The 72,089-nt window shown below is 38.2% G+C and overlaps 1 protein-coding gene across 8 annotated transcripts; it reads left to right on the top strand.

Moving 5' to 3' along the window:
- The first annotated feature begins 19,753 nt into the window (after window positions 1–19,753).
- On the top strand, window positions 19,754–61,442 carry LOC109558832 (killer cell lectin-like receptor subfamily F member 2). Of its 8 annotated transcripts, XM_070790168.1 has the most exons (9): window positions 19,754–19,931; window positions 25,589–25,796; window positions 28,500–28,591; window positions 30,766–30,864; window positions 36,403–36,531; window positions 43,191–43,345; window positions 44,086–44,198; window positions 47,076–47,225; window positions 49,685–53,449. In XM_070790168.1, the coding sequence occupies exons 2-8, from the start codon at window positions 25,780–25,782 to the stop codon at window positions 47,212–47,214; spliced, it is 744 nt and encodes a 247-aa protein (XP_070646269.1). In that variant the 5' UTR covers window positions 19,754–19,931; window positions 25,589–25,779; the 3' UTR covers window positions 47,215–47,225; window positions 49,685–53,449. The 8 variants fall into 8 exon arrangements, 7 of the variants coding, with proteins under 7 accessions (XP_070646269.1, XP_070646270.1, XP_070646267.1 ...); XR_011566756.1 differs by lacking the exons at window positions 19,754–19,931; window positions 25,589–25,796 and adding an exon at window positions 55,362–61,442 and having other exon boundaries at window positions 28,374–28,591; window positions 49,685–49,749; XM_070790169.1 differs by lacking the exons at window positions 19,754–19,931; window positions 25,589–25,796; window positions 47,076–47,225 and adding an exon at window positions 55,362–61,442 and having other exon boundaries at window positions 28,371–28,591; window positions 49,685–49,749.
- The last annotated feature ends 10,647 nt before the right edge of the window (window positions 61,443–72,089 follow it).

The following is a 72,089-nucleotide window of genomic DNA, read 5'->3' as shown; positions in this document are numbered from 1 at the left end:
GGAGAGTCCTCACAAAACTCCATGGGAAAAAAACCCAAGAAACTAGAAATATAGGTAGAAAAAGCACACGTCATGATATGACAAGATGGCCATTGGCTGTGTAAGAAAATAGAAGTTATTGAAACCAAACCAAGAGAATGATAAAATGAATTGTTTCTTTTCAATTAACACAGAAGATAAAAGGACAAATGGAGCGAGGAGAACAGAAACCAGTGTAGGGATGTTGGCAAAAATAACCATGTGGTCATGAAGTTGACAGCCTACCAAGCTATCAGACATGTAAAACTGATGTTTCAATTGTTACAAGGAAAATATTCTAGCAGCTTCATTAGTACTGGATTAAAAAATGGAATCAACTCCAAGTAGAAAGGACATAAGGCAAGATGCACTGTATAATAACAATTTTTGACTCCTTTAAATTGAATTGATAAAAATATCAGCTCCTTCTTATATGAAAAAGCATTCATTTTATAGACAAGACTACAAACCCAAGTAAGATGTTCAAATGAAATTATAAGAGAGTATACATCCAGATTCAGAATGGCTACTCATTTAAACAGAAATCTCACATTGTCATGGGGGTCTCAGGAGCACATGCTATGAGCATGACTAATGGCAAAGTGGCTAATTTCTGAAATCAACTTCCAGGTCACTTAGAGATGCTGGTTCAAAAGTCCATTTGTGCCAAATTTGGAAGACACAAAAACAATGTTTAAACAATATTTTGGAACTAATACTTTGGGTCAAAGTTTTCAAATTACCAGGACAAATCAAGTTTGTTTTTTTCTTTTTCTTGTGGAAGCAGAAAAGACAATGTGACATCCACAGCTGCTTGAGGTGCCAATACTCCTCCTCAGTTCAGTTCAGTCACTTAGTCGTGTCCGACTCTTTGTGACCCCATGAATCGCAACACACCAGGACTCCCTGTCCATCACCAACTCCCGGAGTTCACTCAGACTCACGTCCATCGAGTCAGTGATGCCATTCAGCCATCTCATCCTCTGTCGTCCCCTTCTCCTCCTGCCCCCAATCCCTCCCAGCATCAGAGTCTTTTCCAGTGAGTCAACTCTTCGCATGAGGTGGCCAAAGTACTGGAGTTTCAGCTTTAGCATCATTCCTTCCAAAGAAATCCCAGGGCTGATCTCCTTTAGAATGGACTGGTTGGATCTCCTTGCAGTTCAAGGGACTCTCTAGAGTCTTCTCCAACACCACAGGTCAAAAGCATCAATTCTTCGGCACTCAGCCTTCTTCACAGTCCAACTCTCACATCCGTACATGACCACAGGAAAAACCATAGCCTTGACTAGACGGACCTTTGTTGGCAAAGTAATGTCTCTGCTTTTGAATATGCTTTCTAGGTTGGTCATATCTTTCCTTCCAAGGAGTAAGTGTCTTTAGTTTCATGGCTGCAGTCACCATCTGCAGTGATTTTGGAGCCCCCCAAAATACAGTGTGACACTTTCCACTGTTTCCCCATCTATTTCCCATGAAGTGATGGGACCGGATGCCATGATCTTCGTTTTCTGAATGTTAAGCATTAAGCCAACTTTTTCACTCTCCACTTTCCCTTTCATCAAGAGGCTTCTTAGTTCCTCTTCACTTTCTGCCATAAGGGTGGTGTCATCTGCATATTTGAGGTTATTGATATTTCTCCCAGCAATCTTGATTCCAGCTTGTGTTTCTTCCAGTCCAGCGTTTCTCATGATATACTCTGCATATAAGTTAAATAAGCAGGGTGGCTATATACAGCCTTGATGTACTCCTTTTCCTATTTGGAACCAGTCTGTTGTTCCATGTCCAGTTCTAACTGTTGCTTCCTGACCTGCATACAAATTTCTCAAGAGGCATATCAGGTGGTCTGGTATGCCCATCTCTTTCAGAATTTTCCACAGTTTATTGTGATCCACACAGTCAAAGGCTTTGGCATAGTCAATAAAGCAGAAATACATGTTTTTCTGGAACTCTCTTGCTTTTTGCATGATCCAGCAGATGTTGGCAATTTGATCTCTTGTTCCTCTGCCTTTTCTAAAACCAGCTTGAACATCTGGAAGTTCATGGTTCACATATTGCTGAAGCCTGGCTTGAAGAATTTTGAGCATTACTTTACTAGCGTGTGAGATGAGTGCAATTGTGCAGTAGTTTGAGCATTCTTTGGCATTGCCTTTCTTTGGGATTGGAATGAAAACTGATCTTTTCCAGTCCTGTGGCCACTGCTGAGTTTTCCAAATTTGCTGGCATATTGAGTGCAGCACTTTCACAGCATCATCTTTTAGGATTTGAAATAGCTCAACTGGAATTCTGTCCCCTCCAATAGCTTTGTTTGTAGTGATGGTTTCTAAGGCCCACTTGACTTCACATTCCAGGATGTCTGGCTCTAGCTCAGTGATCACACCATCGTGATTATCTGGGTCGTGAAGATGTTTTTTGTACAGTTCTTCTGTATATTCTTGCCACGTCTTCTTAATACCCTACTTAAAATGAATAAAATACAGTAGTGGGAAGGAATATGTTGTTTTCCCCAGTGTAAACTCTTTCTCTCTCATTAATACATTGAACAACTAATTTTCCTCCCCATTCTCATATTAAAAATAAATAAAACAGGAAAAAGCAAAATTAGTGATGGCATCAGTTGGAAACCTGTAGACATCAATATTCCTCCAATAACTCTAAAAACTGTTCTTCCATGACCATTCTTGAGTTTCTTTGCTTTCAATTTTTACCCTTACTGTAGTGGAAAGGTCACAGTCTTTCTGTGACAAATTTCTTTTACATTTCAAAAATCTGACCTAATACATATTCAAATGTATTTTTGTTTTTTGTTTTTCTCTTATTACAGTTCATTCTAAAGAAACCCATCCTGTCAAATCAAAAAAAGTTACTTTCCCTCAATTGTATTTCTTTTTTTTTTTTTCAACTTTAATTTAAAAAAATTATACATGTAAAAAATTATACATGTGCAATATACATATATTGCAAGTAAGAATATTAAATATATCTGTCAAATAAGAAAAAAAAAAGAAAAAAAAAGAAAGAAAAAAAAAGTTACTTTCCTTTAAATAAAATATATAAATCAATGATTAAGACACATGCCTTCTGAAGTACAAGAGAACTGTTAAATATTTCACAAGCCCACATCATGCTACTGGAGAATCTTGACAAAATTCCATGAACTTGATCTATCTCTTTATTGAAGTCTTCTTATACATTTTTATTGCTGTTGTTGTTAAGTTGCTCAGTAATGTCTGACTCTTTGTGACCCCACGGACTACAGCCCACCAGGTTCTTCTCTCCATAGGATTTCCCAGGCAAGGATACCAAAGTAGGTTTCCACTTCCTTCTCCAGGGGATCTTCTTGACCCAAGCATCGAAGCTGCGACTCCTGAATTGGCAGGCAGATTCTTTACTACTGAGCTACGAGGAAAGCCCCATCTTTTATTATCATTTTGTAATTATTAGGACTCACATCTTATATACATATTGTTAGATTTATACTTGATTTTCTTTTGAATAATCATACGTAGTATTCCTGCCAGGAATCCTGCACAAGCCTCTACACCAGCCTCATCTACTAGGGGTCAAACATTAGAAGCAAGAAAAATACAGTCTCACGGCCTTTGAAACTGAGTCCTCAAACACAGGTCAAATATGGAATTTTTCATGAAAAAAATTATGTTACTCTAACATTCAATATTTAAGGGAAAAAATAAATGCACAGGAAAGGAGGATAGTCTAGTGAGAAAGTAAGAAAAGATAGAAAATTTATTTGGTAGTCTATCAGTGTTTTCTAGGGAAGAGGGAGTTTTGACAAAAGACATACATTATTCCAGTCTCATTGGAAACTGTCTCTGTACACATTGGCTGAGAGACTTTTAGTAAGTTAGATGTCCTGTACACAGTCTTTTATATCTTCCAATCAGATAGTCAGATTCTTGATGTGGGTATCCAGTTCACCTGGAGCTAGCTTTCTCTTATTGTGAGAAGGACAAAAGCTGCCTTTGAAATGTATGAAATGCTGCCCCCAGCTGACAGGAATAGCTAGACCTTGACATTGCTAGGAGATGACGTGGCAGTCACAGTCAGGCCTGGATATTTTTCTGTTGGAGAGGTGGGAACATCACAGGACACCAACCTCATCAAAGCCACTCTGTGACCATAAGAAAGTGAAAGAAAATCTCCAAAACAGTGACAAAAAAGCCAAGGCCATCTTATAATTTTCTAACTGGACACAACATTATCTGATTTTTAATTTCTAAGTTTCATCATTCTACAGTGGGGGGGGGATTGTTATTTCAAGAATTAATGCTTTTGAACTTTGGTGTTGGAGAAGACTCTTGGACAGCAAGGAGATCAAACCAGTCAATCCTGAAGGAAATTGATCCTGGATATTCTTTGGAAGGACTGATGCTGAAACTGAAGCTCCAATACTTTGGCCACCTGGGGCAAAGAGCCAACTCATCAGTAAAGGCCCTGATGTTAGGGAAAGATTGAAAGCAGAAGGAAAGGGGGATGACAGATGATCAGATGGTGGGATGGCATCAGCAACTCAATGGACATGAGTTTGAGCAAACTCCAGGAGATGATGAAGGAGAGGGAAGCCTGACATGTTGCAGTCCATGGGGTCTCAAAGAGTTGGACATGACTGAGTGTCTGAACAGAAACAATAATTTTATTGTTCAAACTTCTGTGCAGTTTGAATCATGTCTTATTGACCTAACCTAAATCCAGCTCATTTATAATTTAGTTTCAGTTTAGTTTAAAACTTTAATATCATCCCTCCCAGATTCCTTACCTTGGTCCTCTGCCTTTCATCTCCCAACATGCTCTATAGCTGGTAGGAGGGGGAAGGTAAAATCTTTTTCAGTTTTCTTTGACTTGGCCCTTTTGAATTCAGTTAGTTATTGGGCATAACTTATTGCTTTTTACAAAAGAAAAAAAACATTGTCTATGTAGGTTTCATGCTAGCAACTCTTTAAGAGCTAATGAGAGATGTAGCCACTGAAGTTTATTTTCAGCTTTCTACCTTCATTTCCTCCTAACTTCCCCTTCCCTCATATGCCATCCAATGAGAAGATCTGCCCCTCACGTTTATAAACGTATCTGAGTGGTAGGAGCAGAGCCACTATCTCCAGTGATAGTGGAGATCATATTCTATCAATTGAATTTCCCATAGTTTACTTCATCATTCTCTTATTGTTGGATACAGAGTATTTCCATGTGTTTATTTTTATAATTATTGAGACAATAAATATACCTGTGCAAATTGTTTTTATATTTATTATTTCTTAAAGTCATAGATTCCTGGGCTTCCTTGGCGGTCAAGTGGTTAAGAATCTGTCTGGCAATGCAGGGGACACTGGTTTGATCCCTGGTACAGGGTGATCCCACATGCTGTGGGGCAAATAACCCCATGTGCCACAACTACTGAGTCAGCACTGTAGAGCCCTTGAGCTGCAATGACTGAGCCCAAGCGTCACAACTAAAGAAAGTCTGAGTGCAGTAACAAAGGCCCACCACAGCCAATAAACAAATAAATCTTTAAAAAGAAACACATTCCTAAGAGTATAACTTCTTGGCCAAATTATTTAAACATTTAAAATCCTAAGTAACTAATAGTTATTACTTAAACAATAAGTAATGATTTGTTATCATTTTAGTTATTGCCAAATTATTTTTAAAACAACTTACATGACCACAAACTATTTCAGAACAGTTAAAGGATGCAATTTAGCATCATTTATATGTTAATTTGATAGAACATTGTAGATGTAACTTCACTGAGAGTATGATTTTATCGTCTTTGATTAGTAAAATTGAGTTGTACCTCATCAGTTGAATTATTATTTGTATTTCCCATTTTATTCTTTTTTTTTTTTTAACTTTTTTTCCCATAAATCTGTTGGGTTGTTAATGTTTCTCTTTTCAATTTGTATGTGTTATTTAGAAACTTTGTTTTGAGGTTCCAGAAGCAGAAGAGTAATGTGCAAGGAAAGAGTATTTAACATTAAAGAAAAATCTTTTTTAACTCAGAAAAACTTTCTCTTTAAACATAAATCTTTGGGAGGGAGATCATGGAAGAGTTATAAACAAAAAGAGCAATTGTCTGAGCATCCAGGTTGGCCAAAATGAATCTTAACACATTTATAACACTGATATCACAGAAGATGAAGTGAAAGTGAAAGTTGCTCAGTTGTGCCCGACACTTTGCAACCCCATTGACTATACGGTCCATGCACTTCCCCAGGTCAGAGTACTAGCATGGGTAGCCTTTCCCTTCTCCAGGGGATCTTCCCAAACCAGGGATCGAACCCACGTGTCCCACGTTGCTGGCAGATTCTTTACCAGCTGAGCCACAAAGGAAGCCCAAGAATACTGGAGTGGGTAGCCTATCCCTGCTCTGGAGGATCTTCCCGACCCAGGAATTGAACCAGGGTCTCCTGCATTGCTGGTGGATTCTTTACCAACTGAGCTATCAGGGAATCCCCTGGTCCCTTCATATCCTGCCTGAGTTCTTTATATAATTGATGTACTGGGGCTTCCCTGCTGGCTCAGCAGTCAAGAATCTGTCTGTAGGAAACAAGGGTTCAATCCCTGATCCAGGAAGATTCCACATGTCATGGAGCAACTAAGCCCATGTGCCACAACTATTGAGCCTGTGCTCTAGAGCCTGGGAACAGCAATTACTGAAACCCTCCTGCCCTAAAGCCCATGCTCCACAAGAGAAGCCACCGCAGTGAGAGATGCCTGTGCACGTCAATAAGAGAGTGGCCCCTGCAGCAATGAAGACCTAGTATAGCCAAAAATAGATAAATAAATTTTAAAAAATTGAAGTATTAATTCTTTGTCAATAGTCCTGAAAATACTTGATACTTTTATTGCTCCATATAAAAATTTATTTTCATCTATATAGTTCAATATACTGAGGTTAAGTGAGCCATTTTTCTATTATGCATTTTTTTAATGTTTTCTTAGTTTATAAGGCATCAGTGAAAGTGAAAGTTGCTCAGTCCTGTCTGACTCTTTGCCACCCCATGGACGATACAGTCCATGGAATTCTCCAGGTCAGAACAGTGGAGTGGGTAGCCTTTCCCTTGAAAGGTATAAGGCACTGGTATTCCTAGAATATTCCTTTTAAATGTATACCCATGTATAGATTTCATTCATTCAGAAATGACTTTGGTGTTTAGTAAAAAATAAAATAATTTATTTCACAAAATTTTCACCCATTTGACTCAAGACACTGAGCAATGTCTCTATTCTCCATCAATTTATTTCACCATTTTTAAAAGAAACTCAATAGTAATATAAAATAATACATTTATAGATTATCTCTTTTGTTTCAGTTATCTGTCTCATGTCAGATTCACATAGAAAACTTTGCTAAAATATTGAAACATGTTTAGTATCTGAGGAGAGTACTCACTTGTTATTCCTTTCAGCATTATCTTTGAAATTTTTGATGTCTATTCTTTTTATCTCAAGTGTTCCAAACACTCAAAATTTTCAAACTTGGGGTTAGCTGAAATACATACTTTTCAGAGCACCATATCTCTTCTTTTTGTTTTAATAATGTTATTTGTCATCTGCACAGAAAAGTGTTCACAAAATACATGTTTTTTTCCCCTTTTCTCACCATTGCATTGAGTTATATCTTGCTAGGAAATGGGATACTATTAAATTGGAAAGGAGAGCCCTCAGTTTTTGGATGTTTTCATTAAAGAGCTGTCAACCTTCTCTAATATAAAACTGGAGAACAGTTTGATCATGTAGTGATATTAAAATTTTTACTGATGGTATTACCAAATGTTGCTACTCTTCTCTATGAGTAAACCTAAGCAGCCTATTGAAGCCAGTAAAAGACCATACACTGTTGATTCAGTTCAGAGAAGGAGGCAGGCAGCACAGACAAGCCCAAGCCCAAGCAAAGGGGCTTTTTGCTGAAATCTGTATTCCAGCTCCCTAAATGGAGGTATGAGCTGTCTTCTACTCTCAGTTGTGACTTACTTATTCTATGACTTACTTATTCCATCTCAGAGTTGTGGTGAAGCAAGTGTGCAAAGATCAGATCAGATTAGATCAGATCAGTTGCTTAGTTGTGTCCGACTCTTCACGACCCCATGAATCACAGCACGCCAGGCCTCCCTGTCCATCACCAACTCCTGGAGTTCACTGAGACTCACGTCCATCGAGTCAGTGATGCCATTCAGCCATCTCATCCTCTGTCATCCCCTTCTGCTCCTGCCCCCAATCCCTCCCAGCATCAGAGTCTTTTCCAATGAGTCAACTCTTCGCATGAGGTGGCCAAAGTACTGGAGTTTCAGCTTTAGCGTCATTCCTTCCAAAGAAATCCCAGGGCTGATCTCCTTCAGAATGGACTGGTTGGATCTCCTTGCAGTCCAAGGGACTCTCAAGAGTCTTCTCCAATACCACAGGTCAAAAGCGTCAATTCTTCGGCACTCAGCCTTCTTCACAGTCCAACTCTCACATCTATACATGACCACAGGAAAAACCATAGCCTTGACTAGACGAACCTTTGTTGGCAAAGTAATGTCTCTGCTTTTGAATATGCTATCTATGTTGGTCATAACTTTCCTTCCAAGGAGTAAGCGTCTTTTAATTTCATGGCTGCAGTCACCATCTGTAGTGACTTTGGAGCCCAGAAAAATAAAGTCTGACACTGTTTCCACTGTTTCCCCATCTATTTCCCATGAAGTGATGGGACCAGATGCCATGATCTTTGTTTTCTGAATGTTGAGCTTTAAGCCAACTTTTTCACTCTCCACTTTCCCTTTCATCAAGAGGCTTTTTAGTTCCTCTTCACTTTCTGCCATAAGGGTGGTGTCATCTGCATATCTGAGGTTATTGATATTTCTCCCAGCAATCTTGATTCCAGCTTGTGCTTCTTCAAGCCCAGCGTTTCTCATGATGTACTCTGCATATAAGTTAAATAAACAGGGTGACTATATACAGCCTTGATGTACTCCTTTTCCTATTTGGAACCAGTCTGTTGTTCCATGTCCAGTTCTAACTGTTGCTTCCTGACCTGCATACAGATTTCTCAAGAGGCATATCAGGTGGTCTGGTATGCCCATCTCTTTCAGAATTTTCCACAGTTTATTGTGATCCACACAGTCAAAGGCTTTGGCATAGTCAATAAGGCAGAAATAGATGTTTTTCTGGAACTCTCTTGCTTTTTGCATGATCCAGCAGATGTTGGCAATTTGATCTCTTGTTCCTCTGCCTTTTCTAAAACCAGCTTGAACATCAGGAAGTTCACGGTTCACATATTGCTGAAGCCTGGCTTGGACAATTTTGAGCATTATTTTACTAACGTGTGAGATGAGTGCAATTGTGCAGTAGTTTGAGTATTCTTTAGCATTGCCTTTCTTTGGGATTGGAATGAAAACAGACCTTTTCCAGTCCTGTGGCCACTGCTGAGTTTTCCAAATTTGCTGGCATATTGAGTGCAGCACTTTCACAGCATCATCTTTCAGAATTTGGAATAGCACAACTGGAATTCCGTCACCTCCACTAGCTTTGTTCATAGTGATGATTTCTAAGGCCCACTTGACTTCACATTCCCGGATGTCTGGCTCTAGGTCAGTGATCACACCATCGTGATTATCTGGGTCGTGAAGATCTTCTTTGTACAGTTCTTTTGTGTATTCTTGCCATCTCTTCTTAATATCTTCTGCTTCTGTTAGGTCCATACAATTTCTGTCCTTTATCGAGCCCATCTTTGCATGAAATGTTCATTTGGTATCTCTGATTTTCTTGAAGAGATCTCTAGTCTTTTCCATTCTGTTGTTTTCCTCTATTTCTTTGCATTGGTCACTGAAGAAGGCTTTCTTATCTCTTCTTGGTATTCTTTGGAACTCTGCATTCAGATGTTTATATTTTTCCTTTTCTCCTTTGTTTTTTGCTTCTCTTCTTTTCACAGCTATTTGTAAGGCCTCCCCAGACAGCCATTTTGCTTTTTTGCATTTCTTTTCCATGGGGATGGTCTTGATCCCTGTCTCCTGTACAATGTCATGAACCTCATTCCATAGTTCATCAGGCACTCTATCTATCAGATCTAGTCCCTTAAATCTATTTCTCACTTCCATTGTATAATCATAAGGGATTTGATTTAGGTAATAACTGAATGGTCTAGTGGTTTTCCCTACTTTCTTCAATTTAAGTCTGAATTTGGCAATAAGGAGTTCATGGTCTGAGCCACAGTCAGCTCCTGGTCTTGTTTTTTCTGCCTGTATAGAGCTTCTCCATCTTTGGCTGCAAGAATATAATAAAACTGATTTCGATGTTGACCATCTGGTGATGTCCATGTATAGAGTCTTCTCTTGTGTTGTTGGAAGAGGGTGTTTGCTATGACCAGTGCATTTTCTTGGCAAAACTCTATTAGTCTTTGCCCTGCTTCATTATGCATTCCAAGGCCAAATTTGCCTGTTACTCCAGGTGTTTCTTGACTTCCTACTTTTGCATTTCAGTCCCCTATAATGAAAAGGACATCTTTTTGGGGTGTTAGTTCTAAAAGGTCTTGTAGGTCTTCATAGAACTGTTCAACTTCAGCTTCTTCAGCGTTACTGGTTGGGGCATAGACTTGCATACCGTGATATTGAATGATTTGCCTTGCAAATGAACAGAGATCATTCTGTCATTTTTGAGATTGCATCCAAGTACTGTATATCAGACTCTTCTGTTGATCATGATGGCTACTCCATTTCTTCTGAGGGATTCCTGCCCGCAGTAGTAGATATAATGGTCATCTGAGTTAAATTCAACCATTCCAGTCCATTTCAGTTCGCTGATTCCTAGAATGTCGACATTCACTCTTGCCATCTCTTGTTTGACCACTTCCAATTTGCCCTGATTCATGGACCTGACATTCCAGGTTCCTATGCAATATTGCTCTTTACAGCATCAGACCTTGCTTCTGTCACCAGTCACATCTATAGCTGGGTATTCTTTTTGCTTTGGCTCCATCCCTTCATTCTTTCTGGAGTTATTTCTCCACTGATCTCCAGTAGCATATTGGGCACCTACTGACCTGGGGAGTTTCTCTTTCAGTATCCTATCATTTTGCCTTTTCATACTGTTCATGGGGTTCTCAAGGCAAGAATACTGAAGTGGTTTGCCATTCCCTTCTCCAGTGGACCACATTCTGTCAGATCTCTCCACCATGACCCGCCCATCTTGGATTGCCCACGGGCATGGCTTAGTTTCATTGAGTTAGACAAGGCTGTGGTCCTAGTGTGATTAGATTGACTAGTTTTCTGTGAATATGGTTTCAGTGTGTTTGCCCTCTGATGCCCTCTTGCAACACCTACTGTCTTACTTGGGTTTCTCTTACCTTGGGCGTGGGGTATCTCTCACGGCTGCTCCAGCAAAGCGCAGCCATTGCTCCTTACCTTGGAAGAGGGGTTTCTCCTCACTGACCTTCCGCGTGGGATAGCTCCTCTAGGTCCTCCTGAGCCCAGGCAGCCACAGCTCCTTGGACGTGGGGTTGGTCCTCCTGGCCACTGTCCCTGGCCTCGGGCGTGGGACGAGGGGTATCTCCTCCCGCCCACCACCCCTGGCCTCAGGCTTAGGGGCGTGGGGTAGCTCCTCCCCACCAAGCCCCTGGCCTTGGCCCTGGGGCGAGGGGTATCTCCTCCCGGCCACAGCCCCTGACCTTGGACGCGGGGTAACTCCTCTCGTCGCCGCCCCTGACCTCAGACTCGGGGTAACTCCCCTCGTTGCCGCTCCTGACCTTGGACGCTGGGTATCTCCTCTCCGCCGCACCCCCTGACCTCGGATGCGGGGTAGCTCCTCTTGGCCGTTCCTGCGCCGTCGCAGTCTGGTACTCTTGGCCGCTGCCCCTGACCTCGGATGTGGGGTAACTCCTCTTGGCCGCCGCCCTTTGGGCATGGGGTCCTCCTGGCTTCTGTCCCTGACGTCGGACATGGGGTGGCTCCTCTCGGCCTTGCTTAGCGCGCTTGAGCGTGCCTGTCGCAGCTGCCTGCACTTGAGCGCGCCGGTCGCAGCCACCTGCACTTAAGGAATCCTCAAGTAGGGGCTCTTCACTGACTTTCTGCACTGTCCTGGTGCCATTTCCTAAGTCAACGAAGCTTTTTTCATCTGGGCAGTTTCTCCTTCAATCCTCCAGGCCTAGTGTAAAGACTGTGGTTAGAAATGCTCAAAAACTACTTTTAGGTCACTTCCCTAAACTGTGTGTCATGGTTCAGGTGGGAAAACTGCCAGTCATGAAGGAACTTGCTGAATAGATCCCATCAACTTCATAGCTCTAGAAATTTCTGACATATTGTGACACATATTCAATTTAAAATTTAATTTATGGTACCATGCTGGACTTTCCAGGACTTTCAGCTGGCTCAGACGGTAAAGAATCTGCCTGTATTGCAGGAGACCTGTGTTCAATCTCTGGGTTGAAAAGATCCCCTGGAGGAGGGCATGGCAACCCACTCCACTATTCTTGCTTGGAGAATTCCATGGACAGAGGAGCCTGGCAGGCTACAGTCCACGGGGTTGCAAAAATTGGACACGACTGAATGACTAACACACTGGACTTTCCATAAGTCGTATATATTCAGGCGTATTTTACTGAGAAATTCTAAGAGTAGACAAGTCATTCTTCACCAAAAGTCTCTATCATTTTGAGACATGTGTTGTTATTTACTTTAAAGGTATTTACCTGATCTCAGTAAAGTATTAAAAAATGAGCACACACATGATATTGCTCTCCTATATTCAAGTTCTGTCTCTCTTTTCTAAAGATATTTTTGATTTTAAGGTCTTTACTCAATTTATTACAATATTGAGTCTATTTTCTCTTTTGGTTTTTTGGCTGTGAGGCATGTGGGATCTTAGCACTCTGACCAGGTATCGAACCACACCCCTTAAGTTGGGAGGTGAAGTTTTAACCACTGGACCAGCAGGGAAACCCCTCTTCAGGTTCTCTTTAAACACTATCGTCATATTCAGTCTTTCTTCACTTGGATCTTAACATCTACATCTTATGAGAACACACACTGAAGAAGGCTATTGCTTTTAATTGCTGTAAAATGTATTGAGCTAACTATGATTCATTGTTCAAAAACACTAGCTGGAGTTCTGCAGGTAGCCGGCATATTGCATATTGAGTGCATATTGCATATTGCATATTGAGTGCAGCACTTTCCACAGCATCATCTTTCAGGATCTGGAATAGCTCAACTGGAATTCTATCACTGCCGGGAGCCAGCGTGAGGAGCTCCACCCATGACAAAGGTCATGAGGAAGGAGGCTCGGCATACGCAAAGGCAGGATCAAGCCTCAGGAGTCCCCCTGGAAATTCTTGAGCATCTACCCACAAAACCAGAGTCTGCCTACTTTCTGCTTTGTGCTCTCACCTACACCTCTGACTTTACGGGGGGCTGTCCCCTAGTACCTCTCTCTGAAAAAAGAGTTAGCTTACAGCTCCAGTTAATAATTCCTGGGTGTGACAGTATTTCAACCTACAAACTCCTTTGGAAATCCTCTAGCCTGCCTGAATAGGTTTTTCCGGCCACATGTGATTGTTCAGAGCCTCCCAACTGTGAGAGGTGGGAGATGTTCTAAACTGTCTAAACAGAGAGTCCTTTGAGTAGTTAAATGATTGATTAGAAATTGTATTGGTGAAGGGTTTTTCACTTATTGGGCCAATGTTTGCTGCTAAGTCTCCATACCCCTTACCTACTGTGTCCTTGGCAGTGTATTGATTGATATAATGGGTGTATAGAAATGTAAGTAGTAGCCTCAGTGTTTGTAACCTTGGACCCTTGAGTTAATTCTTTTCTTGATTGGCCCACCTCACTTTTGCCCTATAGGAATGCAGCTTTGTCCAATGCTTTTTTGGAGGCTGGTGCTTGACTTTGGAATAATCACCTTTAGAGAAAAATAAGTTTCTTAAAATGTTAACAGGCCTCCTGGCCAGAAGATGATGTAAATCACCTGAACTTTTGCATATGAAAAGTTTGAAAGCCTGGCTTCGATTAGAACCAGGAACTGCTGTCTTTGCATGACTCCACTCCTTCCCCCATTATCCTCTATGCATAACTTAAGGTATAAAAACTACTTTGGAAAATAAAGTGTGGGCCTTGTTCACTGAAACTTGGTCTCCCCATGTCACTCTCTCTCTCAAATTCTGGCTGAGTCTCCATCTGGAGCGTGGAACCCGCCATGCTTGCTAATTATGCCTGGGCTTCTAAGATCCGACCGGGGGGACCTCAGTGTCTCCTCTCCTTTGGGAGAACAGAAGGACGCGTGCGGCCTACGTAAGTGGTGCAAACTTCTTGTCTTGAAGTTTTATTGGTCTCCCGCATAAACCAAGCTACTCAGCCTCTTTTCTCCACTGAATTTCCTCACTGAGCTATCCTCATTCTATTACTCTTTATATCCTTAATTAACATTTAATTAAGCAATTGTTTCCTGATCCTCACCTACGTGGTCTCTCCTTCGAATACCCTGTATCAGCCGGGGCTGGACCCTGGCAGAGTTCCTTTTGTACAACATCTGGAAGAAAACTGTTATCTTGAATCTAGACCTGCACTGTTGAATCAGCATTCTGCAATGGTGGAAATATTCTAGATCAGTTGCAACCACAACTGTAGCCACTAGCCACTTGGGGCTAGTGGGCATTTGAAATGTGGGTGGATTTTAAATTTTTATTTAATTATAATTGACTTAAATTTAAACACTCAAATGTGGTTAATGGCTACTGTATTGGACAGCAGCTCTAAATGTATGATTTGGATTTAAAAATTACAGCATTTTAGAGAAGAATTTTTTCACAACCAATTTTTTACCACTGATGTCAGGAATGGAGTACAAAATCAATACATATTTGCAAAACCCACCAAAATATCATAAAGTAGTGTGCAAGTCACTCAGTTATGTCCAACTCTTTGAGAGCCCATGGGCTGTAGCCTGCCAGGCTCCTCTGTCCATTGGATTCTCCAGGCAAGCAAACTGGGGTGGGTTGGTGTGCCCTAATTAGCCTCCAATTAAAATACATTAAAACAAACAAACAAACAAACTTTTGGTTACTTCTTGTGAAAAAGTGATACAGGTATAGATCAGATATTTAGGCATTGATTAGATATTTATTTGTAATGTTTACATAGATGAGTACCTGAACAAGGTATTACTCAAGGATTGATTCAAAAGATCTGGTGCTTATAGTCATTCAGAAGATATTGTGTTAGAAAAGCAGTAAACAGGGAATGAAAGAATAAACTTTGATAAAATTCTAACTAAGGAAAAACTATGGTATGAAATATAATTTATGGTTATAAGGATGGGCTTTGAAGAGGAACAAGGGAGCCTTGGTGTGGTGACTGATAGCTGTGTAATACTGGCAGTTTACATAGAATCTGTGAGCTTCATTCATTTTACTATAAAGTAGGAAGGCTTGTTATTGTTCAGTCGTGTTTGACTCTTTTCATGGACTGCAACCCGCCAGGCCTCCCTGCCCGTCACCAACTCCCGGAACTTGCTCAAACTCATGTCCATTGAGTCAGTGATGCCATCCAACCATCTCATCCTCTGTCGTCCCCTTCTCCCCCACCCCATCCCCCAACACCTGCCATCTTCAATCTTTCCCAGCATCACGGTCTTTTCAAATGAGTCGGTTCTTCACAGCAGGTGGGCAAAGTATTGGAGTTTCAGCTTCAGCATCAGTCCTTCCAATGAATATTCAAGATTGATCTAGTTTAGGATGGACTGGTTGGATCTCCTTGCAGTCCAAGGGACTCTCAAGTGTCTTCTCCAACACCACAGTTCAAAAGCATCAATTCTTCGGCACTCAGCTTTCTTTATAGTCCAACTCTCACATCCATTGGAGAAGGCAATGGCACCTCACTCCAGTACTCCAGCCTGGAAAACCCCATGGAAGGTGGAGCCTGGAAGGCTGCAGTCCTTGGGGTCGCTGAGGGTCGGACACGACTGAGCGACTTCACTTTCACTTTTCATTTTCATGCATTGGAGAAGGAAATGGCAACCCACTCCAGTGTTCTTGCCTGGAGAATCCTAGGGATGGGAGAGCCTGGTGGGCTGCCGTCTATGGGGTCGCACAGAGTCGGACACGACTGAAGTGACTTAGCAGCTCACATCCATACATGACTACTGGAAAAACCATAGCCTTGACTAGATGGACCTTTGTTGACAAAGTAATGTCTCTGCTTTTTAATATGCTCTGTATATTGGTCATAGCTTTCCTTCCAAGGAGCAAGCATCTTTTAATTTCAAGGCTGCAGTCAACATCTGCAGTGATTTTGGAGCCCAAGAAAAGAAAGTCTGTCACTGTTTCCATTGCTTCCCCATCTATTTGCCACGAAGTGATGGGACCAGATGCCATGACCTTAATTTTTTGAATGTTGAGTTTTAAGCCAGTTTTCTCACTCTCCTCTTTCACCTTCATCAAGAGACTCTTTAGTCCCTCTTCACTTTCTGCCGTAAAAGTCGTGTCATCTGCATATCTGAGGTTATTGATATTTCTCCTGGAAATCTTGATTATTATTCCTATTAAAGTAAGAAGGATAATAATAGGTTAAATTTTAGGATACAATACCTTGGATAAAATAAATACTATACCTGTTAAACTTTTCATATAATTAATTTCTCCTTGTGTATCTAAAGCATAAAATCATACAAATTCAGAAATATGTGAATGTTAAATAAGAGCATCCCTGGTACACAGGAAAAAATTACTTTGCTAATAGACAAGTAAAGAAATCGTCAATATTCCCAAATCCGTAAGAATGGAAATAACCTGTTTATTTACAGATGCATGTGAATAAAAGTTCATACCACTTGGTGGCAGTATAATACATTGGATTAAACAGGACTTTAGCACAAGAACTGATTTAGGTACAAATCTCAGTTACCTTATTCAATGATTCTATGAATTCAAGCAAAGTTTGTAACCTTTCTAAGTCAAGTATAGAGTGGAAATAATTATGTCTGTCTTGACTGTATTACATTAAAGCTGTGAGAATCACTTAAGAATTATGTCAAAGCATCTTCAGTTTTAACATACTATATAGAAAGTCTCCAAACTTTCATTCACAGAATCACTGCAGTTATGAGGCTGTATAAGAAAGTAATAAATGTCAAAAGCAATAGAAGCAAAATTAATCACTGATGAGCTGACACTTGCAAAATTGGCTGCCACGCACCTGCTCTTCCCACCTGGCATTAGCCTCCATCTATGCCATGACATCAAGGAAGTTGTTGACTGTATTTCGCCAGCTCTCGGATGCTAAAAGTTAATGCACACAGAGTGTGCTATGCAAAATAACCTTGCTTGCAAAGTATTTAAGATTTTATGAGAGCTTTGAGATTTGTTTAAATCAAATTAGAAATTAGTTTAAATCACAGGCAGATTTACTGAAAAATGGGAGAACAACAGAATTGTACAAATTAATACTTTAAATATACAAAATCAACAGGGACACTAAGAAGATTAGTAGCTGCTTCAACCAGGTTCGATACAAGATACTGGATGCTTGGGGCTAGTGCACTGGGACGACCCAGAGGGATGGTATGGGGAGGGAGGAAGGAGGAGGGTTCAGGATGGGGAACACATGTATACCTGTGGCGGATTCATTTTGATATTTGGCAAAACTAATACAATTATGTAAAGTTTAAAAATAAAATAAAATTTAAAAAAAAGAGACACTCAATAAAAATAAAATCAGAGAGGTATTCTTTTTTGCAAAAGTGACACATTATATGATTATGCTATAAAACTCAAATAAGAGCTACAGTTATGCTACTCTGCTATTATAAAATCAGGTTGAAAAATAATGTCCCTCCTAAAATCTCAACACTTAATTCTTTCCATTCTAAAGATTGTTGAATATATACAATTGTAGCTTAAATCTTAAATATAAGATAAACTATTTTCCAATAATATCGTGCTTTATTTTTCAAGATAAAGCCTACTGAACTCTCCTCCCCCACCATTTATTATGAAATGTTAGTTTTTCTTTTAGATCAGTTTATGCAAGTGTACTTTATCTAGTATTCAATTATACAATGAGGACTTCTAGTACGTTTTAAGATGATTTATTTAGGAAAAAAATAAAGTTAGATTTGGAAATTGATAAAATAATTCGATGTGGTTAGATACATATCTTGGTGAGGTTTTGTTTTCTTTTTGTTTTTTTACTCTGACTTGGTATCAACTGTGCTTTTTCTCACAAATGAATGGAGAGACAGCTAATGCTCTCAGATGGACTGTTTATTTATACACATAAGAATTTTTTGCAAATGCTTATTGACAATATATTTTCTTTTTTCATAAATTGTTACCTCATGTTTTCTTCTAGTTTTATATTGCTATTTTTTAACTGATTAGAAAGAACCCCCCGTATATTCCTCGTAGTTCCTTATTTTATATATACATTTCAAATGCTTTCTGTGTTACTTGTCTTCAATTTTTGTTATAGTGTACACATGATTTACACTTGATTTTTGGTATTTTTCTTTATTGTTCCTTTTTTTTTTTTTTTTTGAGAAACAGCAACAATATCCTTTTTTTTTTAGTTATTCCTTTCTTTTTTGACAGTTATGGAGGATCATTCTCTACCTAATGTATTTCTCTTTTGGTCTAGCCTCCACTTGACTCATTGCAAAAGACCCTGATGCTGAGAAAGACCGAAGGCAAAAGGAGAAGAGGGCGACAGAGGATGAAGTGTTTAGATAGCATCACCAACTCAATGGACATGAATCTGAGAAAACTCTGGGAGATGGTGAAGGACAGAGAAGCCCGTCATGCTGCAGTCCCTGGGGTTACAAAGAGTTGGACTGGACTTAGCAACTGAAGAGCAACAATCACATGACTTGATGGTTCTATGGCTGTACAAAGACCACTTTGTTCTGCTCTCTTTTGCCTAGACATCCTAAATTTTCTAATGCTCTTTTTGATTATTTTACCTGTCACAATGTTGCTTTCTCAGTAATCTGTAATCAGGAGAATGTCATTCTTGGTTGAACCAGATGTTCACAGTATGTGATCAAAAACGATGATTATTCAGACGTAAATATTCACTGGTGAAGCTTCTCGTAGGATGAAGGAAATTTAAATAAAGACATTTAGGTGGTGTAGAATAAGTATCTTTGGGAACATTGTTTTAATTAATTTATTTTTTAATCGAAGGATAATTGCTTTACAGAATTTTGTTGTTTTTTTGCCGTGAATGAGCCACAGGTATACATAGAAATTATGAAGGAGCATGTTGAAGGGTCCAGACTCTACATCAGATAACATGGACATAAATTCTAGCTCCAACACTACATTAAGTTGATCATTCTCCTTGCCACTCAGTTTCCTCATCTTTAAAGTGGGAATAATAGGCCCAAGAGAGTGGTTTAAATGGTTGAAGGAGATGGTGCATGTCCAAAATATTATAAGTATGCAATATTATTTTAATAACATCATTTGAATAAATCATAAAAATCTTTATTTTTGCTATTTCCAAGTAGGTGAATACCTCTCTCATCTTTTTCATTCTTAGCTCTAATCATTTGTGTATTTACAAGAACAAATTGCTCTTTATATTCCCTGGGCTTTGTCAACTCCACTAGTGTATTTTTAAAAGCTACATTTGTTAGGTATTCTGCTAGATGATCTAAATCCAAAGATTAAAACAAAGTTATCCTTGATATTTACAAAGATAACTTTAGTATTCATATAGTAAGTAAAAGGATATAAAAATTCATACAGTAACTGAATGATATTGGAGTCAACCTTTAGCTTTTTACTCTGCTGTTTTAGTTAACACCATAAAATCTATTCTATAATGTTATTATTTCCTTTCTTTCAGGGCTTCCCTAGTAGCTCAGCTGGTAAAGAATCCACCTGCAATGCAGGAGACCCCAGGTGGATTCCTGGGTCAGGAAGATCTGCTGGGGAGGTAATAGGCTACCCACTCCAGTATTCTTGGGCTTCCTGGTGGCTCAGCTGGTAAAGAACCTGCCTGCAATGTGGGTGACCTGGGTTGGGAAGATCCCCTGCAGTAGGCAACAGCTACCTACTCCAGTATTCTGGCCTGGAGAATTCCATGGGCTGTAAAGTTCATGGTGTCGCAAAGAGTAATATTGGGATCTGAATGATATTGGGGTCAACCTTTAGCTTTTACTCTGCTTTTTTAAATTAACACCATAAATTCTATTGCTGTAATATTATGGTTTCCTTTCCTTTAAAGCTTCTATCATTTTTCTTCACTTCTTTTCCATATTCTGTCCCTGCTGCTGCTGCTGCTAAGTCACTTCAGTGGTGTCCGACTCTGTGTGACCCCATAGACGGCAGCCCACCAGGCTCCTCTGTCCATGGGATTCTCCAGGCAAGAACACTGGAGTGGGTTGCCATTTCCTCCTCCAATGCATGAAAGTGAAAAGTCAAAGTGAAGTCACTCAGTCGTGTCCGACTGCTAGTGACCCCATGGACTGCAGCCTATCAGGCTCCTCCGTCCATGGGATTTTCCAGGCAAGAATACTGGAGTGGGGTGCCATTGCTTTCCCCCCTTAATCTCTTACAGCCCCTTGAAGAATAGTCTTGAAGGATCCTTCCTTTAATTCCAAACTTCTCTTTTTTCCCTAGCAATTCTTTTGGCAATACACTTGGCCCTCAACCACTTAGTTTGCTGATTCATATCTACTTACCACACATGCTGATCTAAATTATTATTTTTTTGTGCAAAATTTCAAACAAATCACGAAAGCATATTTGAAAAAATTTTAGGTGAACCACAGTCTTCAAAATACTTCAGAGAAATGCCATAAGCATTGTTTGAGAGGAAGTAAGCTGCCAGGAAAGGAAGAGATTGTGGTTATCCTTCCATAGTTGTTTTTCTTTGATGTAGAAAAGAATAACTTAGAAATTTGCACATAACTCTTGGCCAAAATTAACCTAAGTGTGTCTAGAATTCAAAGCATAGAATAATCTCTATTCTGTTACAGTGGAAATAATATTTTTGCTCATATAAAAAGCCAAGCCCACCACTTGTACTTTAGAATCCATCTCCTCTTGATTTTTCTGAAAACATTACTTTTGCAATTATTTATCTTCCACCCTTTTTTGCAGTATTGATTTTTATCTTTTCACTGATTCATTTCCATCATAAAAAAAAGCAACCTAAAGGAACAAAAACCCCCATGCTCTAAGGTCCACCATATTTAAAATAAAATAATTTCCCTTGATTATATATTTTCCTCTAGCTATTATTCCATTATTCCTTCATTATTCTTAGTATATTTGTCAAAAGATTTGGCTAAATACACACTCTCAAATTCCTCATTTTCTGTTGTTTTTAAACTCATTCCATTCTCTTCTCTTCACAAAACCATTTCTGATCAATATCACTAGGGACTTCCACATTGCCAAGTTAATGGCCATTTAACTATCCCTGTATTTCTTGACCTCTCAGCATCCTTTGACATAGTTTGCCACCTGTTGCTTAATAAAAACTTTCTTCTCTGTGTTTCCAAACACATCTCTTTCTTTTTTCTCTGACAACCTCAGCTACCCTTTCTTAATCTCACTTACTGGCTTCCTCTCTCTTTTAGCTCTAAATGTTGGAGTTTCTCAAGGACAGTACTTAGCACTGTAAGTACACTATTTGAGTGAGCTCATTCTGCTTCATATATAGTTCTTTTTCTTGAGTTACAGGTACAAATATCTAAATGCACATTAGGCATTTCCATTTGGATGTCTAATAGGCATCTCAGACTTATGTCCAAAATCAGATCACTCTTTTTCCAAATACAACTCCTCGTTTCTTTCCTCTTGTCTTCTTGATTTTAGACAAAAGTTATATTTAATTTCTCTTGTTACACATTCAGTCTTCTCTTGTGGCTCAGAGGGTAAAGAATCTGCCGGCAATGTGAGAAATTGGGTTCGATCCCTGGGTGGGGAAGATCCCCTGGAGAAAGGAATGGCAACCCACTTCAGTATTCTTGCTGGAGAATTCCATGGGCAGAGGAGCCTGGCAGGCTACAGTTCCTGGAGTCATAAAGAGTTGGACTCGATTGGGTGACTAACACACAGAAACATACATGACACATTCAGTCCTTCTGTAATTTCCTTGGCTTTTTCTCAAAAATAAATTCCAAAGATAAGAATAACTGTATCATATAGAAAAATACCATTATTATACTTCTATATGTGAGATGCAGTGAGTAGTTAGAGGGAAATCTGTGTCATGAAATGGATACACTCAAAAATAAGTAAGTAAGATCTAAAATCAGCTTTAAATTCCCGTTAGGAAACTAGACAAGGGAGAATATTTTAAACCTAAAAGACACAGAAAAAAAGAAATAGTAAATATTTGAGCAGAAATAAATGAAACAGGAAAACAATAGAGAAAATCAGGGAAACCAAAAGCTGGTTTCAATAAGATTCATCAAGAAACTTGGTATCAATAAGATTCATCAAACTCCAATCAGGATAAGAAGAAAAGAGAGAAGAGAGAAATTATCAATATCAGAAATAAGAGCTTTCATGGCAATAAAAATGTAACCTAGATATACCAGAGATAATTTTATTCCCACAAATTTGATAACAGATAAAATGTGTCAATTCCTGGAAATACACAAATTATAAAAATTCGTACAGGGAGAAATAGATAAATTGAATAGTCCACATCTATTGAAGTAATTGAGTCAATTACTAGTATATTTCCAAACCATAAAAAAAAAAAAAAAAAAAACAAAGCCAAATGATATCACTGGTGAATTCTACTAAAGTTGTAAGAAAGATGTAGTACCAATTCTCCACAATCTCATAAAGGAAATAGAAACAGAGAAAACACCTCCTGAGAAGACATTCTATGAAGCCAACATTACTGAAAGTAGAATAAAGACATTAAAAGAAAATAAAACCGCAGATTTACATCTCTCATGAACACACCAACAAAACAGTTAAAAAAAAAAAAAAAGCTTTGCAAATTAAATCCAAAAATCTACAAAGGAAGCATACATCATGGACAGTTGGGTTTTATTTCAGGTTTGCAAAGCAGGTTCAACATTCAAAAATCAATAAATATAATCCAATCAATAAGCTGAGGAGAAAAAGCATGTAATCAAGTCAGCTGGAAGAAAAAAAAAGTGACAAAGTCAATACCCATAAGCACTCTGAGCAAATAAAAAGCTTGATAAACAACACTTATTTAAAAATCTACTGTTAACATCATGTTTCATGGTGAGGTAGTTTTCCTTTTAAGCTCAAGAAAAAGGCAAGATGTCTACTCTTACCTCTCTTATTCAGCATTGTATTAGAAATCCTACCTCATGCAAGAAAATCAAGAAATAAAAGGCATACAGATTAGAAAACAAAAACTAAAACTATTTCTTTTAGCAGATGATGTAACTGTCCTGTTAGAGAACCCAAAAGAATCAAGATAAAAAATTCTTGGAACTAAGAAGTGAGCAGAGAACATTTGCAAGGTTTAAGGTTAATAAATAAAAAGTTAATTTCATACATATATACCAGCAACGAACAACTTGAATTTAACATTTAAAAATCCCATTTACAATAGCATCAAAAATTGAAATATTTAGATATAAATCAAGCAAAATACGTACAGAATCTATATGTGGAAAACTATAAAGCACTGATAAAATGAATGACATCAAAGGAGATTTAGATCAATGGAGAGATATTTCATGTTCACATATTGGAAGATTCATTACTGTAAAGATGTTGATTCCTTCTGACTTTATCTATAGACTGTAATGACAAATAAATCTCTTCAAACTTTTTCATAGAGATCGACAAACTAATTCCAATTATGTAGGAAGACAAAAAGTTCTAGACCAGTCAACACAATGCTGAGGAAGAAGAGCAAAATTGAAGGACTCACAGTACTTGATTTCAAGACTTACTATAAAGCCAAAGTAACCAAGACAACGTGGTATTGGTGAACATACAGACATATAGATCAACAGAACAAAATGAAATCCCCCCGAACAAATGCCTTATAATACAGTCAACTCATTTTTGAGAAAGACACAAATACAATTGAATTGAAAAAGGAATGGGCTCCATTTAAAATAAAAACTTCTGTTCTGTTAAAGACACTTTTATGTCACAAAACAGTAAAAATTTTTTTGCAAAATATGAATCTCATAAAAGGACTTGCAGTCAGTGTAAATAATTCAATGCTCAACAAAAACTGGCCAAACAACTCAATCAAAAAATTGGTAAAAGATTTGAAAAGACACTTCACCCAAGAAGATATGAAAATGGAAAGAGCACATGAAAAGATACACCTGTTGCTAGGGAAATGCAAACTAAAATAACAATGAACTTCCACTAGACACCTGCTAGGATGCTAAAATCAAAAGTCCTGACAATACCAATTGCTGATGAGGATGGGAAGCAACAGGGACTCATTCTTTGCTGGTGGAAATGCAAAGACATTCAAATTGAAAGACAACTGACTTTTTTTTTTTTAAATAAAACTAAGTATAGTCTATCATATGATTAAGCAACTACCATTCTAGGTATTTACAAACTGATTTGAAAACTTGTATCCACAAAAAACTGCACATGAATGTTTATGGCAGATTGATTTATAATTGCCCCAAACTGGAAGCAGTCAAGATGTCTTTCAATAGGTGAATGAGTGTACAAACTATGGTACTCAGATGATGGAAAGAGCGATAAAAAAGAATGAGCTATCCAGCCACAAAAATATATAGATAAATCTGAAATGCATATTTCATATTAAAAGACATTAGTCTGAAAATGCTCTATTTTACATAATTTCATTGATGTGTTATATGGATAAAGCAAAACTGTAAAGAAGGTAAATATTGTCAAGGTTTGCATGAAAAGTAAGGTTGAAAAGTGAAAGACAGGGGATATTTCAGGGCAATGAAGCTTTATTCTGCATGATATTGTAATGGTGTATTCATTACATTATGCTTTAGTCAAAACCCATGAAACTCACAGAATTTTATGGCAGAAAGAGTGAATTTTAATGTACACAAATTAAAAAGATCATGAAGTCTACTCTGTAAAATGGACAAGTGTTTTACTTGTTTAGGATGGGTGAGAATGGGTGTGGGTCTCCTATGACATGGAGGTAGAGTAAAAGTCACCACGAGGGGATACCAGGCATCTAATGAAACCCCTACAACTATCCCATTACCTAGAATTAATAGTGATGTTTGCATTGAATGGATGTCCTACAAAGGCATGATTGTAGCAAACTGTGAGAAGCATCCACCACTGTTTAGAGGGATTTTTCTGGTGAAAACTTCCTGAGCACCTGTGAATCATTGTAGACTACCATGCTCTTATCTGGTGCCTACTTACTGACTTCTCAGCCCAGAAAAACTGGGTGTCAAGTTCATGAGACATTAGTAAGGTTTTCCCTATGGTGAACGAGTGATCACTGGTTGAATGGCTACAAAAGGAAAAAAGTAACCCTTCTTCTGCTGCTGCTTAGCAATATGACATCTTTAGTTGAAAATTCTTAGTGGAATATGGCAGATATAGTTATTGACAAAGAGAAAAGCCAATGCTATATTTTAATGGTTTTTGGTATCATTTCCTTTTCTGTAACAGATTATAGGAGTAAGATGCACTGATGCTGTGAAGAGAACAAACTGTTTCAAGCCTGATGTACAGCTGCCAGGAGTAGGCTAACATTACAGTCATTCAAGATGGGACAGGAAAACATCAGCACAGCACTGGTGTTAAAGGGGAAGTAAGAAAAACCCTGAATGGGTTAAAATGGCATATAGAAGAAGAACCAAATGCAACACCATCACAGGTACTTCAAAGAATTGTCCATCATGATGAAGAGGTCCTGTTATTCAGACCAGAAATTCAATAATAGGGACAGTAAATAGAATTCAAAACAGACACAGACTTCCAAACCTAACTTCATTGCATGTAATTAAAATCTCAGAGGAGTATAAAGTGACAAGATATGGGGATTTTTATGCATGATTCCAGTGCTCAAAAATCACCAAAAAATTCTTATTTATAGTAATGCAACTTAAGACAATATTTGATATTTCAGTGCCAGTATACATATTCAGTGATGACATCTTCAAGATGACCCCAACAGAGTTCACTCAGTTATTCACTGTGCATGGAGTAGCACTGGGTTTTTCTGTGTTGTTGAATTATGCACTAACAATGAAAAAGTAAGAAGACACAGATATGTATATGAGAAAGTACTTGTGTTTGCACAGGAAATAAATCTCAACATTGTGGGATAAATCACTGTGCATGATGGGTTCTGAGATGGCAAATACAAATACAACTTGACTATACCAGATGAACAAGGAAAAGGATGCTTGTTTTATTTGTCACAATCACTGTGGCAAAAAAATCTTGTTTGGGAGAGCATATGAGCATATCACTATAGTTATTAATAGCCAACACACTAAGTGTTCATCCATGCAGTTTGGAGTTCTATTTCTGCCCTTAGAAGACATAAATGAAATTTTAAATACATTACGGAGAAGGCAGAAGAAAAATTAGATGACTTAGTGGATTATGTTTAGAAAGTATGAGTCTATGGAAGCAAGGCAGAGGCAGAAGAAGATCAAAAGCTCCAAGAGTTCCACCAGAAACTTGGAATGTTTACATATCAGTACTAAATGGCAACCACAAAGTGAACAACAGAAAGTTGGAATTGCAAATTTCAACAGCTGATGGTAGTTCATCATTCTTCAATTTGGAAATTTATTGAAGTGTTAAAGGTGAATAGCAAAACAATGAAAAATGATCGCCCAGATTCTTTGTATTCACACTTGAATATGGCCACCAACAGATAACATTGTCACAAAGATGGTGACAAAATTTGTATATACAAAATTATTAACAGATACTGCAAATATAAAACCAAAAACCAGGTCCATATACACTTGAGAGCAACCACTTATTGACTTAAAAGTAACCCTGCCAAACTTCACGGTAAGAAAGAATAAACATGAAATCCATAACTGGCAATGAATTACAATAAAAATAACTCAAAAAACATTTCAATGAAGTTAATGTTTGTATTATTTAATGAATCATGGACCAAATGTCTCAATGGATGTTTTTGACAGGACCAAATGTCTTGTGAGGGATAAAGTATGTATACTAGAATTGAAAAATTAAGGAAGTTACTGGTGATGCTGATAACCATGATTCTCACTATTGAAGTGGGAGGTTGTAGAAATGCAAAGGAAGAGATTAGCACAATCCATGTTGTAACATATTCGATTTGGCAGCATCAGCATAAACTTGTGAGCCAACTGAAAAGCTCCCGATGGTCAAAGATTGAACCATGTGAACAAGAAAATAAAGTAACATTAGATTGTCCCTCAAGACATAAAATGAATGTGAATGACTTTCATTGATATAAATGACTGAATGAATAAGTAAATGGAACACTAGTCAAACATCCTCTGCAGAATAAATCTAAATAATTTATGTAGATTGTCTCTTTTGAAAAAGTTGGAGCATAAATCTCCACTGAAGTGTAGGCTGAGCATATTGACTTCTTTCTGAAGAGTACTGTGTGGAAATGGGGAAAAGTGAGTAATTTTGCAGTAGTTAAACCTGATGAACACCATTGTAGTCAAATGACCAAAGTCACCCTCATTAGTTATGTTGATAAAAGTACCCTTCATCAGATGTGCTAAGAATGATTACTTATCCCTGTGGTCTTCCTCCAAAACCTATGTGCATCAGTCATTCTGTCATGTCTCGTGTGACCTCACGGACTGTAGCCCACCAGGCTCCTCTATTCATGAGATTCTCCAGGCAAGAATACCGGAATGTTGCTGTTCCCTTCTCCAGGGGATCTTCCTGACCCAGGGATCAAAACGTAGATTTCCTGCATTGCAGGCAGATTCTTTACCATCTGAGCTACCAGGGAAGCCCTCTGAAAATATATGACCTATTATAATGATGAGAAAAACATCAGACTACCTCAGCTTAGGAGCATTTTGGAAAATATCTAATCAACATTCCTCAAAACTGTCAAAATTCAAAAAAAGAAAAAAGTGAGAAACTATCACAGTAGAGATATCCTAAGCAGATGTCAGAACTAAATGTATTGTGGTACCCTGAATGGGATGTATCCTTGAATATAAAAAGGTCTTAGGTAAATACTAAGGAAGAGGTACTGGACAAAAAGTGAATAAAGTATAGACTTTAATTAAAATAATATATTAATATTGACCCATTAGTTCTGACAGATGTACTAATGCAACATGTTAATAATAGAGGAGGTGGAGTGTTGGGTATATGGTAACTCTGTAGTGACATCACAACTCTTCTGTAAATAATGAAACCATCTTGAAAGAAAACATTTATTTAAATAATGAAGTTCCTCTCACTCTTCAACCATATCCTTTGTGGTTTCACAGCTCTAGGCTTTGTTTCAGTGCCACAGCTTGTAGGCACTGACTGCTTTTAATCAAGTGATGTCTCTCTTTCCATCTCATTCAAAGATGGATTATTCTGTTTATAGGATGTTTGGACAGATGCAAAACACAGAGGAATCAATGACGCAGAAGCCAAGGAAACATCCCTATCATTGCCAACATATGTGGACATGCAAAGGTAAGAATCCATAACCTTCCACGAGGCCACAGATTATACAGCTAGAATTTTCTATTGGTTTTTTAGTCTTAGATTTTTAATGAGAACTTTTAAGAACTACAACTGGAGTCTATTATTCAGAAAATTCATAATCTTATTCTGAAATAATCAGTTTACATACATGTCTCCCCATTAGACTGTGCAGTTTTCTATTTCTGCAACCCTTCTATTCAGTCTAGTTTCTGGCATATAATTATATGTTTATAAATATTGTTTAATTGAAAGTAATGAATCAGATCTGACTTGACCTATGTTGAAAATTAAGAAAGTATTATAATGCTTATTTTGTTGAAGCAATGTTATAAAGACTGGCATCTGAGTTTTGCTTCATGAACTGATATAAATATATAACTGTTAAAATATTAAAAAAATATTTCAAACAAAATTTAGAAAGATGGACGGCTATAATACTTAATTTTGCTTATGTTTCTACTTTAGACAGTAATTTTTAATATAATTCAATTCTTTTGATACTTTTGATATATTTTTCCCTTTTGGGATATATTTTTCCTTCCTGGGTGTCAATCCCACTGAATATTATCTATTTCCAGTCCAGATGTACATAAAGGTAAATGACAAATTTTAGTGGAAATATTTTGACTACTTGATTGTCTAATAACCACCCATTTGATTATTATGTGAATTATAGTTTTGGAACAGAAGTGTTAACGTAAGAATAATATTCTTTCACTAATACTGGTGAATTCTACAGAGTACTTTGGTGGTTGGTAGTGAGAATGGGGGGAAATGTTGAAATGATTACAAAATTCTAGTGATACTAATAAGTTCTGGTGATAACAGTTCTGGGGGTATAATGTACAACATGATGACTATAGATATCAATTCTGTGCCATATACTAGAAAGCAGCAGTGAATGTGCATCATCAAAGTTATCACCACATCTGCACACAAAATGATAACTATGTGAAATGAGGACTGCATTACTATGGTTGAACCCAAGTGTCCTGCACACATCTCCTGCATTGTAGGCAGATTCTTTACTGCTGACCCACCAGGGAAGCCCTAATCACAGCCCAATGTATGTGTATGTCAAATTGCCCTGTTATAAACTTTAAACAAAGTGTGATATGTCAATTATATCTTAATCAAGCTGAAAAAATTTAAAAAACAATGAAGTAAATAATTAAAAAACAAAACAAACAAACAAACAAAAAAACAGAAAAATATTTAATTATTAGATAAAGCATACTGGTGTCTTAGACTTCCCTGATGGCTCAGCAGTAAAGAATCTACCTGCAGTGCAGGAGATGCAGGAGATGTGAGTTCAATTCCTGGGTCAGGAAAATCCCCTGGAAAAGGAAATAGCAACCCACTCCAGTATTCTTGCCTGGAAAATTCTATGGACAGAGCAGTCTGGCGTTCTACAGTCCATAGTGTTGCAAAAAGTGAAACATGACTGGGCACACACACGCAATTGATTCATCTCTTATTTTGAATTGATAAAACCAGTTCTTTAAAGATAACTAAATATGTGTTCATGGTAACAGAATATGTATAGAGATTGTAGATTTCTTTCCATCACATTAAGACAATGTGTACTCTCAAAAGTTTGACATTTGTATTGTCAAGTACAAGCTGGCACTTGTCATCCACCTCCACAAGAATTAAATCATGTGTTGCTGCAGCTGCTGCTTTTCAACACATCCCCAAAAGAGTCTGGGGGTAGAGAGCAGAGTGCACACATCTCCTCTGTGCTTGAGTGACAAGTCTTTGGATAGTTAAATACTTTCACGATCCAATTTTATGAGCCCAATTCTTGTATTTCTCCATAGCTAGAAAAACTCTAAAATCTGTCACGGTGAGATGACTGTTTCTGTGATTAGCAAAGCTTCACAAGAATAGCAGAAATCTTTTGGAAAAAATACATGCTTGATTGTACACATTCCACCTTCACCAAAATCATTTATGTACTGACCTTCCCCTTGCCTCTTTGGAGCAACTTTTCAGAGCCATCTGAAATGCTCTCTCCCAGGCTGCAGTCCTCATTTTGCCCCAAAGGAAACTTAACTTGTAACTCTCTAATGTAGTGCATTTTTTAAAGTCAACGGTTTGACTTATTTTCAAGTTTGTTTTAAGTGCTTAAATGTTTCAGAAAGAAAAATTAATCATTACAGATAACCCCAAATGTCCCAAATGGCATCAGACTGCTCTGAGACTGACCAGCATTGCCGTGGTTACACTTGTTGCCACAGTGATAGGACTAACTGTTTGGGGTGAGTAAATTAAAGCTACACATTCAACTATAGAGATTAATATGTTTCCTTTGGAGTTGTTTTTTTCTTTTTAGACATTTCTCTAACTTTTTCAGAATCATTGTTCACATTTACCTAATATTCTCTTTCAATATTGTTTTATTTATGTTGGTATTAAATGACAAGGTTGATAATTTCATTAATTATTAATCATTTCCCCCTATATAGAGCAGGTAATAAATGTGATTTATACTCTGCTAGAAATTTTGTAATTAATTGGCAAACTGTGGGTTTGACAGTCACAATTTGCTGAAGTTTTATGTTTTGGCAAAAGCACTTTGTTGAAAAAGATTTGCACAATGTGAGAGTTGGGAATTAAGTTTTATTTGGGGCAGAAGGAAGACTGACTCCTGGAAGGTCGTGATTCAGATAGCTCTGAGAAGCTGCTCCAAGGAGGAGGGAGGGGAGAAGCTAGATTATACAGAAGTTTTGCAACAAAGGGTGGGTAATCTGAACACCAAAATATTATTGTTAATCAAAGAAAATCAGATATCTCAAGTTAAGGAATTTGGCACTTGTTTATATATGGGAAGATGCAAGAGTCTGGGCTCACTGAAATCATTCCTTTCATATGCATCTCAGCTATCTGGGGCCTATATCCTGTGTTTTCACATCCTGAGCTTCTTTGGGGCTCACTCTCACAGGGAGTGGCTGCCATCTGATGGCGGTTAAATAGCAGGCATTCTCCTTGCTGAGTTCCCTTAGAGCTCACAGGCTCACTTTGGAGGGCTGCAATCGCTGATGATGGTGACATCCTTGTTTACTGATAAGGAAATACTTCATTTCTCAGTTGGTAAATAATGTAGGTTTGACAGTCCCAATCTATGAACTGAGGTTTTATATTTTGGTGAAAGTACTTAATTTTATGAAAGCTGATTTGGGAGAATGGCATTGAAACATGTGTAATATCATATATGAAACGAATTGCCAGTCCACGTTGGATGCAGCATACAGGATGCTTGGGCCTGGTGCATTGGGATGACCCAGAGGGATGCTACGGGGAGGGCGATGAGAGGGGGGTTCAGGATGGGAAACACGTGTATATCCGTGGCAGATTCATGTTGATGTATGGCAAAACCAGTACAACATTGTAAAGTAATTAGTCTCCAATTAAAATAAATAAATTTATAATAAAAAAAAAACTTACGGAGTTTACATATGACAATATTTTGAAGTTTTGACAAAATTTATCAGCTGTTTAAAAATTTAAGGCTGAGTTAAATTTAAGATTTATTGTAAAATGAGCTCTACTTCAACAAGAGCTACAGTCTTACCTATTATTGTTTCCATTTGCTGCATCCTATTACATGTTAGGAGTTGTGACAAATATCTTACATTTACTAACTTTCAGCCTTCCATCAACTCTAAGTTAATTAAATATGTCCCCTTTTTATATATGAAGAACCTGAGGAAAAGAGAAGCTACATCACTAGTTCAAAATCACACAGAATTCTAACCTATTATACCAAACAGAACCGTTCAACTTCAGCTTCTTCAGCGTTACTGGTTGGGGCATAGACTTGGGTTACTGTGATATTGAATGGTTTGCCTTGGAAACAAACAAATCATTCTGTCGTTTTTGGGATTGAATCCAAGTACTGCATTTCGGAGTCTTTTGTTGACCATGATGGCTACTCCATTTCTTCTAAGGGATTCTTGCCCTCAGTAGTAGATATAATGGTCATCTGAGTTAAATTCACCCATTCCAGTCCATTTTAGTTCTCTGATTCCTAGAATGTCGACATTCACTCTTGCCATCTCCTGTTTGACCACTTCCAATTTGCCTTGATTCATAGACCTAACATTCCATGTTCCTATGCAACATTTCTCTTTACAGTATTGGGCCTTGCTTCTATCACCAGTCACATCCACAACTGTGTATTGTTTTTGCTTTGGCTCCATCCCTTCATTCTTTCTGGAGTTATTTCTCTACTGATCTCCAGTAGCATATTGGGTACCTACCGACCTGGGGAGTTTCTCTTTCAGTATCCTATCATTTTGCCTTTACATACTGTTCATGGGGTTCTCAAGGCAAGAATATTGAAATGGTTTGCATTCCCTTCTCCAGTGGACCACATTCTGTCAGATCTCTCCACCATGACCCATCCGTCTTGGGTGGCCCCACATGGCATGGCTTAGTTTCATTGAGTTAGACAAGGCTATGGTCCATGTGATTAGATTGGCTAGTTTTCTGTGAGCATGGTTTCAGTGTGTCTGCCCTCTGATGCCCTCTTGCAACACCTACCATCTTGCTTGGGTTTCTCTTACCTTGGAGGAGGGGTATCTCCTCACCGCTGCCCCTCCTGACCTTGAAGGTAGAGTAGCTCCTCTGGGGTCTCCTGCGCCCACGCAGCCACCACTCCTTGGATGCGGGGTAGCTGCTCTTGGCTGCTCCTGCGCCATCGCAGCCTGGCACTCTCGGCTACCGCCCCTGACCTCGGATGTGGGGTAGCTCCTCTTGGCCCTGCTTCTGCGAGGTCCGTCACAGCCGGCAGGCTTCTGCCGCACGGTCCGTACAAGACCTTTTAGAACTAACACCCAAAAGATGTCCTCTTCATTATAGAGGACTGGAATGCAAAAGTAGGAAGTCAAGAAACACCTGGAGTAATAGAAAAATTTGGCCTTGGAATACGGAATGAAGCAGGGCAAAGGCTAGTAGTGTTTTGCCAAGAACATGCATTGGTCATAGCAAACACCCTCTTCCAACAACACAAGGGAAGACTCTACACATGAACATCATCAGATGGTCATCATTGAAATCAGACTGATTGTATTCTTTGCAGCCAAAGATTGAGAAGCTCTATACAGTGAGCAAAAACAAGACCAGGAGCTGACTGTGGCTCAGACAATGAACTCCTTATTGCCAAATTCAGACTTAAATTGAAGAAAATAGGGAAAACCACTAGACCATTCAGGTGTGACCTAAATCAAGTCCCTTATGATTATACAGTGGAAGTGAGAAATAGATTTAAGGGACTAGATCTGATAGAATGCCTGATGAACTATGGACAGAGGTCCATGACATTGTACAGGAGACAGGGATCAAGACCATCCCCATGGAAAAGAAATGCAAAAAAGCAAAATGGCTGTCTGGGGAGGCCTTGCAAATAGCTGTGAAAAGAAGAGAAGCAAAAAGCAAAGGAGAAAAGGAAAGATATAACAATATAAATGCAGAGTTCCAAAGAATAGCAAGAAGAGAAAATAAAGTTTTCCTCAGTGATCAATGCAAAGAAATAGAGGAAAACAACAGAATGGGAAAGACTAGAGATCTCTTCAAGAAAATTAGAGATACCAAGGGAACATTTCATGCAAAGATGGGCTTGATAAAGGACAGAAATGATATGGACCTAACAGAAGCAGAAGATATTAAGAAGAGGTGGCAAGAATACACCAAAGAACTGTACAAAAAACATCTTCATGACCCAGATAATCACGATGGTGTGATCACTCACCTAGAACCAGACATCCTGGAATGTGAAGTTAAGTGGGCCTTAGAAAGCATCACTATGAACAGAGCTAATGGAGGTGATGGAATTCCAGCTGAGCTATTTCAAATCCTGAAAGAAGATGCTGTGAAAGTGCTGCACTCAATATGCCAACAAATTTGGAAAACTCAGCAGTGGCCACAGGACTGGAAAAGGCCAGTTTTCATTCCAATCCCAAAGAAAGGCAATGCCAAAGAATGCTCAAACTACTGCACAACTGCACTTATCTCACACGCTAGTAAAGTAATGCTCAAAATTCTCCAAGCCAGGCTTCAGCAATACGTGAACCATGAACTTCCAGATGTTCAAGCTGATTTTAGAAAAGACAGAGGAACCAGAGATCAAATTGCCAACATCAGCTGGATCATGCAAAAAGCAAGAGAGTTCCAGAAAAACATCTATTTCTGCCTTATTGACTATGCCAAAGCCTTTGACTGTGTGGATCACAATAAACTGTGGAAAATTCTGAAAGAGATGGGAATACCAGACCACCTGACCTGCCTCTTGAGAAACCTACATGCGGGTCAGGAAGCAAGAGTTGACTATGCCAAAGCCTTTGACTGTGTGGATCACAATAAACTGTGGAAAATGCTGAAAGAGATGGGAATACCAGACCACCTGACCTGCCTCTTGAGAAACCTATATGAGGGTCAGGAAGCAAGCAGTCTGTTATTATGGAACAACAGACTGGTTCCAAATAGGAAAAGGACTGCATCAAGGCTGTATATTGTCACCCTGCTTATTTAACTTATATGCAGAGTACATCATGAGAAATGTTGGGCTGGAAGAAGCACAAGCTGAAATCAAGATTGCCGGGAGAAATATCAATAACCTCAGATATGCAGATGACACCACCCTTATGGCAGAAAGTGAAGAGGAACTAAAAAACCTCTTGATGAAAGTGAAAGAGGAGATTGAAAAAGTTGGCTCAAAGCTCAACTTTCAGAAATCGAAGATCATGGCATCTGGTTCCATCACTTTATGGGAAATAGATGGGGAAACAGTGGAAACAGTGTCAGACTTTATTTTGGGGGCTCCAAAATCACTGCAGATGGTGATTGCAGCTGTGAAATTAAAAGACGCTTACTCCTTGGAAGGAAAGTTATGAACAACCTAGATAGCATATTCAAAAACAGAGACATTACTTTGCCTAGAAAGGTCCGTCTAGTTAAGGCTATAGTTTTTCCAGTGGTCATGTGTGGATGTGAGAGTTGGACTGTGAAGAAAGCTGAGCATTGAAGAACTGATGCTCTTGAGCTCTGGTGTTGGAAAGACTCTTAAGAGTCCCTTGGATTGTAAGGAGATCCAACCAGTCCATTCTAAAGGAGATTGGTGCTGGGTGTTCTTTGGAAGGACTGATGCTAAAGCTGAAACTCCAGTACTTTGGCCACCTCATGTGAAGAGTTGACTCATTGGAAAAGACTCTGATGCTGGGAGGGATTGGGGGCAGGAGGAAAAGGGGACGACAGAGGATGAGATGGCTGGATGGCATCATCGACTCGATGGACGTGAGTTTGAGTGAACTCTGGGAGTTGGTGATGAACAGGGAGGCCTGCTATGCTGCAGTTCATGTGGTCACAAAGAGTCAGACACGACTGAGCAACTCACTGAACTGAACTGACACCAAATAGGTGCAAATGTAAATATATATTTTTAAAAATTTTTATTATTTAGATAACTTTTTTTGTTGTTTCTACTTACATTTTCCTAAGTGAAATTCTCTGAGTCTCAAAGCTTATTATCCTTTGTCAAATTATAAGGCTAAAATGCTATAAACAAATGTCCTCTCAATCAGTATTTTGTAAATTTGTTTGCAGTTTCATATTATCCTATACAATGGACATGACCTTTGGCAAACTTTGGGAGATGGTGAGGGACAGGGAAGCCCGGCGTGCTGCATCCATGGGGTTGCAAAGAGTGGGCAACTGATCAACAACACTGACAGATAATTAAAAGGCCAAGGCTTATATTTGTAGGAATCTAACTAGTGTTACTACTTTTCTTCATTTCTTAGTAAGTCACCTAAGCATATATTCCTGCAGTGACAACCCCAGCGAGAGGTTCAGTAGTGAGAATGGAACCAAAGATTGCAACTGCATGAATCTTTCTCCCAGGAAGCAGCAGAACAGTACAAACTTCATAAGTAAGTGGTTTTATTTCATTGTGTTTTGGGGGAGGAAAACACCAGTTAACAGAAGAAAATGGTTCATCTGTGTGCATACGAGAGCTAACAAAAGAAGTGGCTGGCTAAATGGTCAAAGTTAATTGTTTACATATTTATGCTTCAATAAGGAAAAGAATTGTTCCTTAGTCACTAAGTCGTGTCCAACACTTTGTGACCCCATGGACTGTAACCTGCCAGTCTCCTCTGTTCATGGAATTTCTCAGGCAAGAATATTGGAGCAGATTGCCATTTTCTTCTCCAGGGGATCTTCCCAGCCCAAGGGTCAAACCCACATCTTCTGTATTGGCAATGGATTCTTTATCACTGAGCCACCTGGGGAAAGAAAGACAGAAGAATTGACTCTGATGGGAAAAACAGTATGGGTTTTTGGGAAAGACAAGTGGGTTTTTCAGAACACATTGGAACTAATGAAGTTTGTGACAGTGTCTATTTTAGCAGGCATGAGTAGTCTTTCCCTTTTCTTCGTGGCCATAAAATTTCCCCAGAGAAGGAACTTAAGGTAGGTTTCCTATCAGTCTCTTTCATGGGAGTTGTTTTTACCCTGAAGAGGGTATTCATGGCAGCCTCACTTCTCAGAAAGTAACTGAGCAGGACCCCATGGGGCCTTTCTGGGTGGGACAGAACTTCCCCCAAATCCTCTGCTTTAGCTCCTCTCTGAAGGGTCTGGCTAATAGTATTTGGTACATATTTCCAGAGGTGTTTTGTAGATGTTAAAAAAACCTCCCCCTCTCCAACAAATGGAAGATGTTAACTACTTGATGACCTTGAGTACAGAGCCCCAGGCCTGCTGGAGCCTAAGAACTGACGACGTTCACCCTTGTAACACTGCCTTATTCCCTCACCGTCAGCCATCAGAGAACTGTGCATGAGCTGATCACAGACCTTGCAACCTCCCTTCCTCATCTGGCTTTCAAAAGTTCTTTGCCAAAACCCTTCAGGGAGCTGTGACCTTTTTTTAGGGCAGAAGCCACCCTTCCTTGCATGGCCTTTCAATAAACCTTGCTCCAGACTGATGCTTTGCTTTGCTTGACACATGACCTGGAGTTAACAAGTTAACTTTTTGTCTGATAAGCAAAGCTCAGAGGAGGCTTCTTCCTGCATCTGTTGAATCTCAAGTTGTTTTTCAGCTTAAAATAATTCTCATATAAAAATGGAATATTTTAGGCTGGTGAATTCAGGTCCTTTTCAGTATTTTGAAGATGGTTTTCTTATTGTAATTATTCACTCTGGTTCCTGTTAATCTGTTCAGGTTCACTACTTAGGTAAGTACTGCTCACTTACCTTGCAGCTGCTAAAACTCTTAAATACCACTGTCTCCAGCAGTCAACTTGTTGCTACTTCGAATGTTACAATTCTCTTACTAGTCAATAAACATATCACTATCTCTTCCTATTTTTCAAATTCTTAATTTATTAATTTGATATCACATACTTATTAGGCAAATATAAAATACTTGGTTTAATGATGAGATGGCAAGAAACTTAAGAAAAAGTCCCTACCCACAAGATGCGTATGTGTGTATGAGAAATAGTGAAGATATAATCAAATGCCTTTTTCATGTGAGATTTAACTGATGAAACTTTTTCCTGACAGAGGTCTAGAGTAGCTTCCTGTGTGAGGCATTAGAAACTTGAAAGGTAAGGTGAGCCCAGGATGTGGAGTGTGGTTAAGGATGATATGATAATAGATATTGTTTTGGAGCAAAGGGCTTGCTGCCTAACACATGTAAAATTCCATACTTGGCATGAGCTTTTGAGAGAAGGAGAAGCTTTATTGTGAGGTCAACCAATAAGGAGATAGCAGACATGTCTGTTAATCTGTCTTCCTAATCTGAGTTTCAATCATGCTTCTATGAATTAGGGGGGGAGGGTGATATGTGAAATTTCTGGTATGGCATGTGTTGACTAAAGAAATATTCACAATCTGAAAGTCAAGAGTTATGTTTTATTTGGTGGGGATTTTTGGAACTCTGAGCCTGAGAGGCAGTAACCCTAAGAGAACTGCTCTGGGGAGGTGATGGGGGAGCTAGGATATATAGGAGTTTTGCATCAAAGGGCAGATAATCAGGCAGTCAAAAGATTACTGTTAAATAAAGAAATCCAGAAATCACAAGTTAAGGAATTTAGCCCTTTTCTATGTATTTGTCGCTGTTGTTCAGTAACTCCGTCGTTTCTGATTCTTTGCGACGCCCTTGGACTGCAGCACAGCTAGGCTTCCCTGTCCTTCACTATCTCCTAGAGTTTGCTCCTTCATGTCAATGATGCCATCTAACCATCTCATCCTCTGTCAACCCCTTCTCATAGCTTCATTTAAAAACTTAATCATACACTACTTTGTATAAAATATGTAACTAAAGAGAACCTTCTGAATAGCACATTTAGTGCTCTGTGGTGACCTATATAGGAAGTAAATCCAAAAAAAAAGAAGGGATGTATGTATATATGGGCTTCCCAGGTGCTGCAGTGGTAAGGAATCCGCCTGCCAGTGCAGGAGGCACAAAAGATATGGATTCAATCCCTTGGTTGGGAAGATCTCCTGGAGTAGGAAATGGCAACCCACTCCAGTATTCTTGCCTAGAAAATTCCATGGACAAAGGAGTCTGGCAGGCTAGAGTCTGTGGGGTCACAAAGAGTCAGACAAGACTGAGCACACACACATGTGTATATGTATAGCTGATTCATGTTGCTATGCAGCAGAAACTAATATATTTCAAACCAACAAAAATTAATTTAAAAACACTCATGAATCAGATATTAGAGTACAAAACTCACTATTTGTAAAAAATATAGTGGGAAAAAGTTAAATTTTAAAAAGTCTCTTTACCCCTTCCTTTCTTCCTTCCCTCAGTCTCAGGAATTAGAGATGATCTAGATAAAATATTCTTGAGGAAGGTGGTAGAACATTTACATCTCAAGGCACACAGAGAGAAATGCAAGTTTCTCCTAGAAAATTAGCTTCCACTAACTGAATATGTGGACTTCCCAGGCAGCTCAGTGGTAAAGAATTCACTTGCCAATGCAGGCGATGCAGATTTGATCCCTGGGTCTGAAGATCCCCTGCAGGAGGAAATGGCAGTCCACTCCAGTATTCTTTCCTGGAAAATTCCATGGACATAGGAGCCTGGTGGGCTACAGTTCATGTGATCAAAAAGAGTTGTTCATGACTTACCATTAAACAACAACAGAAACTGAATATGCAAAAACCAGTTTTAGGATGCTCAAAGAGTTTCATCTAGAGCATTTTTGGGGCAAGATTTCCTTCAATTTCTAAATAGCCATTCTTGTCTCCAGGGGATATTCCCCACCCAGGGATCAAGCCCCCATCTTCTGCATTGCAGGTAGATTCTTTACTGTCTGAGCCACCAGGGGGTTACCTTTCTAAATAGCCGATTCAGTTTAAATTTGAAGAAGTAACATCACTCCCTCACACTCACATACCTCTCCTCAGATGAACTTGAATCAGCATTCAAGTTACCATAAGGACTTGCTAAGGAATGTCAATACCAGGAAGAGAGAGCAGGATTTGGACTCTCTCTCTATCTCACACACACCCACACACACACACAGAGTTCAGATTATATGTGCTAATATACTATGATAAAAGTACACATAGTTGATTTTAGTTGCATTTCTTATATAACAGAGAAATTAAATGCAAAATTGCACATATTAGATATTTTTATTTTTATTCTGTAAAATGCCTGTTCATCCTCTTTGCCCTTTTTGCAAAAAAAAAAAAAAGAGGAGTGCTTATTTTTTCTTATTTATGTGTTTATTTTAAAATATGAAAATTAACCTTTCTCATAAGTTATGATCATTTTCTAAGTATAAAACCCACCTAAAGCTATAAGCTTTTGCATAGTTAAATGCCATGAGTTATGCTAAAATATATGTATAGTCTTGATGTTGAGATGGAACTGTTGATGGCCAAAATCCTGGCTTTCTCTGCCCACCAAAGCCTAATAAAAAATATGGAGAGTTTGGAGGAGATAGAAAGGTGGCTTTAATTCTCAACCAGTGGAGAGGGCAAAACAGTAGGCTCATACCTCAAAAACTGTGTCTCCCCTCCCATGAAGAACTGAAAGTGTTATTCACTCAGTCTTGTCCCGTTCTTTGCAGCCGCATGGACTGAAGCCCACCAGGCTCCCCTCTGTCCATGGAATCCAGGCAAGAATACTGGAGTGGGTAGCTATTTCTTTCTCCAGGGTATCTTTTAAGATGCAAGGACTCAGCTTGAAGTACAAATATTATTAATTTTTCTGAATATATAAATAAATTCCTCAATATAGATTTATTTTCTGAGTATAGATTTTATTCATTTCTGAGTATAGATTTATTTTAATGTTTTTTTTCCAAGTTTTTCCTTTTCATGGTGATATGTCTGGAGGTCCTTGGGGCATAGAGATATTGGGATCATGATAAACATTTTGTTTTACAAAGTTACTGATAACGTATGCTGTGAAACCTATTATTCTGCATCAAATGTGACTCTGAAAAGGACATTTTCTTTTTTTTTTCTTTTTTTTTAAATTTTATTTTATTTTTAAACTTTACATAATTGTATTAGTTTTGCCAAATATCAAAATGAATCCATCACAGGTATACATGTGCTCCCCATCCTGAACCCTCCTCCCTCCTCCCTCCCCATACCATCCCTCTGGGTCATCCCAGTGCACCAGCCCCAAGCATCCAGTATCGTGCATCGAACCTGGACTGGCATCTCGTTTCATACATGATATTTTACATGTTTCAATGCCATTCTCCCAAATTTTCCCACCCTCTCCCTCTCCCACAGAGTCCATAAGACTGTTCCGTACATCAGTGTCTCTTTTGCTGTCTCGTACACAGGGTTATTGTTATCGTCTTTCTAAATTCCATATATATGCGTTAGTATACTGTATTGGTGTTTTTCCTTCTGGCTTACTTCACTCTGTATAATAGGCTCCAGTTTCATCCACCTCATTAGAACTGATTCAAACGAATTCTTTTTAATGGCTGAGTAATACTCCATTGTGTATATGTACCACTGCTTTCTTATCCATTCATCTGCTGATGGACATCTAGGTTGCTTCCATGTCCTGGCTATTATAAACAGTGCTGCGATGAACATTGGGGTACACGTGTCTCTTTCCCTTCTGGTTTCCTCAGTGTGTATGCCCAGCAGTGGGATTGCTGGATCATAAGGCAGTTCTATTTCCAGTTTTTTAAGGAATCTCCACAGTGTTCTCCATAGTGGCTGTACTAGTTTGCATTCCCACCAACAGTGTAAGAGGGTTCCCTTTTCTCCATACCCTCTCCAACATTTATTATTTGTAGACTTTTGGATCGCAGCCATTCTGACTGGTGTGAAATGGTACCTCATAGTGGTCTTGATTTGCATTTCTCTGATAATGAGTGATGTTGAGCATCTTTTCACATGTTTGTTAGCCCTCTGACATATATCACAGCAGGATCCTCTATGACCCACCGCCCAGAATATTGGAAATAAAAGCAAAAATTAACAAATGGGACCTAATTAACCTTAAAAGCTTCTGCACATCAAAGGAAACTATCAGCAAGGTGAAAAGACAGCCTTCAGAATGGGAGAAAATAATAGCAAATGAAGCAACTGACAAACAACTAATCTCAAAAATATACAAGCAACTCCTACAGCTCAACTCCAGAAAAATAAATGACCCAATCAAAAAATGGGCCAAAGAACTAAATAGACATTTTATTTTTCAGAGTGGTTTTCCCCTGATGCCTTTTAGATATCTAGGCATTTAGCCTCTCTGTTTAAGTTTTTCTATCTCCTATCTATTTCTAAACTATATGACCTTTAGTAAGTTATTTTAGTTGCCCTCTTTATTCTTTGCTTAACCTTAGCTTTAGCGCCTTTATTTATGAAATGTGGAACATGAAGTTAATAATTTTATGTCATAAATGTCATATGAAGAAAAACATTTTATACATTCATATGAATAAAGAACTCAGGAAATTACTTAATTGTAGCCCTTAATAGTAGGGACAGGGAAGACTGGCGGGCTGCAGTCCATGGGTTTACAAAGGGCTGGACACCACTTGTGTGCTTAGTCATGTCTAACTCTTTGTGACCCCATAGACTGTAGCCCACCAGGCTCCTCAGTCCATAGGGATTCTTCAGGCAAGAATACTGGAGTGGGTTGCTGTGCCCTCCTCTAGGAGATCTTCCCAACCCATGGATCAAATCCAGGTCTCCTGCATTGCAGGCAGATTCTTTACTGTCTGAGCCACAAGGAAAGCCCAAGAATACTGGAGTGGGTAGCCTATCCCTTCTCCAGGGGATTTTCCTGACCCACGAATCATACTGGGGTCTCCGGCATTGCAGGCGGATTCTTTATCAGCTGAGCTACCACTTAGCTACTGAGTAACAAAAATGACTATTTCTGGCATTTATCTCTTTGTCTGCAAAGAGTCAGAAGTGACTTAGCAACTGAACAACAACAATCTCTTTAAAGACCATCAGTGGAGGAGGCGTTCATCTCTTAAAAGTGAGACAAAATTTTTTTTAAAAGAAATTGTTTACAAAATTAGTGCCATAATTGATTTTGATATCCAAACCTTGTTTTCAAGTCTATTTCTGCTTTTTTTATGTTTTAGGAAACCATAGCCAAAACTTATGCCCTAATGGCTGGGTGCAGAAGAAAGGGAAATGCTATAACTTTTTCAAAAACTATCAATCATGGATCGATAGCCAAAAACTCTGTTCAACAATGAAATCACATCTCTTGGTGATCCAAGATAAGGCTGAATTGGTAAGAGCTCATTTGCCATGAAAAAGGAAAAACAAAAAAACAAAAAAGCCCTTTTAAAACTAAGAGAAGAGCTTCTGTGTGCTCAGTGGTGTCTGACTCTTTGTGACCCCATGGACTATAGCCCACCAGGTTCATCTGTCCATGGATTTCCCAGGCAAGAATACTGGAATGGGTTGCCATTTCCTTCTCCAGGGAAATCTTCCCAACCCAGGGATCAAACCTGGGTCTCCTGCATTACAGGCAGATTCTTTACCGACTGAACCACCAGGGAAGCCCAGAGAGGTACTCATCAAAGGCGCTACCTATATCTGACAATATTCCTGGTATCTTGGATAGGACAGATGGAGGCTCCTTAGTGTTATTATTTATTTTCCCCATAAACATCAGTCTTCTTCAAGACTGCACATTGGTAGGCAAAAGGATAGCTATCTCTCCTTTGGGAAGACATTAATTCCTAGTTTTTGCTTCAAATTCTCTTTGCACCCTTTCATCAGTTGTTGTGTATATCATCCTCATGAATTCCATTAAGTAGCAAATACCTTTACACAATATATGCAAGAATACTTCAGAAACCTTTCCATATTAATTTCCTACCTTAAGTATGTAGAAAACCTCTTCAACTTTCTTAAGATTTTCCTGATTAGGAGGATAAATAGCAAAGCCTTTTAAAGTCTGAACAAAGGTCAGAAGAAGCTGTTTTAATAGTGTAACAATTCATTTCCTCTGGATCCCTGTCACAGGATTTCTTACAGAGCAGTATACAAGATGGAATTTACTTTTGGATTGGATTGAACATTTCTTATCCACAAAATACGTGGACCTGGCTGGATGGCACCCCATTAAATCTACAACTGTGAGTATTTGGCATTTGAGTGCGTGTGTGTGCCCAGTCATGTCCAACTCGTTGCGACCCTATGGACTGTCACCTGTCAGGCTGCCCTGTCCATGGAATTTTCCAGGCAAGAATACTGAAGTGGGTTACACTCCAGAGGATCTCCCCAACCCAGGGATTAAACCAGAGTCTCTTGCATCTCCTTCATTGGCAGGCAGATTATTTAACACTGCATCACCTGGCATTTGAGTTCTATAGGGGGAACTTAATAGTTCAACAGCCAGTCCCTACTAGGGGCTGCCTGAACCTGCAGGGAGCCAACTTGTTCCTACAGATTGAAGACATTAATCTTTGTTAGTGTATAAATGATCAGGAAATTTGCCTTAGAGAAACAGACTCCTAAACTAATTTATTTTCATATTTGGCTTTCTTTTAGCTTACAGATAATGCTAGAGGTATAAATGGAAAATCATATCAATGCAAAATTCTCTAAATTTAAATTCTTATTACGTATTTCTTAAGAAAAGAGGTTTACAGAATAATTCTTATCTTTTAAATTGGAGTATAACTGCTTTGCAGTGTTGCATTAGCTTTTGCTGTAGTACAGCATGAAATGGTCACATGTATACATATATCCCCTCTCTCACATGCAAAATAAAGATCTTAGAAGACTGCTATGATCTGCATGTTTGTATCACCCCAAAATTCATGTGTTAAAATCCTAACCACAATGTATTAATACATCATGATGTATTAAGAAATAGGACCTTTGAGAGATGCTTAAATCATGAGGGTGGAGCTTTCACAAAGGTAGTTTCCCCCACCCCAATAACTGGGAAATATTAAGGAAAAATTTACATGTAACACAACAGACAGCCATTTGACTCTCTTCAAATTCTATTATCCCAATAAACAATATCTGTATCTATTTTATGTACCTCGTTCATTTCTGTTTAAATTCTATGTGTAGAGAGTACTGAATCTTTGGGGATTCTGTGCTGATCCTCAAAACACAGGCAGAAGGTTTGGAGTGTCCAGGGCAAAAACTTCTATTCTTATTATCAAGGCTTGGAGGATCATTAAAAGTTGATTTAACTTCTTGAAAATTTGAAATTTGTGGTATCTCTTAAAGAGATGTGATATGGAGGAAATGAAGAAAGAAAATAGAGATGTTTGAGAGTGATACAGCAGACTTATCAGGCTGGCTGAGGGGAATCAAAAATTGCTCAAAAGAAGGAAGTAACTCAGCAAATGAATGTTCTTAACCAGAAACTATTTACAATATCTTTTGTTAAAATTCATACTCTGTACTCACATATGCCACAATCTCTGTACACCCTCCACACTAAATTAACTTAAAAAATTTATCTCTGATTATTTTTAATGGATATCACCCAGCATATTTTTTTCTAGAAAATCAGCATTGACCCTTTTTTATTTTTAAATATTTTATTTTTAAGTTTTGTTGGAGTATAGTTGATTTAACATGTCCAATTAGCTTCAGACAGAGAAGGTGATGGCACCCCACTCCCCTACTGTTGTCTGGAAAATCCCATGGATGGAGGAGCCTAGTGGGCTGCAGTCCATGGGGTCGCAAAGAGTCGGACACGACTGAGCGACTTCACTTTTACTTTTCACTTTCATGCATTGGAGAAGGAAATGGCAACCCACTCCAGTGTTCTTGCCTGGAGAATCCCAGGGATGGGGGAGCCTGGTGGGCTGCCGTCTATGGGGTCGCAAAGAGTCGGACACAACTGAAGCGACTTAGCACCACCAGCAGCATTATCTTCAGATGTACAGCAAAGTGAATCGGTTATACATATATCCACTCCTTTTACCATTATATTTTTCATATAGAATGTGATACTCGGCCACCCACATGCAAACCTGCTTAGAATTATTAATTTGCTAATCTGATTCTTTAAGTTGAGTATTTTCTGATTTCTAAGATATTTTGCAGCTTATTTGTTTAAGACAGGAAAAGTTGGTTTGAACATCATGGAAAACCAGAATTTAGGGGAAGTTTCCTTCTTTTATGTTAAGGATAAAGAATCTGGGTATATCCTTATACACCCACATGCACAGAAATTTTCTTGTTGAGGTGTCTATGTGAGTTTACAAATTTTAAAAGGGAGTTGATCTCTTGTAGAAGCAAAGAGGCTCATTACAAACAGTGAAAAAAGATTTTTGAAAGGGCTCATTCTATTCTGGCTCCTATAACAAAATACCACAGGCTGGGTAGCTTATAAGCAACAGAAATGTATTTCCCACAGTTCTGGAGTGTGGGATTCCAAGATAAAAGTACCTGAATGATCTTGTTTTGTTAAGAGGATGCTTCTTGGTTTGCAGCCAGAGCCTTCTCAATATGTTCTCACATAGTGGAAGGGGCTGGAGATCTCTCTAGAATCTCCTTTGTAAGGAAATAATCCCATTCATGAAGGTTCCACCCTCATGACTTAAGCATCTCTCAAAGGTCCTAATTCCTAATATATCATTTTGAGGTTAGGATTTTAACATACGAATTTTGGGGTGATACAAACATGCAGATCCTAGTGGTCTCCTAAAATCTTTAGTTTTTGCATGATGGAATGGATTGGGAAACCAATGTTTCTTACATTTTAATTTTCATTTTAATTCCACATAGTAATATTTACAAATGACTGTTTAGGTTAGAAAACTATTTAGAGGAACTCCTTCATTAAATAAATTGCTTTTAATGTGCATTTGCTCTCTAAATATTGCACTGTCTCAAAACTCCAGATTGGAGAGTACATTCTTCCTAAGAAGAGAGAAAACACAAGATACACAGAGTTGTGCTTTTAGCAGAGTGAGAACAGATGTCTGGGAAAGAGTCCAGCTTTCATGGGAGTCACTAGTATGTTGCCTTTTCCTCCATAGATTTCAAGTTCTTGGAGAGGTTGAAGATGATGCTTGTGCTTTAATAACAAAAAAGGGTGTTTTTTCTGAAAAGTGCCCCATTCAGAATTACTGGATTTGTCAAGGTGTTGTTCCTTCATCTACAGACACTGACCTCTGAATTGATCACAGGTATAAATCTTCCTCTTTAAAAAAAGTATGCATTTTTGTGGAAACACTTTGTTTCTACAACAAATATTATTGTGGTAGTGCTGATAATAGTGTGGACGTGGGTCACTACCCATCAAGGCAATCAGCCTTGAGTTCTTGGCTCTACTGGAGGACTGAAATGACATTTTCATAGTCATCTCTCATGAATGATACTGACTGTTTCAGACAGAAACTATTGCTTTGTGTCCTCAAGAATTCTCTCCCTACACCTTGCCTTCACCATTAATGGAAAAACTTTTTACTTTTTCAAAGATAAGCCATTGGATGTTACATTTTTGAATTTTCTACCATTGAATCTACACATTTGTCTGTGTCTTGTCATTTTTTTCTCTCCATTTCCAAAAAGAAAAAAAAAAAAAGCCACACTTCTTTCTATCTAAATCAGATCTCCAAGTCTACGGTCAGGATTGCATCCACTTAATTTTTTTCAAGGAGATCCCTTCCTTGATTATGTCTTCTTTAACCTCTGTCTTCTTATGCCTTCCTTTACAAGAAAATTGTTCATTAACCACATGAGTCTTTTGGTTTCCACCCAGTTTTCCTCATCCGTTTTAAGTCAAATTTCCTAAAATTTTTTATACTTGCCTTCCTCTTTCTGTTTCTCAGTCCACATTCTAAAATGTAGTTTCTGCTTTTCCTACTATTGCACTGACGTGTTCTCTCCACACTTTTGACTAAATACAGTCAGGATTGTTTACTTTCACTTTATCTCTCAGCAGTGTTGCTCCTTGTTGACCTGGCATTCATTTTTGAAATATTTTTTAACCTTAGCACCTATGATGCAAAGTTTTCTTGAAATTCTCTCTACCTGTCCAACTAGTCCTCCTCAGTATTTTCTGCAACATCTATTCTCTCATCTGATCTCTTAAATAATGATATTCCTCAGAGTTCTTGTGGGTCCTCTATTACACGCAACTATTGGCTAAACTCATCCACTCTATAACTTCAATTGCTATCAGTTTATTTTATTTTTAAATAATTTTTATTGACGTGTAGTTGATTTACAATGTTGTGGTAGTTTCAAGTGTACAGCAAAGTGAATCAGTTATCAGTTCAGTTCAGTTCAGTTGCTCAGTCATGTTGGACTCTTTGCGACCCCATGGACTGTGGCATGCCAGGCTACCCTGTTCATCACCAGCTCCCAAAGCTTGCTCAAACTTATGTCCATTGAGTCAGTGATGCCATACACCCGTCTCATCTTCTGTCATCCCCTTCTCCTCCTGCCTTCAATGTTTCACAGCATCGTGGTCTTTTCCAATGAGTCAGTACTTTGCATCATATGGCTAAAGTATTGGAGTTTCAGCTTTAGCGTCAGTCCTTCCAATGAATATTCAGGACAGATTTCCTTTAGGGTTAACTGGTTTGATCTTGCAGTCCAAGGGACTCTCAAGTGTCTTATCCAACACCACACTTACAGTTATACATATACATATATTCATTCTTTTTTTAAAGAGTCTTTTTTACATATAGGTCATTACAGAGTATTAAGTAGAGTTCCTTGTACTATACAGCAGGTTCTTATCAGTTACACATATAAAACAACTAATTTTATATGTACTTGAGTGTATATGTTGGGGCTTCCCTGGTAGCTCTGCGGTAAAGAATTTGCTTTCAACACATGTGGGTTTGATCCCTGGGTCAGGAAGATCCCCTAGAGAAAACCCACTCCAGTATTCTTGCCTTTGAAACCCCATGGATGGAGCAGCCTGGCAGGCTACAGTCCTTGGGGTCACAAAAGAGTTGGACACAACTGAACTACTAAACAAGGGTGTATATGTCAGTCCCAATCTCCCCAATTCATTGACTACTCCCAAACCCATACTTCTAGCCCAGACCTTATTATAGAGGATTGCCTATTGGACATCTCTATATACATCTACATCTCAAGACCCATTAACTAATGAACTTAAACAGATTAGCTTAGTAACATGCTCACTCTAGTTCAAGCCAGAACTTTTGGAGTCAACCATGACTTCCTCCTTCTTCTCTCTCTCAATAGTCAAAAATTCATTTAAACCCTGTCAATTTTATCACACGATTATTTCTGGAGTCTGTCTCTATACAGACTTTATTAATCACCCAATCATCTTAGATTATTGCTCTAGCTTTTCTGTCTGCTACAGTCCATTCTCCATGTTGTCATCATGGTTTAGATTCTTGAACCTCACATCCCTTACATTACTCACCACCTTATTTCCTTCAGTGGCTTTTCACAGTTTAAACCTTTTACCAGCTCCTCCAGCCACTCTTTATTCCTCCCCCACCTCCATGCTGGTAATGATACAAGCACACTAACCCTGTTTCGGTTCCTCAAATGTGGCATGCTGTCTTTTGCCTCTAATCTAATCATATGTTTGCCTCAGCTCAACAAACACTGTTCCCTTTCTCACTCTTCTGTTCAACTCTTCCTTATTTTTCAGGTCACCAGTGAAATGTCATTTGCAAGAAAATACTTCTGTGACTATTGTCCACTCCAGGCTAAATTGTAAGGATTTAATATATATTTTCATAGTTCCCTGTGCTGATTTTAATCTTAACATTTAGAAACTTTTTTTTTCTTAACCATTGTTTAATTATTCTTATTTCTTCATGTGCTGTAAACTCTGTAAAGTGAATAATCCTCATCATTGTGCGAACAAGATGTGTGATTCATACTGGTAGATAAGTACTTTTTAATGTTATCAAGTATGTATTTGCAATATGTTCCCCAGCATCATTTTTACTAGTTAGGTAGAGTTTTCCCTAGTTTTGATAAACAAAACCTGCATACAGAGAAATAAAGTCACTGCTGTTTTTTTTTTTTTTAAATAAATATCAGTGTTAGATTTACAGACTAATAAATAAAAATTTCCAGGTTTCTTGCTTGTTTGTGCTTTTAACCAAGAACCTACATTGAGGCTTGGAGCTGAGAGATTACTAATGTTTGCTGATTGACTTTAAATTCACCAAGAGAACTATTTTAAGGTCTTAGATCCATTAACAGCAAAATTTAAAGATCATAAAAGAATTTTAAAAATGTATTTCAAATTCATATGTATAAACAGAAATAATTACAGCTTTGTAGGGAAAGAAATATAAAATGTTCAACTCAAAAAATTTAAATGCAAAGAGCATAAAACCATGCTTACTTAATATAACAAATGCAAAAATATGTACCGTTTTATTAATATGAACATTTGAGAAATGTCAAAAAAAATTGATAAACGTTACAGTTGAAGGGAAGGGGAGAAAGATTAAGAGATCTGAGGATCTCTTGTTTCAAAGATTTTTGAAACACTGGTTTTGATGCAAACGTTTAAACATTTAAATATTGTGAAATAATTAGTCTGTTTGCACATTGAGTATTGCCTTGGAAAGAAAGTGAAAGTCATTCCGTCGTGTCCAACTCTTTGCTGTCCAACTCTTTCTTTGCTGTCCGGCCGACTCTTTGCTCTCTGTCCAACTCTTTCTTTGCTTTCCGTCCAACTCTTTGCTGTCTGATTCTGCGACCCCATGGATTATACAGTCCATGGAAATCTCCAGGCCAGAATACTTGAGTGGGTAGTCTTTCCCTTCTTCAGAGGATCTTCCCAACCCAGGGATTGAACCCAGGTCTCCCGCATTGTGGGCGAATTCTTTACCAGCTGAGCCACAAGGGAAACCTAAGAATCCTGGAGTAGGTAGCCTATCCGTTCTCCAGCAGATCTTCCCGACCAAGGAATGGAACCAGGGTCTCCGGCATTGCAATCTATGCCTTAGATCCAACCAAAAATACAACTCCAAGAAGATAAGAGAATCAATAACTAAAATCCGAATAGTAAGCTACCCATAAGTATTGAATTACTATTCTGGGACATCCGTCCATAGATACCACATATTAACGGAGTTCATATCCCCATTTCCAAGTGAGCCCTCTTTTTTTTCCAACAAATTGAATGATAAGGTTTGAAGATTTATTAACCACTATTGCTGTCGAGTCACTTAAATCCTGTCTGACTCTTTGTGACCCCATGGACTGCAGCACACCAAGCTGCATGCGGTTCTCCAGGCAAGAATACTGGAGGGGATTGCCGTTTCCTTCTCCTAAGTGATTCCTCTCAAGTCAAATGAAGTGTCACATGTTCACTCTCACACAATGATGAAGTTATATTTCTCATTTTTCTCCATTTATATTCAGTAGTGTTGAACACTTTGGGTTTCCCATCAATCATTGTAAAAATTAGCATGTTACTTTCCTGTTTTGTTTATGCTTATTAGTATATAAATACATATATGCATGTGTATCTTTATATTTACATGCATATGCATTATACTTAAAGTATAATACAAATTATAATCAAGGATAAAAAAGTTTTCACTCTTAGAAGTTGTCTTCTCATAATTTGAGATATTAAATGTCCAATTCTAACCATACTTATCTATTATCGCCCCCCAATGGACATGTGAGAGAATATTTGTGATTTTATTTAAAAAACACCAAAACTCTCAATTTGCTTTTACAAAGTAACTTTATTTTAATACTAATTCATATACTTAGGGCAGGCTTTTAAAAAATCTATGTCACTAAGTAATGAAATAGCATTAGGTCCCATAAAAGCCATGAGTCAAAGAAAGGGATTTTTTGACATTGTTACTCTGTTGTTAGAGAAGGCTGATACAATGACCATATAATTTTTAAAATTATAACTTGAAACAGTGTATTTTTCTATTTGATTTTGGACACTCCAGTATTAGAAGGCTTACAGGTCTAATATGTGAGTATTACAGCATCTGTATCCTAGAAAATATGCATTGTTCTCATTTTATGCTTCTGCAAATATATGTAAACGGATTTATGTGTCTGAAGTTAAACTGTTGCTGCACTGGTGCTCTCAGAGGCCCAGATTCAGCTCTCTGACCAAACGAAAATGACCTTAAACTTCACCTAAAAATCAATAAGTAATATAGAAGAAAATAATTTTTTCATTAGGCAGATAACTGTCGTCTTTGCCACCATGCACTTTTCCTCATTTTGTCATGTGAGCTTACAGCTGAGATCTGTGCACCTCTGTCTGCATCCATGTCACATACCAGCCCAGACTCTCTCCTGAATTCTAGAACTGTACATCCCACTTCCTGTGAAGCGTTTCCCCCTGGAATTCCTGCCAACTCCTAAAATTCAGTAATTTCAAAATATCCTTTTCCTGCTGTGTCAGTTAGTAATCCCACTGTTCCTCTGATTAACTTCCTAAAGGGAAACATGGAATTTATTTTTTTTTAACATCTATTCTTCATCTCATTGTCTGATATTTTCTGGGAGTTTATCTCTGAAAGAGTTTCTGAGTCACTTAACTCTTCTCTATTCTTCTACCACCATTTCTGACACTGCTCTTACCGTTTCTTCTTTCAATCAATTGAAAAGACTTTCAAATAATTTCTTGACCCATCAAGTATCTAGTATCTTTAAAGAAATAACCTAAAGGTACTTGAAGTTTAGAGCATCAGTTCTAAACTTCACTACTTCAGTTAGTATAGCAAATAATTCCCCCTGAATCTGGCCCTGGGTCTCCTTCCCTCTTTTTCTCCCTCCCCGATCCCCACTTTCAGCTCCAAATTTTATTCTTTCCCCTCTCATTCTGGTGCTTCCAGACAATTATAGCTTCTCAATTTTGTAGCATTTGCTAACCTCATATATGCTTTTCACTCTGCTGCCAGTGTTTTTCCTGAAAATGTTCTTCCTTGAATATCTCCACTTTCTTAACTTGTCAATTAAAAAATATCTTCTCTAGGCACCTCTTTCTCAAATTTCGGACACTTTCTTTCTTGTGCTACCAGCGAACCTTGCATACTTCATATCCATTTAATTTTGTACTTTTTACACTGTTTGATAATTCAATGTTTGAAGGTTCATCTATTCAGTGTCTGCTTTTCTAGACAAATTATAGGCAATGCTAAGTTTCTTGTCCCATTTATTCTATTCTAGTTTTCAATTAAAATAATTTTATTTACTCCCAATACAGGAGAACAATGAAGTAATAATACAACACCAGCTGTTAAAATTAAGACCTTAAGAACAAAGTCCTGAGTTTTCTAAGAAACCATGCAATGGTTGGTTTTAATTAGGAAAGAGATTTTCTCTTTTTGTCTTTTATGTGACTCTGTATGGTTCTTTCCCCTATTCATGTTGAGATTGAAATAATCAAATAAACATTTATAAACAATGGGAACGAGGAGAGAACAGAGAGGAAAACAAAATGAGAATGAGGGTGAGAAGAGAGCTTAGAAAAATGGAATTGATATGGTCGATAACAGAAGATGTAACAACGAGACTCTGCTAAGTTATTTTCCTAAATTCTTACAAGTCCAGTATGTGTTCTCTTTTTACAACTGTTTAAATTTCTATCAATGAGTATACATGAAGCACCCGTAGGATGCAGAACACAGATTTCACAATTATTTCAAGAAAACAATGTTTTACAAAGAGATATTGTTAACCTTGAGTAAACATGAAGATAATATCTTCTGAAGAGTTACACATTCTGACATACAACCTAATTCATTTTCTCAAATAGAGAGCAGTTTGCGCAGCAAGGTTCAAGTCACTTCCTCACCCACCTGCCCCCCAAAGTTGTACTATTCATGATGTCCATCACACAGTAGGTCCTTGGCATTCACAAATAGCACTCTGCGAGTTCACATTGTTTACTCATCACCTTGATTCTGTCACATGACAGTCTGAATGTGAAATCTTTTTATTACTGTTTCATTTTTTCTTCTATGTGTTCGGTGTGTGAAAGTGATTCACTCAACTAGTAAGTCAACATGTTATGCACTATTCTTGTGTTGAACTACACTACATTATTCATGAGTGAATCTCATGAAGTTATGCAAATATTGCAAAACTAAAAGAAAATCAACTAGGACTGATAATGAAATTAACAGTAAAAATATCAGAATTCTTACTTAACAAAACAAGCAATTTTGAATGACATTAGTCAATTCATATTATTAAATCTCTTGAAATGTCATCGAAAATTTTCATACATATTTTAATGTATTACCTATCAGATTTGATTCTAAAAGCAATTTGGGAACTTTTAAATATGCTGTGGCATATACATCTTGAATGCCAAGAATGTAACAGATTTATAAAAATTGACTTAGAGGTTTTGAGTGAAATATCAATGAACATTTCTAAGCATGAATTTCATGTACCTTTATATTAACATATTTCTTTCTGAAGGAATAAAAATTACATTTTATGTAAAGGATGTTAAATCTAGGGTGTCTTAACTTTTTGATGTGCATATGTCTGGTTTGCTGCAAATCCATTTTCTAACTAAATGGGTACTGGCAGTGCTGACCCCAATTTTGTGTAAATAGGCACATTCACCAATCCCAATTATTTTAAACCTGAAACAAAACACAAAAGGGGGGGGAAAAAAAGGGCCACAGAATGAGTGGATACTGAAGAAAATTATTGTCTTCTCTCAGATTTTATTCTAACCCAACATCATATTATTTGAATATAAGGCAAAGTGAATTCATATGTTTTGCCTGTCCTAAAACATAGCTTTATAAACTGTATAGTCCTTGGAATTCTCCTGGCCAAAATACTGGAGTGGGTAGCTATTCCCTTCTCCAGGGGATCTTCCCAACCCAGGAATCAAACCCAGCTCTCCCACACTGTAGGCAGATTCTTTGCCTTCTGAGCCACAAAGGAAGCCCGAGAATACTGGAGTGGATAGCCTATCTCTTCTCCAGGGGATCTTCCCAACCCACTAATCAAACTGGGGTCTCCTGCACTGAAGGCAGATTCTTTACCAGCTGAGCTACCAAGGAAGCCCTTATACACTCAAAATATCAATAATCTATATGATGAAGAAGGGAAGGCTCTATTACCAAATATATTTTAAATGTTGTATAATATTCTAATTATTTAACATCTTTGAAAACTAATTTTTATTTCACCTGTATTATTATGGAATAATACATATTACACCTCTCACAGTTTCTGTACAGGTTGTATGGTACAATGATTATATGAAGCATTGTGTTTGGAATATTATAGGCTTTAAATAATTTGTATAATAACTTGTGTTACCATTTTGTTTCCTGGGCTCATTTTTTCTCCACCAGAGGGAAACTTCCAGGAGAACAGTGTGTATGGATTATAACTCAGATCTCTCCATGATGGGAAAGGCTCTAAGCACCGGTTTCAGGGGTGTCAGTTATATACTCAGGACTTACCAGTCCTGGTTGTATAGCATTCCATTGATCCACTTCCAAGTCTGCCCTGGTTTTCGCCTCAGTCCAATCCAATATTGAGAATGGTCAGAATATCGCTTCAGGAAATTCTTTAATAAAGAATATTTATAGAATAAATAGCAAATGCCTCCTTCTCTTGAATTTTTTGGTCTAAGTCATTATACATTAAAAAAAAACACAGAGACTTTCAGATTTGGAAATGATCTCAGGGTGACTTTGCCCTTCTCTGGTTCATGACTCAATTCACAGGCATGTTACTCTTGTAACAGCTTTTGTAGCAAATTGCACTGGGTAGCTTTCTCTCTTTTTTACTTTCTATAAGAGTTTTTATAAAACAGAAATTAATTTTTCTGTGAAGGCTTGATCTAACTTGATCAAATCTTTCTAGGTTTGGTGGCTTTTAGGATGGGAGAATTTTGTTCAGCAGTAAATTGTATTGAATAGTTATTGGCTCATTCAGATTTTATATATCTCTGTATTTATTCTGATACATTATATTTTCTGTTATTTATTACCACTAACCTAGCTTGGACTGTAAGGAGATCCAACCAGTCCATTCTAAAGGAGATCAGCCCTGGGTGTTCTTTGGAAGGACTGATGCTAAAGCTGAAACTCTAGTACTTACTTTGGCCACCTCATGCGAAGAGTTGACTCACTGGAAAAGACTCTGATACTGGGAGGGATTGGGGGCAGGAGGAAAAGGGGACGACAGAGGATGAGATGGCTGGATGGCATCACTGACTCGATGGACGTGAGTTTGAGTGAACTTCGGGAGATGGTGATGGACAGGGAGGCCTGGCGTGCTCCGATTCATGGGGTCGCAAAAAGACGGACACGGCTGAGTGACTGAACTGAACTGAACCTAGCTTTATGGGTTGGTTTGATTTTGGTTAATAATTGCCTTGCATATCTTTTCTTTGTACGTCTTCTCTAACTTTCCTGTGTGTGTGTGTGTGTGTGTGTGCATTAGTTATGTCTCTGTAAGTAGGACATAATTAAACTTCATTGTTTTTTAAAGCCAATCTAAAAATTGTTGTCTTTTAAGAGATAAATTAAAAATATTTACATTTTATCATGATTTTTGTTATATTTGGATTTATCAATGTGTTTTATTTATTTTTTCATCTTTATTTTTGCTAAATTCTGTTGGATTGATTTTTTATGTCTTTATTTGAACACCTTTTTAAACATTTTTTTATTCTTTCATGATTACCACTGAATTAAGAAATATGCCTATCTATCTATATATATATTCTAATTTTTAGATTGTCTATGTATAAACAATTCTTTAAATAACTGTTTGGACAATTATCCTTTTCTTCAAGGTCTTCTAACTGGGTGCCATAATTTTTTTACATCTCCATAGTTTGTAATTGTATTTCTTAGGCTGAGTAGTCTTTTCTCCTTTTCTGTAATCAATCTTGTCTATTCAGAGAACCAGTTTTCCTCCTGTATATCCTCACTTATTATTTTGTTCTACTCTTTTTCTCTTATGCTTATTCTATTAATTTAACAAATAAATAATAAAGCTTTTGTTCTGTTTCCATATCCATCTGATATTTCTCATTTTCCCCCTGTTTTAATTCCATAATTTATTATTCTATGGAATAGAATTTATAACTTTGCATTTTTCCACCATTCTAGTGTATTCATTTAAATATTTTTACCAGAATTTTCTACAAAATTAATGTTAATGTGGGTCAATTCCTCTTCTGTCTATTCCTAGTAGAGCAAATTGTCAGCAAATGTTAAATATGTCCCTATGCTCCTTAAGGTCTTAACCATTCTGTCTCTTATCACCTCTGGCATTCTACATCTCTACTGTTTCTGTTTCAAGGCATTTCGTATTGTACATTTTTGAATTTTTCTACTTTAGACTTTTTTGTACCCCAGAGCTCCTAGACCATCTTGGCTATAACAACTCATGTACTAATTCTCTCCAGCATCTCTGACAAACTGTTATGATTCTGTTTATCATTGCTTTCATATAGTCCCACAAAAAGCAACTTTTATTTGATATAAAACAGATTAATATCAGTTCATACTGAGAGCTTTATTATAACTTTTCAATTCTGAATTGTGGAAATGGTTTTAGTTTTTCTGAGTTTCATTGCTATAATTCCTTTTGAAAATGCTGTTGTTCTTATTGTTAATTAGTCACTAGTCATTTCCAACTCTTTGTGACCCCCATAGTCTGTAGCCCTCCAGGCTCCTCTATCCACAGGATTTCCCAGGCAAGAATAGTGGAGTGAGTTACCATTTCCTTCTCCAGGGGATCTTTCCAACCAGACATTGAACCTATGTCTCCCACATTGGCAGGCGCATTCTTTACCACTGAGCCACTAGGGAAGCCCTTGAAAATACACAGCCTAGGTACTTATGTGGTTGAACTTCTTTGAAGAACAGTTGTGGTCTTTCTCATGGGCAGTAGTACTTAAATTGCTTTACATGGGGCCAAGGGAAAATGCCTCAGAGTGTAACATTTCTAAATAGGAAGGGAAAGTCATCTCCTAAATGTTGCCTGATAACTTACCATGAGGGTTCCTCTGAGGTGACCTGTGATATGAATGAGATCTGACTTGATATGAGCTCTTTCTATGGTTTGAGTAAATATGAAAGTAGGAGCCCCCTCTCTACTTATCAGAGGGTCTCTTCTGGACCATTCTTATTCTCCACACCAGGTATAACCTCTGAAAATATAATTATGGTTCAAAAGCATTGGCTTACCAGTTCTTTCATGGTGTTGAATACAGCAAGAGTTGCATCATGAGAGGCACAGAAGTTCTGGCTTGCTTCCCAGGTGGTTGTATTTTCAGAAAAATAGAAGCACTTTCCTAGGAAACCAATCCAGCCTTCCAGGCATGATATGTGTTCAGAGGAAGATTTGTATTTTTCAACTAAAAATGATTGAATAATATATTAAGTACTGAAGGAGTGGAAATCTATTAATTTCAAACAGTTGTTCATTTGAATAAAATTCACCAGGTTAGCCCTTCTGTCTGATGGTATTAGAGTTCATCATTCCTAAATTTCTATACTCCTATTTTGCTAGGTTGAAAGAAAATCTTGATGAATGCCACTTAAGTAGATGCTGTTATTGCTCAAACTGGGGCTTGATGTACTTCTCAAGTGATATTTCTTTCTAGGAAGTCACTCTCATTTTCATGACCTTAACTATTATATATGTACTAATATTGGTAAACTGATATGTCCAACCCAGGCCTCTCATCAGACATCTCCTCCATATAACAACCTAATAGATACTCATCCTCTCAACAACAAATGTTCAGGAGTACACATTATTTAGTATGGCTATTATATTAGATGCGTATTTTTAAATGCATATTGAAAGTGTATAAAAAAGCATATTAAAAAGCAGAGACATCACTTTGCCAACAAAGGTCTGTATAGTCAAAGCTATGGTTTTTCATTAGTCATGTACAGATGTAAGAGTTGGACCATCAAAAAGACTGAGCACCAAAGAACTGATGTTTCGAATTGTGGTGCTGGAGAAGACTCCTGAGAGTCCCTTGGATTGCCAGGAAGTCAAACCAGTCAATCCAAAAGGACATCAACCTTGAATATCAATTGGAAGGACTGTTGCTGAAGCTCCAATACTTTGACCACCTGAGGTGAAGAGCTGACTCATTGAAAAAGACTCTGATGCTGGGACAGACTGAAGGCAAAAGGAGAGGGCGTGGCAGAGGATGAGATGATCAGATAGCATCACCAACTCGATGTGAATTTGAGCAAACTTGGACATATAGTGAAGGACAGAGGAGCCTGGCGTGCTACAGTCCATGGGGTTGCAAAGAGCCGGACATGACTTAGGGACTGAAAAATAGCAACAACAAAGTTATTCTCAAGTTATATAGGAGGAAACATAGGGTTATTTCATGTAAGATGTCTGAAATTACCCTTAATTCTGAGCTGAAGTATGAAAGACACAAGCACTATGAAACATTTTAGAGGAGAGTTAATACGAACATATTTGGGAAATGGACACCCACCTGCTAAAATTGTGGCCAGTGTAAGTATTAGGAGCACCAGAAAGATGACGACTGTGATCATTTTAGTGATACAAAATTTCTTTTTATTTTCTTTTGAGGGTTCTTGTGATTCCATAATAAGGTTGGAACAGATAACATCTCCTATAGAAAAATTAATCAGTTCTTTAGTACTTATGTGACCTTATACTGTTGTAGAATTTGAGATTAATATATACAAACCAACCACATTTCTATATACTACCATTTATCAATAGGAAATTAAAATATAGCTTACCATTTACAATAGCATAAAATATTGAATGCTTATGGATTTATGTGTGACAGAAGACATATAAAACTTGTACAATAAAGATACAAAACATTACTGAAAGAAACTGAAGACATAAATAAATGGAAGGATACTGTCTTCATGCTTCAGAACACACAGTAATGTTATGATGTCAATATGCTAAAACTAATCTATACATTATCACAATCATACACAAAGTTCTCAGCATTTTTTTTTTTTTTGAGTAGAAGTAGGTAAGCTGTTTTTAAAATTCCTATTGAAATGTAAAAAGAACTAGAATAGCCATGTTTGAAAGAGAACTAAATTTGAGCACAAGTATTACCTGGCTTAAAGACTTATAAAAAATACAGTTGCCAATATAGCAGTAGCAGCAGCAGAAATAGACCCACACATGTGCAGACACCAGATTTTTGGCAAAGATGCAAAAGAGGATAGTCATTTTGATAAACAGTGCTGGAAATATTGGATATCCATATAAAACAAAAGACTTTTTAATCCATACCACATCCCATATGTAAAAACTAATTCAAAAAGGATCATAGAAATAAATGTAAAAGCTGAAGCTATAAAAAGTTTCAGAGAAAACACGAATTGTTTTTTGTTATTTTGGATTAGAGAAATATTCAATCCAACCAAAAAACATGATGTCAAAAAAATAATAAATTGGACTTGTATTAAAATTCTGCTCCTCAAAAAACAGTTTTAACAAAATGAAAAGTCAAACCAGAGGCTGGAAGAAATATTTTCAAATTCAAAGTCTGATAAAGGTCTTGGGTCCAAAATACACAAAGAGCTTGATACTTAAGAAAACACACAACATAACAAAAATACAAACAAGGTGTAACAGACATTTCATGAAATAAATATATAGATGAAATATATAGATGGCAAATTACCACATAAAAAGATGTTCAGCATTATTAGTCATAAAGAAAGTGCAAATTAAAGCTAAATTTAGAAACTACTACGTACCTATTAGAATAATTAAAGTTAAAATGTCCGACCATAGCCAAGTATTAGTGAGAATATAGAAGAACTTGAACTCACTCATTCACTGTGAGACCATTTTGGAAGGCACTGTAAAAATCTCTTAAAAAGCTAAATATACACCTATGATATGATCCATTATTTCTATGCATAGGTACTTCCCCAAGAGAAATGGAAGAGTATGTCCATACAGAGATTGGTACCTAAATTTTTATAGAAGCTTAATTTGTAATAACCCCAAACTGTGGGTAAATAAATAGTGTTTTATCTATATGAGGGAACACTAGTCAGCAACAAAAAAGAAATGAACTACTGATACAAACAATGACATGGATGAATTTTATAACTGAACAAAAGAAGCCAAACTGAAATGAGTATATACTGTGTGATTCTATCTATATAAAATTCTATAAAATGCATATCTATCTATAGTGTCAGAAATTTGATGTGTGATTCTTTCAAGGAGGGCATGCTGAAATTAGCAAGAGAAAAATATAATAAAGGGATATGGGAAAAATTTTGGTGTTAATAAATATTTCATTATCTTGAATGCATTTATAGTTTCTTGTATATTGTCATGTACATCAAAATCTATCAGGTTGTACACTTTAAATATGTGCATTTTAATGTAATGTCAGTTTTCTCTCAATAAAGCTGTTAATATGAAAATCAGGTATCTTTAATTCACAGTGTGTATCTGTTTATAGTATTTATAAGCTCCCTTAGATACACAGCTGGAAATAATTTGGCACGGATAGGAGAAATGAAATGCTGACTCCCTCTGGAGGGTTAGGATTCAGAATTGAAAGCAGAAACTCACAAACTGTAAATTTATTTCACAAATAGATCATAGTGCCTGTCACACCTGTGCTTCTTACCTGAAGATTGGAAATCTCCTACACTTGTCAGTCTTTCATGGTCATTCATGTTTCTTTCTGAGTAAGACAAAAAAAAAAAAAATACAGACAGGCTGGAGTGAACACACTGGTTTCAAGATTCCGGCTCAATATCTGAACTTGCTTCAGTAATCTGATGGAAGACAATCTCAAATGAGAATGCAAAGTTAAGGCAATCTAAGATGAGAATATCATGTCAGGGAAATCTCAAATGAGAATACAACAGTAGTATATAAATTATAATAAAAGTTCCTCAGAATCTGAACTGCTTCCTCTTTGGCACACGCTATCCACAAATAATTATCAGTGCAGCTTGAGAAGCTACTAGAGAGGGCTGGCAGCTGAAATAATTTTTCCAACTGCTGGATTCAGTGTGAAGGAAGTGAGGTTCAGTGGTTTATGAAGCCAACAGGTTAAGCCTTCATACCATGACCCTGACCTTCACATACTTTTAGTTAATTTGACCATTATAGCATATTAAAAAGCAGAGACATTACTTTGCCAACAAAGGTCCAGCTAGTCAAAGCTATGGTTTTTCTAGTAGTCACGTATGGATGTGAGAGTTGGACTATAAAGCTGAGCACTGAAGAATTGATGTTTTTCAACTGTGGTGTTGGAGAAGACCCTTGAGAGTCCCTTGGACTGCAAGGAGATCCAACCAGTCCATCTGAAAGTAAATTAGTCCTGAATATTCATTGGAAGGACTGATGCTGAAGCTGAAACTCCAATACTTTGGCCACCTGTTGGAAGGAGCTGACTCATTTGAAAAGACCCTGATGCTGGAAAAGATTGAAGGCAGGAGGAGAAGGGGATGACAGAGGATGAGATGGTTGGGTGGCATCACTGACTCAATGAACATGAGTTTGAGTAAACTCCGGGAGTTGGTGATGGATGGGGAGGCCTGGCGTGCTGCAGTCCATGGGCTCACAAAGAGTCGGACATGATTGAACGACTGAACTGATTATGGATCCCAGCCACAGATCCAAGCCCCAAAGTTTTAAGGGCAAAATAACAAGTTTTGAAAGTGAAAGTTGCTCAGTCGTGTCTGACTCTTTGCGACCCCATGGTCTTAGTCCATGGAATTCTCCAGGCCAGAATACTGGAGTGGATAGCCTTTCCTTTCTCCTGGGGATCTGCTCAACCCAGGGATAAAACCCAGGTCTTCCACATTGTAGATGGATTTTTTACCAGCTGAGCCACAAAATAGCAACTCAGACTTCTTGAAAAGAACATGATTTTGCTTTAGTAATAATAATAATAACAGAAAAAAATCATATCTAATATTTATTATGTTTCCTTGACAGTAAGTCTAGTTCTAAGCTTTTAACTTTTATGAAGTAATTTAAATTCACCATAACATTATCAAATAGGAGCATATCATTATTATTAATTTATAGATGAGGTAACTTCCTTAATGTAACAGAGAGGTTAAAGTTTTCTTGAAGTAACACAGTCAATATGGGGCAGAGGTTGGCTCTGATCATTTAACCATTTTGCTGTCTTCTACTGCTTCTCTCTGTTTAGGAGTGTTGCCACGAATGCTCTGATGTGCTAAGCTTCTCCTTCCAGATTTAGAAAGCAGACCTCCCTCAGGTTCAACAACAACAAAAGTATTATGCTGTGAGCATTTTGCTCAGATAATGATCACCAAGTTATATTATTTGACAGAAGTGAGGATGAAACCATGGCAACCTGAATTTCAAAGTCACCTCCTTGAGAGGCAAGCAAACAGTAATGGGTTGGCATTTTTTCAAAGTTGGATTGTAAGGCATAGAGTTCCCTCTAATTTTGTATGTTAAGCTTTTTAATGTGTGATCATTATTTTGCATCCCACAAACAATTATTTCAGGAGCCGGGCAGATTTTGTGTTTGTGTGCATACGTATGTGCATTAAAGAAAGAGAGAGATTAGGGAAACTGATGGCTAGATTATTTCAATCAAGACTTCACCTGGAGCACAAATTATTCCTAAACTTTACATGCTGTCTTATAATTATACATTTTGCTGGAGTACCACTCAGCTATTGCCACAGTAGTGCTCTGTTATAAACCACACCCTAAACCCTGAGCACTTACCAGACTGTGCTGCGTTGGTTGAGTGCTATCCCACAGAAGCTGGCAACTCTGCAGCTCTGCCTCACACTGCAGCTTGTCTCTTGTTATCTTTGTTATCCTCCTGTCCAGGTTGAGGCAGCAACAGCTGCTCCAGAAGCACTTCTCCTAGAGATGTCAGAGGTACAAGACACTAATCCTAGCCACTCACCAAATTTCAAGTCACTGTTACTATCCCATTGGCTGGTGCTCCTTTCTGGCTGACCGCAAACCCATGGGAAGTACCCTTGACTTCTAGTGAAAGCCATACCACATGTTTACAAGGACCTTTTTGGGGACATTTGTGCATGCTAGGTTGCTTCAGTCGTGCCTGACTCTGTGAGACCCTATGGCTCTTCTGTCCATGGGATTCTCCAGGCAAGAATACTAGGGTGGGTTACCATGCCCTCCTCCAGGGGATCTTCCTGACCCAGGGATCGAACCCATGTCTCTTACATCTCCTGCATTGTCAGACAGGTTCTTTACCACTAGAAACATTTGGGAAGCCCTTCTTGGGGACAGTAATCCACACAATGCAGCTCGCTGGAGCATTTATGGAGCTCTCCTGCTCAAATCTGCTTTATCTACTATTGGTCTGGTTTTGTGTTTTAAATCAATCTGGAATCTTTTTTGTTTGTTTTTTAATTAAGGAGTTTACCTAAAGGATGAGATGTTTGGATGGCATCACTGACTCAATGGACAAGAGTTTGAATGAACTCCGGGAGTTGGTGATGGACAGGGAGGCCTGGCATGCTGGTCCATGGGTTCACAGAGTTGGACACGACTGAGCGACTGAACTGAACTTACATAAGAAAGCTGTTTTCAGCTTGTTGGCATCCTTTAGGGACAATAGTGATAGGCAGTTACTTATATAAGGTAAGGGTCATCTTTTTTCAAAATGATTTGCATATAAACTTTTCACATTTCTCCTGTATATTATCAATTCCCTTTCAAATTTATCTTTTGTTAAACAAAGAGTGACCAGAAACACTTAATAATGGACAGATCACAAGCTTAATTTTATCACTGAATCATCCCATAACATCCATCTGGTTATATAATTTTGTGTATGCTCATTTGCTTCAGTCATATCCAAGTCTTTGTGACCCTATGGGCTGTAGCCTGCCAGGCTCCTCTGTCCCTGGGGATTCTCCAGACAATAATACTGAAGTGGGTTGCCATGCCCTCCTCCAGGGGATCTTCCTGACCCAGGGATCAAACCTGAGTCTCCTAAGTCTCCTGCACTGTAGGCAGATTTTTTACCCTCTGAGCCATCAGGGAAGCCCATATAATTTTGAAATTACTCCTTATTTTAACTTTGAAATTGTTTGCTAAATGGTCTTTAAACTTATTCAATCAACTCAGCAATCACTATTCTACAGGCAATTCAGGAGAAAACTAAGAGACCTCTTTTCTTTCCAAGTCCATATCTTGCCTTCTGGGCTCATATAGTCACAGATATTCTCTCTGTGGTCCTATCAAGTGCTATTCAAACTATTTGTAGCTCAGTGATACCTTTACAGGTATTTGACATCTATTAGATAAGTTTCAGAGCACTGTCCCTACAGAGGCAAGATGAGGAATCATAGAAAATTATATTAGCTCTCCAATTTAATTCTCAGGGTTCCCTGTTCTAAGATCTTACTGAAGCAATAATTAAAAAAAAAAAAAAAAAAACTCCCATTTACAGCTGTATGAGGGAAAGAGAGGGCCTGGGACAATGACGAGCAACCAAGAACCTCAGAGCCTAAATGCAATCAGACCTAACCATGGGTCTATATACTTGAGGATAAACAAAAAAGCAAACAAATAATCTCCCAAAGAAAAAAGGCAAATGCATGGGTGAGAAGTGCGGACTCCGTAGGGGCTGAGCAAACTGGAAATACCTGGAAAGGTCAAGCACAGACCTTAACTCTCTTCCATATCCCTAGGAATGTCTTTCTCCTTATTTGCTCATATTCTAATCTGCCTTTAAGATTCTTACTATCCCTTCTCAAAGTGTTGATAAAACTTACTTTGTTGTTGTTATTTAGTCACTCAGTCTTGTCCAACTCTTTGCCACCCCCATGGACTGTAGCCTGACAGGCTTCTCTGTCCATGGGACTTCCCCAGGCAAGAATACTGGAGTGGGTTTCCGTTTCCTTCTCCAGGGGCTATTCCCCACCTAGGGGTCAAACTCTTGTCTCCTGCATTGGCAGGCAGATTCTTTACCACTGAGTCACCAGGGAAGCCCTAAAACTTATTTGGAACTTTTCATGTATACATTTTATGAGCTTTGTTTTTATATGTGTATTCCTTCTTTCTTTTAATAAATATTGTTCAAAAGAATCAATGTATAAAATCCTCCAGGATAAAGAATTTTGCTACATGCCCAAAGAAAGGAAAGACCAGTGCTTCTGAATTTCTTCATTGCCACCCACCTTCCTCTTAATGTTAAATGCAGTGTACTTGCTACTGCAGATGAGATGTATATTATAAAATGTTAGAGGGGGTAGTATTGCTACTTAAATTACATCATATTTTTAGAAAAAATAATGTAAAAACTCACCATAACCTGTCATTGTTATGTGAGATATCTTTTTTCTCATGGAGAAAAAGTGTTGTTTATTTTAATACTTCTTATTTATTAAGTTAATTATTTCATCTGTGCTTTTCTTTACTTCTTCTTTTCCAAAAGGGAAAGTAAAGTTTGAGGTCAAAAGTGTGGTATATAACCCATGGCCTAAAATAATTTGTCCAAGTTTTGGAAAAAATACATTTAGCATGTTTTTCTCTTTTTAGAAATCATTATTATTATATATTATATTATTATTAGAAATTATTCTCCCTAGTGGTCCAGGGGTTAAGACTTTGCCTTCCAATGCAGGAGGTGTGGGTTTGATCCTAGTCAGGGGGCTAAGATCTCATATGCCTCTTGAAGATCTCACATTCCTCTCGCCAGAGAAACAAAACATAAAACAGAAGCAAAGTTGTAACAGATTCAATAAAGGCTTTAAAAATGGTCCACATCAAAGTAGAAAGAAAGAAAAAGAACCACAACAACAAAAGAACAAAAAATTATTCTCCAAATCTCATATAATGGGCTTTCAGCTACTTTTTTTCTTTGTGAGCATAGAAAGACTAACTGTTACTCTTTGCTACATAGTAATTTTTCATGCACAATTTTTGAAGCCACTTCTTTAATTTCTCTCTGCCCTATCTACTTAATTTTCTTATTTTTTTTTACAAGCATGTTTTGTCTGGGAATAGCTTCCAGAATTTTAATTTTCCTTTGCAGCAAATTCTCTCCCAAATCTAATCTGGACCCATTGGAATTGCCACATATTGGGCCTCCCCTACCTGCCAAGGGTTATGCACATAAACTAGACTGATCAATTAGAGTTTTCCATCTCTCCTAAACAGAAACTATTTCAGAAATAGATATTGTCCTAAACTAAATCTTTCTTAATTAGCTTTTGTGTGTGTGCTTAGTTGCTCAGTCATGTCCAACTCTCTGGGACCCCACAGACTGTAGCCCTCCAGGCTCTTGTGTCCATGGAATTCTCCAGACAGGAATACTGGAGTGGGTTGCCACTTCCTCCTCCAGGGGATCTTTCGGACCCAGGAATCAAACTTGTGTCTCCTGCATTGCAGGCAGATTCTTTACTAGCCCTCTTAATTAACTTACCTGATATTTAACATATGAACTCTGGGAGAGGAAAGGCATCTCTCTTTCTCTAGGGTTAGGAAATATAAAGAGTTAAAATGCAGAAGTTATTTTCCAGTCTCATGAAGAAAGCAATGTACAAACAAAGTCCAGATCCATGGGATAAAAAACAAAAATATAGTGGTAAGTGCAGATCCTTGGAGAAACCAGATGAGTTCCCACATCCAGCCAGAAGACAGAGCTGATGAAACAATATGCTTTCCTAGGTATGGCAAAGTTGATGTAACGCCTATGTTTTATAGGTAGGCCATATTTTAGTATATGCATTTTACAGATCAGAAATCAAAAGACTGAATAAGTTAGTTTCATACAGCTAAAACTAGTATGTCTGTACCCATCTTATGTGTAATGAAGTGAAGACTCTTTTTCCAATTTAAAAAATTGCACTTGCCTGTTTATTATAGTAAGTGTATACTGGATAGATATCTAGTTCCTGTTTTACTTAAGAAATAAAATAATGTCTTTGTAGATTGATCTAACTATCCAACCCTAGAGCAGTAGAATATAGTAGCAGAAATTAGAGATTTTTGAAGAAAGTGACTTTATTTCTACCAAACCATAAAGTTGACTCATAATGAGAACAGATAGTGGGAAGGGATGGAATGTTATGGAAATGGATTTCTAACCTCAATTCTCAATATTGAAAGACAAACTTCTGGTTTCACCTCTTACATGGAAATGTGTGAAACTGCAATTTTCTTTCTGGGAAGTCCCTGTCCTACTTCCAGAAAGGAGTTGGAGGTTTGACTGGTTTCGAACACCTTAAGGTTGAGGATGTTCACTTTATTCATTGACTTATTAATTCATTTATTTGAATGCCTCCTCTGTTCATAGCTTTGTGCTTAGTGCTATAGGAGATGCAAAATATACAGTTCCTCAGTGGAGAGTAATAAATGAGGCTCCTTGTATTCAGCAATCTGTCAAAACATTCTGGAAGTACTCAGGTATAAATCCCAATCTAGATATCTGCTAATAGAAGAAATATCCTGGAGTTGACTTAAAAAAAGAAATGAAACAAATCAATCCCCACATTTATATCCACAAAATTTTATTTTAAAAGTTTATGAGTTGATTTAAAAAACATATACACTTAAAGAAATAGTTATTAATTATCAGGACCAAAGAAAGGAAAGCAGTTTGGTATACTGCCATTTAAAAAGCTAAGCAAACTTGTGATTAGTAAGTAAGGATTAAATTTTGAGCTTTAAGGTAGTCAGAACTGAGAGGAAAACATGATTATTTCTATCAGATCAGATCAGATCAGTAGCTCAGTCGTGTCTGACTCTTTGCGAACCCATGAATCGCAAAACGCCAGGCCTCCCTGTCCATCACCAACTCCCGGAGTTCACTCAGACTCATGTCCATCGAATCAGTGATGCCATCCAGCCATCTAATCCTCTGTCATCCCCTTCTTCTCCTGCCCCCAATCCCTCCCAGCAACAGAGTCTTTTCCAATGAGTCAACTCTTCGCATGAGGTGGCCAAAGTAAGTACTGGAGTTTCAGCTTTAGCATCATTCCTTCCAAAGAAATCCCAGGGCTGATCTTCTTCAGAATGGACTGGTTGGATCTCCTTGCAGTCCAAGGGACTCTCAAGAGTCTTCTCCAACACCACAGCTCAAAAGCATCAATTCTTCAGTGCTCAGCCTTCTTCACAGTCCAACTCTCACATCCATACATGACCACAGGAAAAACCATAGCCTTGACTAGATGAACCTTTGTTGGCAAAGTAATGTCTCTGCTTTTGAATATGCTATGTAGGTTGGTCATAACTTTCCTTCCAAGGAGTAAGCATCTTTTAATTTCATGGCTGCAGTCACCATCTGCCGTGATTTTAGAGCCCAGAAAAATGAAGTCTGACACTGTTTCCACTGTTTCCCCATCTATTTTCCATGAAGTGACGGGACCGGAGTCCATGATCTTCGTTTTCTGAATGTTGAGCTTTAAGCCAACTTTTTCACTCTCCACTTTCACTTTCATCAAGAGGCTTTTTAGTTCCTCTTCCCTTTCTGCCATAAGGGTGGTGTCATCTGCATATCTGAGGTTATTGATATTTCTCCCGGCAATCTTGATTCCAGCTTGTGCTTCTTCCAGACAAGCATTTCTCATGATGTACTCTGCATATAAGTTAAATAAACAGGGTGACAATATACAGCCTTGACGTACTCCTTTTCTTATTTGGAACCAGTCTGTTGTTCCATGTCCAGTTCTAACTGTTGCTTCCTGACCTGCATACAAATTTCTCAAGAGGCAGGTCAGGTGGTCTGGTATTCCCATCTTTTTCAGAATTTTCCACAGTTTATTGTGATCCACACAGTCAAAGGCTTTGGCATAGTCAATAAAGCAGAAATAGGTGTTTTTCTGGAACTCTCTTGCTTTTTCCATGATCCAGCGGATGTTCGCAATTTGATCTCTGGGTCCTCTGCCTTTTCTAAAACCAGCTTGAACATCAGGAAGTTCACAGTTTACATATTGCTGAAGTCTGGCTTGGAGAATTTTTAGCATTACTTTACTAGCGTGTGAGATGAGTGCAATTGTGCAGTAGTTTGAGCATTCTTTGGCATTGCCTTTCTTTGGGATTGGAATGAAAACTGACCTTTTCCAGTCCTGTGGCCACTGCTGAGTTTTCCAAATTTGTTGGCATATTGAGTGCAGCACTTTCACAGCATCATCTTTCAGGATTTGGAATAGCACAACTGGAATTCTATCACCTCCACTAGCTTTGTTCGTAGTGATGCTTTCTAAGGCCCACTTGACTTCACATTCCAGGATGTCTGGCTCTAGGTCAGTGATCACACCATTGTGATTATCTGGGTCGTGAAGATCTTTTTTGTACAGTTCTTCTGTGTATTCTTGCCACCTCTTCTTAATATCTTCTGCTTCTGTTAGGTCCATACCATTTCTGTCCTTTATTGAGCCCATCTTTGCATGAAATGTTCCATTGGTATCTCTAATTTTCTTAAAGAGATCTCTAGTCTTTCTCATTCTATTGTTTTCCTCTATTTCTTTGCACTCATCACTGAGGAAGGCTTTCTTATCTCTTCTTGCTATTCTTTGGAACTCTGCATTCAGATGCTTATATCTTTCCTTTTCTCCTTTGCCTTTTGCTTCCCTTCATTTCACCGCTATCTGTAAGGCCTCCTCAGACAAGCATTTTGCCTTTTTGCATTTATTTTTCTTGCGGATGGTCTTGATCACTGCCTCCTGTACAATGTCACGAACCTCCATCCATAGTTCATCAGGCACTCTGTCTATCAGATCTAATCCCTTGAATCTATTTGTCACTTCCACTGTATAGTGGAGTGGATAAGAAGTTCATGATCTGAGCTACAGCCAGCTCCTGGTCTTGTTTTTCCTGACTGTGTAGAGCCTCTCCATCTTTGGCTGCAAAAATATAGTCAATCTGATTTTTTATTGACTATCTGGTGATTTCCATGTGTAGGGTCTCCTCTTGTGTTGTTGGAAGAGGGTGTTTGCTATTGTTAGGTAGGTAGAATAGGGAAAAGGAGTTCAAAATGGCCATGGCTAAAAGACAAGGAACGTCAAAGGAAGGTCCGAGGACCAGAGTGAAGACTTCAGGCAGAACAAACAGCACTCCTGGCTAAGCCCAATTTGCATAGGGCAGGCCCAGGTGGAGGAAAAAACATATAAAAGGAGGAGCCAAAGCGCTTTCTCATGGACTCTGTCTCCTGCATGTGTGCGCTCTTTCTCTCTCTCTCTCACACTCTCTCTTTCTCTCTCCCGTGTGTCTGTGTTCTCTCTCTCTCTCTCTCTCTCACTCTCTCTCTCTCCCCACGCACTCCTCCACTCTCTTCTCTTTGAGTCTTGGATTCTCCTGCTATCTTCTAAATACAATGGAGCTGTAACACTGATTTGCCTAAGAGCTGTAGCACGGTTTGTCCAAGACCTGAGAGCTGTGCGCACCGAGGGCTTTAATGTCCGTTGCTCCAAATCTTTGTTGTGACGAGACAAAGAACCGAGGAACATACACTCGCGTGACATCTATGGTGCCGTGACTCGGATTTAACCTGGCTGAAACAACCTCTGCGGGGAAGAGGCCAAACACAGCAGGAGCCCAACTCAGTGAAGCTCCCGCGCTAGAAGCGGAAGGCAAAGAACCCCAGCGCAGGGGAAGGCCCATCGTGCTGGAAACCGGGACATCGAAAACCAAACTCAGCAGAAAGCTCACGTGGCCCAGTCTCAGATTCCAGAAGACCTCTGGTTAAGGTAAGAGGTCCTCGCTCCTATGACTGGAGGGACCTTTACAATCTCTCATTTCTTGTTTCCTCGAACCTCCAGCAAACAGGCGGGCGGCAGGGGGCACAACTGAGGGACTCTGGAGAGGCTACTCCTCAACATGTCCCAAAGGCGCTATCTGCTGAGCCCCAGTAGCTGTTACCCAAGCTGGTGGGGGTTATTCTGTCCTTTCTCTTCTCTGTGCCAAGGATCAGACCAATGAAACTGTGAGCACTGGTCAGATATTTAGCAAATTTTCCGGCGGGCTATGAAGGAGATTCTTTGGCACGTTTTTCCCACTGCTTTTTCCTCCTGTCCTTCAGCTCTCTCCCGGGACTCAAGCCCGGCCAAAACTAATGAAACTCAGGCTCTGATGTCTCATTGCAA

This window comes from Bos indicus, chromosome 5 (genome assembly GCF_029378745.1).
Source record: "Bos indicus isolate NIAB-ARS_2022 breed Sahiwal x Tharparkar chromosome 5, NIAB-ARS_B.indTharparkar_mat_pri_1.0, whole genome shotgun sequence".
NCBI lineage: Eukaryota > Metazoa > Chordata > Mammalia > Artiodactyla > Bovidae > Bos > Bos indicus.
This window is presented reverse-complemented; position numbering and strand designations above follow the sequence as displayed.

Excerpts from the sequence above, each read along its gene's own strand:
- LOC109558832 (XM_019960147.2), top strand. The coding sequence starts at position 28,453 with ATGTCTCTCTTTCCATCTCATTCAAAGATGGATTATTCTGTTTATAGG. Across the intron at positions 43,346-44,085 it reads TCCAAGATAAGGCTGAATTG|GATTTCTTACAGAGCAGTAT; the intron begins GTAAGAGCTCAT and ends TCCCTGTCACAG. Across the intron at positions 44,199-47,075 it reads ACCCCATTAAATCTACAACT|ATTTCAAGTTCTTGGAGAGG; the intron begins GTGAGTATTTGG and ends TTTCCTCCATAG.